Source organism: Oncorhynchus mykiss, chromosome 20 (genome assembly GCF_013265735.2).
Source record: "Oncorhynchus mykiss isolate Arlee chromosome 20, USDA_OmykA_1.1, whole genome shotgun sequence".
NCBI classification, from domain to species: domain Eukaryota; kingdom Metazoa; phylum Chordata; class Actinopteri; order Salmoniformes; family Salmonidae; genus Oncorhynchus; species Oncorhynchus mykiss.
Window position 1 is genome coordinate 6,954,152 of NC_048584.1, and position 52,649 is coordinate 7,006,800.

General features: G+C 41.9%; 1 protein-coding gene across 1 annotated transcript; it reads right to left on the reverse strand.

Annotated features, from left to right (window-relative positions):
• Positions 1–4,510: 4,510 nt before the first annotated feature.
• LOC110498873 (ras-interacting protein 1) lies at positions 4,511–44,798 on the reverse strand. Its single transcript, XM_021575545.2, has 16 exons — positions 43,916–44,798; positions 31,582–31,787; positions 31,221–31,395; positions 29,600–29,832; positions 28,620–29,224; positions 21,613–21,927; positions 20,210–20,346; positions 19,300–19,549; positions 19,102–19,139; positions 17,449–17,675; positions 17,197–17,309; positions 7,623–7,887; positions 7,374–7,546; positions 7,102–7,246; positions 6,709–6,896; positions 4,511–6,563 (listed from the first exon to the last, which is right to left on the reverse strand). Exons 1-16 carry the CDS (start codon positions 44,053–44,055, stop codon positions 6,042–6,044), a joined length of 3,732 nt encoding a protein of 1,243 aa, XP_021431220.1. The 5' UTR covers positions 44,056–44,798; the 3' UTR covers positions 4,511–6,041.
• Between the last annotated feature and the right edge of the window lie 7,851 nt (positions 44,799–52,649).

Genomic DNA, 52,649 nt, shown 5'->3' on the forward strand with positions numbered 1-52,649 from the left:
CGAGAGTTCCAAGTTCCTTGGTGTCCACATCACCAACAAACTATCATGGTCGAAACACACCAACACAGTTGTGAAGAGGGCACGACAAAACCTTTCCCCCTCAGGAGACTGACAATATTTAGCATGGATCCCCAGATCCTCAAAAAGTTATACAGCTGCACCATCGAGAGCATCCTGAGAGGTTGCCTGGTACGGCAACTGCTGGGCATCTGGCCATAATGCGTACGGCCCAGTACATCACTGGGGCAAAGCTTCCTGACATCAAGGACCTATATATTAAGCGTTGTCACAGGAAGGGCCAAAAAATAGTCAAAGAGCCCCCCACCCCCCCAGTGTTTTTACACTGCTGCTACTCACTGTTAATTATAACTGCAAAGTCACTTTACAAATGACCTCAACTAACCTGTACCCCCGCACATTGACTCGGTACCGGTACCCCATTTATATAGCCTCGTTATTGTTATGTAATTGTCTTGTGTTACTTATGGATTTATACATTTTTTTGACTTTAGTTTACTTAGGAAACAATTTCTTAACTCTATTTCTTGACCTGCATTGTTGGGTTTGGGCTTGTAAGTAAGACCTTCACGGTAAGGTCCACAGCTGTTGTATTTGCCGCATGTGACAAATAAAATTTGATTTGATTTGGCTTGGTTTTTGCCCTGGCATGCACTGTCAACTGTGGGACCTTATATAGACAGGTGTGTGCCTTTCCAAATCATGTCAAATCAATTGCATTTACCATAGCTGTACTCCAATGAAGTTGTAGAAACAGCTCTAGGATGATCAATGGAAACAGGATGCACCTGAGCTCAATTTGAGACTCATTGCAAAGGGGAAGAATCATTATGTAAATAAGGTATTTCTGTTTTTTAATTTGTAAATAATTTGCTAAAATGTATAAACCCAATATTCACTTTGTGATCATAGGGTAATGTGTGTAGATTGAGGGAAAATATTAAGGTAATCGATTTTAGAATAAGGTTGTTAGGTTATAGCATGTGAAAAGAAGTGGTTATAGCATGTCTAGTAGAGTAGTGGTTATGGTGTTTGCTCCCCAAACCAGAGTTTGAGAGTTCAAATCTGAGGAGAGATTTTTTTTAGAGAAACATTTCTGATGTTGCCTTTTGTTGGCATGAAAGAGCTAACTTGAGGTTTGTTGGGGGGTAGGGGTAGTTCCCATCAAATAGAAGGACTGAAGTGACACCTTGTATAGAATGTCCTTTTAATAGAGTTGTGATAACATACTATGTCGTGGAGTAACAATATATTATCCTTGTCTGCAAAAGCCAACTTTGACCTGGGGGCATGCTTTGTAGACCATTCAAAAGCGTTCCGATACCTTGTCCCCAAGAAAAAACCCACGTGTTATGATAGCTTATAGGCAGTAGTAGGCAAATGAAGGGCCAAAGTTCCAATATTAAGATTTTGGAATAACATTTCTAGGGTCTATTTGTTGGTAATTGGAAATACGCCTCTTTCGAATTTCGTCCCCTGTTCCTAAACACATCCATCCTATAGTGTAGGTTTTGAAGATTCATAATCTCTGTTTGTAGTCATCAAAAGAAGATTGAGGAACGGTTGGTGGACCCAAGAAGTACAAGCCCCCACACCATTCTCTAACCTCTGAAATGTTGTATTTGATGTGTGCATTCTGAAGTACCCCTTAACATCTAGTGTCTGTCTCTGTGGTAGAGTAGTGGTTATGGCGTTTGCTCCCCAAACCAGAGTTTGAGAGTTCAAATCTGAAGAGAGCCATTTTTGACGTTGACCTTTGTTGGCATGAAAGAGCTAACTTGAGGTATGTACCCCCCTAGTTCAAATCCCAGAGAAACAGTTAATGTATCAACTTCTTTCTTGTTGCCTTTGTGGGTCTGAAAGAGCAAACCAGAGGTATGTAGGGGAAAGGGGGCTAGTTCCCATCAAAAAGCAAGAATGAAGTGACACCTTGTTTCAAATGTCATTTCAGTAGAGTTGTGATAGCATACTATGCTGTGGAGTAACAATACAAACATACTCTGCAAAAGCCAACTTTTACCTGGGGCCATTCTTTGTAGACCATTCAAAAGTGTTCCTAGTCTTGGTCCGCCTGAAGAAAGCCACATGTTAAGATAGTTTAAAAATAGTTGTAGATATGGTGGTGAATTCCCAAAGGAGAGGTTGTGAGTTAAATTCATTTCAAGAGCATGCCAACTTGCTTTTGTTGCCTTGACAGAACAATGTTGAGGTGGGGTTCCGGAAGGACATAGACATTAAGGGAAATTGGATACTAAAATGTTAGGGTACAGCAACTGGTGTTGAGAAGGAGTGCTGATCTACAAACAAACCCACCGCTGTCCATATAAAGTTATTCCAGAGACAACTGATTCAGAATGATCTAGGCAAAGCTGATCGTAGAAAAGTGCTCCTCTGTACGCATTTATGAAATGTCTCAGGCTAAGAATGCTGAACTGGAATCAGTACCCCCCACACCCCGTCAAAGTAATGTTATTCATTCTACTCACAAATGCTAAACAGATCCTAGTTCAGCACTCCTACTTCAAGCCACCAAGTGAATGTTGGGTATTGGGTGCTAAACTTCTTGAACAGTGGTTGAAAAAGTACCCAATTGTCATTCTTGAGTAAAAGTAAAGATATGTTAATAGAAAATGTCTCAAGTAAAAGTGAAAGTGAACCAGTAAAATACTAAGTAAACCTCATTGATAAAAGATACTTAAGTGTCAGTGGTAAAAGTATAAATTATTTCACCTTCCATATATTAAGCAAACCAGACAGCACAATTCTCTTGTATTTTTAATTATGAAATAGCCATGGGAACACTCAGACATAATTTACAAACGAAGCATGTGTTTAGTGAGTCCGCTAGATCAGAGGCAGTAGGGATGTTCTCTTGATAAGTGTGTGAATTGGACCATTTTCCTGTCCGGCTTAGCATTCAAATGCATAAAGTACTTTTGGGTGCCAGGGAAACTGTATGGAGTAAAAAATATATTAATTTCTTAAAAAATGTGGCGAAGTAAAATTGAATGTTGTAAAGAAACAGAAAGAGTAAAAGTACAGATACAAAAAAAACAGATATAAACAAAATGTAGTGGAGTAGTTTAAATACATTTTTGTTAAGTAATTTACACCACTGGACTTGAAAGGAACACCGGTACCCCATGTATATAACCTCGCTATTGTTATTTTACTGCTGATCTTTAATTATTTGTTACTTTTATTTCTTATTTTTTACTTAACACATTTTTCTTACAACTAAATTGTTGGTTAAGGGCTTAATTTCAGCATTTCACTGTAAGGTCTACACATGTAGTATTCGGCGCATGTGACAAATACAATTTGATTTGTTACACATGAAAAACATGTTGTGAACCTGGTGTGACATTATTGAAGCTGTGATGACACCTAGTGGACATCAAGAAGACATACACTACACACATATATATATATATACACACACACACACACTTTAACCTTAACACAGATGGGATGCTTTACATAAGTTGCTATTTTTTATTAGACACTAATATATATGTCCAATAAACAGACGTTCAAAAGTCGGAATGTAAAGCGACTGGAAAGTTATTCAAAAGCAGGTGTAGTGAATCAAGCATCTTGGGGTTACCTGAAATAGGTCAAAGTATATATTTTACATGTTCTAATTGATTTAATCTTTATTTAACTAGGCAAGATGAACTCAACAACATCGACATAGACACAAGTTACCTGCTATATTTGGGGGAAATGATTAACACAGAGAGAACTTGGCAAAATACAATGCATGCTTCTGTAGTACGAGTAGGTATATACAGTATCATCGATAACAATTGTGTACAAGCCACCTAGCTAATAAAATACTGGGGCTTGCGGTCATAAGTTACATTTCAACCACAGCGATTCCCCAATTGAGGCGCAACAGAGTTCACCCGCAAATGCAGGAACACCGGAAATAATAACTAAACCAACGAATGAGAAATGGTGGAGGCTACTAGAACGAAGAGACATTTTTTCCGAATAAACGTGGTGAGTGAAAAACGTAATTACATAGCTCACTCCCTACCCGGTATCTCATTCTACTGTTATACGACTCTGTATGCGTTGCTTGTTGGCAACCTTGTTATTTACGAAGTTTTTGGAACGGATTCCTGTTGGAACGTTCCACAAATTATACCCACCCATCAGTACTTGCTCCTTTTCTCACTCACCTCCATTGTCACCTGCTCTCCCTGCCCTGTTGGCATCCTCATGCTCTCTCTCTCCCTATTCAGAACGCACCAGAGTGAACATGAAATAAATATTATCAGTAAACAAGTACACCACTTGTTTACTGATAATATTTATTGAATGTTCACTCTTGCCATGATGTTCAGGAATAGATTACTAACCAATAAGCCCGCGTGAGTTACCATTGTTGATCGCTGGGTGAATGTTTGGCTAATGAACTTTCCAAGTGAGTTAGTATGATAGCTAACGTTAGTGATGGTTGATTGATTAGCACTCGCAAATCGGCCCGTTTTTACCAAAAACGTTTATTTCCACTCCATGCAATTACTGACACTTTTTTGCAAATATTTATTTCCACAATTACAGTCCCGCTCAAAATGACGTGTGACGTCAAAACTATCAGAATCGACAGTGAAATAGCCTACGTAACACTCATATTACATTATAGTTTTCCACTTGTTAATACATTTGAAAGTAATGAAATAGAAAGACAGTACAGTGTTTAACATTGATTATATCTACCCACAGCAGTCGAGCAACGGCTTCTGCTGGAGTACGGCAAAACCACTTGGACAAGCCACACGCAGAATTGCAGTACACCGTAATACTAGAACCGGTAGTAATAATAATGGCAATTTGTTAAGTTATAATTATGATGACATTTGCTAATGATTATTTCAGACGGCGATGCGTGGTTGCCTGTCGTAGCATAGCAAAAAAAAAAAGTTTATATTTTTTATATCAAGATGGGGGGGCATTTTGAGCATATTTTAATGAGTAAATAACCTCATGTCACAGTGAGCAAGGTTTACGTACAATTCTAATATATATTGGGGGCCACCCCATATATTATAATTATGGCCCAGGTGCACGTAAACATTACTCGCTGTGACATGAGGTTATTTACTCATGTTCATGAGTTTCATGAACACAGAAATTGCACTCCCAGACCACCAGGAGGCAATGTCTGACACAAAATACACTTCTAGAGACGGAGTGACCAAATAATGCATACCAAAAGCAGTTCATTTGCATCCTCTCATGTCTACTAATTACCTAAAAAAACTGCAAACCCAGTCCTGAAAAGCAAGAAAACAAACAGTTCTCATACCACCATGCTGGACTATTGGACCCAGGTGTGGAGGAGACAGTATAAAACATCATACCATTTTTATGACAAAACCTGTTTTTTAGGGCAGATAGAGATTTTAAAAATGGCTACTCTTGTCATCTGAGCTTCATTGATTTGACCTTGGACCGTGTTGTTTTTTCTCTGAGTGAGTTCTCAGCTAGCCATCGGGGCTACCAGGGAGGTCTAAATTGAATGTTTTCAGAATTAGTTATTACCTAAAGATGAACCTTACCAAGGTTAAGGCCATTCACTCAGACATCACAAACACCACTGGTCCTGGAAAGCTGCAGGATGTTTCAGATGGGTCAGAATAGAGAAGAGTACACTTTTGGAATGATCTACAATTACGCTTTGGTTTGTTCAACCTATTCAGTTTGTCTGAAATCAAATAAAGAATTTGTCAGATCAATGTGATTTTTGGAATTGAATGAAAGCTTCTTAATTGCTTTCAACACCTCATGTGCATTGAAAAGCGATGGGGGCAATGTAGCGGCAGCAGCCAATCAGAAGAGTTGGGGGCGTGGTTTATTGGGGGCGTGGTTTTCAGTTTGTTCTTTTTTTGTTTGTTGTCATTCCAGTTAATCTGGTCTATTGTATTTGTTTTTCCAATTTAAACCTGAATACTGCCATCTTCTGTAAAGATACTGCCATAAGAGCACAACTAATTTACTTGTAATCAGTTGAACTATTTTTTGGGGGGGTTGATCCAAATAGTACTTTTTTTTAAGTGCATATCCTTGTCTCTGTCACTCACCCTTGCATCCACTAGAGCCAATCCCAGTCCTCTATCTCCTCTCTGTAGCTCTAGAGTAAACACCTCTTCATCCTCCTGATGCTCAGTCTCTGGTTCAACCAGCTCCAGGCTGTGGGGGGTGTTAGGAGGGGTGAGGAGACAGGAGGGGTCCAGGGCAGACCTCCTCTGGGTGAGGGGGCTTAGGTCTGTCTCTCTGAACTGGAGCTCCAGGCTCTTCAGCTTTTGGGTCAGTAGGGCCCCACAAGAGTTCAAATCACTTGGGGGAGAAGGGCTTTGCTGGGGGGGAAAGGGGGGAGGGTGAAGGGGAGAGGGCGTAGATAATTGAGAGGGGGGTGATGGAGGAGAGTCCAGAGGTAGGACCTTCTCTACGGGGGGGGATTCGAGAGACTCCAGGGAGGCCTTTGGGAGAGTTGCCATTTTTGTCTTCTTGGCTTCCGTGGGAACAGCATATTCCTGCGGGATTTCCAGAACTAAGCATATGAGTTCTAAAAGAGTTCTAGAACAAAATAGTTCCACGAAAAAGTAGTAAACCAGTATCATATAGATATAAACCCATGTCTAATTAATTCAAGCAACAGTTGTGAACCAAATGTGTTACCTGTTGCGTGTGCATATGACTGAAATTCTCTGGTGACTCTTTGACAGACAGGTTGCTGATAAACTCCTGCAGCCTCCTGAGCTGTCCAGCCAGGCCTGAGTCTGTCACCTCTCCCCCAAGCCTCAGGCTGAAACCAGAGCTGGGCAGCACCAGGGGAGGGTGGCTGTCAAAACTCTCCAGGATATCAGCTAGTGAGAGGAGGGCAAGAGGGGTTAAGAGAAAGTAAATCAAACGATAGTGTAGCACAAATATCATGTCCTCATCATAGGTTTAATACTGTGTCTATGTTGCTGGTTTGCTTGTCTCAGTTTGAAATGGCAACAGTGAAAAAACAAAGCCACAAAACAAGTCAGATGTTTACTATAGTGGATTAACAGCAGACAATCAACCAACCAGTGTTCTGTGTAGCTAGGTGATCCTCATCAGAAGGGGCCCAGTGTGGGGGCCAGGGTGTGGCTGGGCTGTAGCCTCTCAGCAGGTGGTGGAGCTGGGCTGGACTCAGACTGGGGAACGCACATCGCAGGGACTCCCAGGAGGACTACAGGGAAAATGTGTGTGTGGAGGGCTGAGCTTGTGTGTGTCACCTCTCCCCTCTCCCGTGAGTGTGTGTGTGTGTGTGTGTGTGTGTGTGTGTGCACATGCAGGTGTGTATGAGCGTCTCTGACCTGCATTAGTTGTTCCCTTGGAGTGGCCAGTAGGTTGACAGCAGAGGAGAGTGTGTGGAGATGTTCCACAACCAAGTCACCCAGTCCAGACCCTTGGGCCCAGTCCAGTAGCAGGTCTAGGTTAGCGCTGATATGGACCCCTCTGGACCACTGGTAGAATTCATCCTCTGAACCTTCACTCACAAAACAATCTGTGTTAATGACATAGAAAGAGAATGTGTGTGTGTGTGTGTGTGTGTGTGTCCTCACCTCTCTCCATGAGTGTGTTGAACAGTGAAGCATTGATGAAGTAGAAGAGATAGGCCAGGAGCTGAGAGGAGATCTCATGGTGGAGCTGACAGTCCTGTAGCAGTCTGCTGGTCTCTGTCAGGACCTCCAGGACCTGGTCTGTCTCTCCAGGGACCTGCACACCACCGCTATCCAGGAACAGCTCATTTTGCTCGGGGAGAAGCAGCCCACTGCTCCCCCTGAATGGGTCACTGTCCAGCAAACTAGGCAGAATTGGATACAGAGTCTAGAGGGGATACAAAGATAAGATACTGTATATACAATATAACAAATTATACCGCTCCCCCTGCAGCAGAATGATTTCGTTGTGAATGTGGGTGTTTGACCAGAGATGAGGTCTGACAGTGAGAGTAGTGGGAGACTAAACTACAGTTAATGTCTGCAGCCACTCTCTCTCTTATTTCTTCTCAGCCAAAAGCCCTCTTTCTTCTGCTCTACAGGGCAGGCTAGCTATGACAATGATGGCTTTGTTCTGGCTAATTGTAGTCAGACAGAACAAGCCCCCCCCCCTCACACTCCCTGTCCCTCAGGACTCTCCTCTACCCCACCCCACCCCTCTTTCCAATCTCACTTGGCACTGTGGCACCAGCCAGTGAGCTCCGTGGATTGACATTCCTACAGAGCTGAATATGTATTGTGAAAAAAGCCTGTGAATCTGGCTTGTGTGGGCATGGCATGATAAACTGCTGAGTGGTACAGTACAGAATCTCTGAGTGACTTCCTCTCCTTCACATCCCTTTACAGTATACTACAGCAGTATAGTGACTATATATCTCCATGCTTATTGCTCTGGTTTATTAGCCTATATACTGTACATTCATGAGTCCTAAGCCATTGCACATATCAGCGTAACATTTCCCATGACATCTAAACAGGAGACACAGGAAATGAGGAGAAATAGACCCAAACTATGTGTCCATGTTTTCAGTTGGAAAATGTAGCTCATCACCAGATGCCCAACAAAACAATGACCCCACCCTCAACATGTTCCAATGTTTCACTGTAATGCCACATGTAGCCATGGCACTTATCGTGCCCTGAAGGCTGAAAGTGTGTGTGTGTGTGTGTGTGTTCGTTCATGCCAGGTCCTCCTCTGGGACCGGCCGATCACCAGAAGAGTCTTTTGTTTTCCAGCCTACACCAGCATCTGTTTCCCCTACACCAGATGGAATGACACGACAAGATCCCAACATAAGCACACACACTTTCATTTCTGTTATTATAGCTTTAGATAGACCATTCAGCTCTGTTTGGTTTACATTTGAATTTGCTCAGAAAACGGTAGCACATGCACAGTACAAGCCCACATGCAACACACCCACACACCTACCCACCCACCCAGACCAGTAGTCTGAGAGCGGCGTGACAAAGGAGAGTATTGAGAGGGAGAATATACATTCTGAGCTCCTGTCTCTTGAACCCCCCCCCCCCCCCACACACACACACACTTTGACACACAGTCACACATATAGGCAGTCCTCGATAAACACCCTTTTCCTATCAAAAATAACCCTGGCTGCCATACAAGGATGAATAGAGATCTGTGAAGAAGTGGGGCTTTGAGAAGCTTTCCCCATGAATGTTAGCCTGGCACACACAAACACACACACACGCACACACAGCTCGCCCCAGCTGCTAACACATTCCTAGCATTGTTTGGTCCAGTCTAGCTGTCAGAACTAACTGGAGCTATAGTCCTGACATATGTGATCGATGAGGAGATCTACATCCAGAGAAACCCACCAACCACACAATCACCAGGACTACAGAGCTCTGCACAGCTCTAGGAGCAACACAATCACCAGGACTACAGAGCTCTGCACAGCTCTAGGATCAACACAAGCTTAGAACCACACAATCACCAGGACTACAGAGCTCTGCACAGCTCTAGGAGCAACACAAGCTTAGAACCACACAATCACTAGGACTATACAGCTTGAGTAGGATCATGAGCTCAAAACAGAGATTTCAAGGATAGATTTGGAAAAAGGAATCATCAGACACACCAATAAACCACTAGATTTATATGAATTTAGATATAGCAATAAGTATTACATTGTCATCCATGAATGAACATACATGACCTAAACATCTGCAGCACAGCAGAAATGGATACTGAGGCCAGGTAGTTCAGACTGGACAGACATTTCCTTCTGCATTGTACAGAAATATGTAAACCACAAACTTATCTAGAGTGTTGGGATTGTGTTGCAGAGCATCATGGAAGTTGTGTGTGTTGAGACGACCACGTTTCGGATAAATGGTTGAACCGTGTTTTCCTGTCTCCCGTCTCATCATTAATTAATTGTTATAAAGATGTGGTTATGAAACCCAGGTGACACAACAAAAGATTGACGACGAGTAAGTCTGAACCTACAGCAACTATTCTGTCCAGAAGATGTTGGTTTTTACAAGTTTAAAACTTATTTTCCATGATACTCGCTCTATGTTACCACAGTGTATTGCCAGCAGAGGCAAGTGAATAGTCGAGCTAGCTAAGAGAGAGAGTTCGTGTCGTCATAAACGGCAGAAAAGGATTCAAGACGGACGTCGTAGAAGGTAAACAAAAAGATTAAAATGGGAGGGCTATACAGTAAAGGAAAGAACATTTCTTCAACTGTGAAGACAAACTCTGGAATTAAAAACTGCTAAATGAGCTAACTTGAGGGTGAAAAGTCAGTGAGTGAAGTGAATGAAGATCACGTGACTGAGGAAAATGTGGTTGAGGACAATATTTAAGTGAGTGATAATCAGGGGCCTATTGAGAAATGAAAAATGTCCGGAATTGTTTGAAACGTTGGACAGCTTGATGAAAGTGTTGAGCAGTGGAGCTCATAACAAATGGTCTGAATATTTTGTTATCGCAAATTACATTGATGAGGACAGAATTTTGTGTTACGGGGCCAAAGACATTAGTTTACTATGCAGCCTGCTACAGGGGAAAGGGGAAGCACGTGCTTTCATTTCTCTGAATGCCTTCAACTGAAATGTGTCTTCCACATTTAACCCAACCCCTCTGAATCAGAGAGGTGCGGGGGGCTGCCTTAATCGACATCCACGTCTTCGGCGCCCGGGGAACAGTGGGTTAACTGCCTTGCTCACAGTCAGAACAACATATTCTTACCTTGTCAGCTCTAACCACTAGGTTACCTGCCGCCCCTACAGCCAGTCAGGCCAGGTAATAAGACGTATGGGGATATTGTGGAAATACTGAAAGGACACTTTTCACCAAAACAACTAGTTGCTTAAAGGTTTCTTCCACAGAAGAAATCCGGAAGAGGGAGAATCAGTGACAATGCTTTGCTGCTGCATTAAATAAACTATCAGAGTTGAATGATGACAACATTAGAGACAGACTAGTATGTGGGCTACAGAGTGAAGCTACACAAAAAAGAGACTATTGACAAAGTAATCTGACCTTGTCAAGAGCCATTGAAGGTCAGTGTGTTCATGGAACTAGCTGCTAAAGAGGCTCCGCAGTTGAGTTCGTCAGGAAAAGTGCACAGAGTTGGAACTGAAAATCACAGATAGAGAAATGAAGGCACATGCTTCCACTGTGGCACAGGGGGACATCAGGCGCCTGTATGCTGGTGTAAGGACATGGATTGCCGAGCCTGTGTTAAAAAGGGCCACACTGAGCGAGCGTGCAGAAACAAAAAGAGAAAATGTCAAAGACTGAAAAGAAGAAAGAATCATTCCAACAAAAGGAAAAAGAGACATGTTTTTGAGCAAGAGACCACTGAGATTAATGACTCATCCAACGAGGAAGTTGAACTGAATATACTGACTGTGGCACGACTACTATGTCTCTCAGTTGCTAGAGAGGCAACCAGTGCGTATGGAGATTGACACAAGGGTAGATGTATCACGTGTCAGACACAGTCTACCAAAAGACACGGAAACACTTTCCACTTCAGCCAGTACACATCGCGTAAAAGACTTACACAGGTGAATCTGGCGCCGCGAGAGGCATCACTGAGGTCACTGTTTAGTTAAATGGACAAACTGAAAAGTTCCCACTCTACGTCGTGAAAGGGGACTTTTCATCACTGCTGGGCAGTTTATGAATCACACTGGATTGCAATGACACATGGAGACCCAAGCCTACCGTCCATCTTAAATAAACATGTAAAAATCTTTAATGGAGAGCTGGGTAGCATGAAAGACATTACAGCAGGGGTGTCAAACATACTGCCAGTGGTGAGGTTTGAGTAAAATAAAAAAGAGAAAATATATATTTAAGAATACTGAATACTTTCTTTATATATATACAGTGGGGTAAAAAGGTATTTAGTCAGCCACCAATTGTGCAGGTTCTCCCACTTAAAAAGATGAGAGAGGCCTGTAATTTTCATCATAGGTACACTTCAACTATGACAGACAAAACGAGATCCAGAAAATCACATTGTAGGATTTTTAATGAATTTATTTGCAAATTATGGTGGAAAATAAGTATTTGGTCACCTACAAACAAGCAAGATTTCTGGCTCTCACAGACCTGTAACTTCTTCTTAAGAGGCTCCTCTGTCCTCCACTCGTTACCTGTATTAATGGCACCTGTTTGAACTTGTTATCAGTATAAAATACACCTGTTCACAACCTCAAACAGTCACACTCCAAACTCCACTATGGCCAAGACCAAAGAGCTGTCAAAGGACACCAGAAACAAAATTGTAGACCTGCACCAGGCTGGGAAGACTGAATCTGCAATAGGTAAGCAGCTTGGTTTGAAGAAATCAACTGTGGGAGCAATTATTAGGAAATGGAAGACATACAAGACCACTGATAATCTCCCTCGATCTGGGGCTCCACGCAAGATCTCACCTCGTGGGGTCAAAATTATCACAAGAACGGTGAGCAAAAATCCCAGAACCACACGGGGGGACCTAGTGAATGACCTGCAGAGAGCTGGGACCAAAGTAACAAAGCCTACCATCAGTAACACACTACGCCGCCAGGGACTCAAATCCTGCAGTGCCAGACGTGTCCCCCTGCTTAAGCCAGTACATGTCCAGGCCCGTCTGAAGTTTGCTAGATAGCATTTGGGTGATCCAGAAGAAGATTGGGAGAATATCATATGGTCAGATGAAACCAAAATATAACTTTTTGGTAAAAACTCAACTCGTCGTGTTTGGAGGACAAAGAATGTTGAGTTGCATCCAAAGAACACCATACCTTCTGTGAAGCATGGGGGTGGAAACATCATGCTTTGGGGCTGTTTTTCTGCAAAGGGACCAGGACAACTGATCTGTGTAAAGGAAAGAATGAATGGGGCCATGTGGGGCCATCGTGTGATTTTGAGTGAAAACCTCCTATCAGCAAGGGCATTGAAGATGAAACGTGTCTGGGTCTTTCAGCATGACAATGATCCCAAACACACCGCCCGGGCAACGAAAGAGTGGCGAAGCATTTTAAGGTCCTGGAGTGGCCTAGCCAGTCTCCAGATCTCAACCCCAAAGAAAATCTTTGGAGGGAGTTAAAAGTCTGTGTTGCCCAGCAACAGCCCCAAAACATCACTGCTCTAGAGGAGATCTGCATGGAGGAATGGCCCAAAATACCAGCAACAGTGTGTGAAAACCTTGTGAAGACTTACAGAAAATGTTTGACCTCTGTCATTGCCAACAAAGGGTATATAACAAAGTATTGAGATAAACTTTTGTTATTGACCAAATACTTATTTTCCACCATAATATGCAAATAAATTAATAAAAAATCCTACAATGTGATTTTCTGGATTTTTTTTCTCATTTTGTCTGTCATAGTTGAAGTGTGCCTATGATGAAAATTACAGGCCTATCTCATCTTTTTAAGTGGGAGAACTTGCACAATTGGTGGCTGACTAAATCATTTTTTGCCCCACTGTATATATATATATATATATATATATTTTTTTTTTACTCAAACCTAACCACGGGCAGTGTGTTTGACACCCCTAAATATATATTTAATTAATTTTAGAATAAGGCTGTAATGTAACAACATTTTGAAAAAGAATACTGAATATTTTATGTATCTTTTTTCAAATGTTGTTACATTACAGCCTTATTCTAAAAATGTATTAAATATATATTTTTCTCATCAATCTACAAATGTATAAAAAAAAATAAAAAAAATACAAATCACATTTACATATGTATTCAAACCCTTTACTTAGTACTTTGTTGAAGCACCTTTGGCAGCGATTACAGCCTTGATTCTTCTTGAGTATGACGCTACAAGCTTGGCAGACTTGTATTTGGGGAGTTTCTCCCATTCTTCTCTGCAGATCCTCTCAAGCTCTGTCAGGTTGGATGGGGAGTGTTGATGCACTGCTATTTTCAGGTCTCCCCAGAGATGTTCAATCGGGTTCAAGTTCGGCCTCTGGCTGGGCCACTCAAGGACATTCAGAGACTTGTCCCGAAGCCACTCCTGCATTGTCTTGGCTGTTCGCTTAGGGTCATTGTCCTGTTGGAAGCTGAATATATTTGCCCCAGTCTGAGGTCTTGAGTGCTAGGGATCAGTTTTACAGCAAGGATCTCTGTACTTTACGCCGTTCATCTTTCCTTCGATCCTGACTAGTCTTCCAGTCCCTGCCGCTGAAAAACAACTCCACAGCATGATGCTGCCACCACAATGCTTCACCATAGGGATGGTGCCAGGTTTCCTCCAGATGTGACGCTTGGCATTCAGGCCAAAGAGTTCAATCTTGGTTTCATCAGACCAGAGAATCTTGTTTCTCATGCTCTGAGAGTCTTTAGGTACCTTTTGGCAAACTCCAAGTGGGCTGTCATGTGCCTTTTGGCCACTCTACCCTAAAGGCCTGATTGGTGGAGTGCTGCAGAGATGGTTGTCCTTCTGGAAGGCTTTCCCATCTCCACAGAGGAATTCTGGAGCTCTGTCAGAGTGCCCATCTGCTTCTTGGTCACCTCTCTGACCAAGGCCCTTCTAGCCCAATTGCTCAGTTTGGCCAGGCGGACAGCTCTAGGAAGAGTCTTGGTGGTTCCAAACTTCTTCCATTTAAGAATGAGTAGGCCACTGTGTTCTTGGGGACCTTCGAAGCTGCAGAAATGTTTTGGTACCCTTCCCCAGATCTGTGCCTCAACACAATCCTGTCTCAGAGCTCTCTGGAAAATTCCTTCGACCTCATGGATTGGTTTTTGCTCTGACATGCACTGTCAACTGTGGGACCTTATATAGACTGGTGTGTGCCTTTTCAAATCATGTCCTATCAATTGAATTTACCACAGGTGGTCTCCAATCAAGCTGTAGAAACATCTCAAGGATGATCAGTGGAAACTGTATGCACCTGAGCTCAATTTCGAGTCTCATAGCAAAAGGTCTGAATACTTATGTAAATAAGGTATTTCAGTTATCAGTTGTTGTTTTTTTGCAAACATTTCTAAAAGCCTGTTTTCGCTTGGTCATTATGGGATATTGTGTGTAGATTGATGAGGGGGAAAACATTAGGTAATACATTTTAGAATAAGGCTGTAACGTAATAAAATGTGCAAAAATTCAAGGGGCTGAATACTTTATGAATGCACTGAGGTAATTATTAGTCGAGTATAGTTTTCAAACTCGATCTTACCAAAATAAAAAAATAACTGTTGGCTGTTTCTTTGAGTAGGTGAACTAAACGCCTGATGTTTATTAACAGTGAGAATCGCAGAATGGTGAACTTAACTAAACGACGGAGAGTTTTGACTGTGTGATATTAGATGGCTTCTTGTGTAAATATTTTCTGTCTGGATTTTAATGATTTGTGCCTACTGGAGAACTTATTTGTATTGCTTTTAATCTTTTTTAATGAATTTATCTTATTAACACTTGGTTCTAGCTAGCTATTTGTGTAGGTGGCTATCAAGTAAACCCAATGAAGTTGTAATCTTGTTGACCAACGTCTCAACCAAATGTTACCCAATTAAGTTAAAATGACGAAGTGTGCCCAGTGGGCAGTTACGGTTGAGTAAAGCAACACCGACAGAACCACCAGTCATGATGGGTCCAGAACTGTTACTGGGTGACACCCTGACCCAGCCGTCATCACCTAGGGGCTCACAGTCATGTTCTCACGACACTGACTCAGCCGCAACAACACAAGTGTGTGAGGAGACTGTGAGGCTACTCAACTACCTACACCTGTGTCAACGCCTCAGTCTAGAGACATTGTTGTTGAGAGTCAGGTTGACCACCATTACCCTACAAGTGTTAGGCTGGAAACTAGATGCTTGGACTTGTAGAACAATTATTGTTGTTCACAATGGGGACAATTTAACTAGGTGGGGAGATGTTGTGTATTGGGGTTGTTTTGCAGAGCACCATGGGAGTTATGTGTGTTAAGATGACCATGTCCCAGATAAATGGTTGAAGTGTTTCCAGTCTCCTGTCTCATCATAATGGAATTGTTAAAAATACGTGGTTATGAAACACAGGGGACATAACAGAGAAGATTCTGTCTGTTGGATGAATTACTTGTCATTATCTGTAGACTGAGTCAGTTGAAATGCCAATGCACCAATACTGTCATGCGGTTGGGAGCTTCAGTTGAAGACCTGTACAGTTCAATAAGTCACCGCTGCTAACCTGCTAGCCTGCCTATCCCCGAACCCTCTCCAGGAATCTATTCTGTTTCCTCTTTGGATAAATCATAGTGATGATGCTCTTTCCCTCCCACTTCCTTCCTGGACAGGAAACAGATACGGAACGGTTCCATGGCCTCGCCTGCCTCAGTAAGCATACAACTGACTTCCAGTTAGCGTAGCATTTAGCATAGGCTGCACCTAACGCTCAGCTTGAGTTAATTTACCTTGGCTAATGCTAACATGGCTAACGCTTGACGTGGCAACCTGTACATGACTAAGTCATGTTCTCTTGGTTTGGGTGGTACTGTAGTGTGCAGTCACAGGTCACAGGCAGGGTTAGGCAGAGGGTGGTCGAGGTGGGTGAGGACTGTATCTATGACGTCTGTTTATGATAACAACTATCCCTGACCCTCTCCAAGGAGTGATCAAAAGATGACAAAGCAAACTTCCATTGTGGAATTCTTTGTCAGACCACACACTGACTGATGGTGTGCTGACTGATATAGGGCAACCAGCTGTACCCCAGCTGCCAATAGGTCCTCTCAAACAGTATACACACACACACCTGGCAACACTTCTAAACTCCTTAATGACAAGAGGCCTGACGTGCGCACACACACACACACACACACACACACACACACACACACACACACACACACACAATACCCCTGCTGTATGTCTGTGGCCAGCAATAAAGCCCCCAGTGTAGTAGTCCAATAAGGAGGACTAACTAACTGGACTCTTTCTCAGACTAAGAGACACAACAAACCCATCAGGCCCTGAAGGGAAAAGCTAAAGCAAGGTGAGCTAACTAGTACATCGGGGAATATGTAGAGTGTTGCTGAGGAGCTTAGTCCTTTAAAGTTCTACAGTTGTAGGCCAGAGTTGTGTACCCCTGGTCTAGTCTCTGGTGCTGAACTCACTAAAATGCAACTGATGGAGTTTAAAGTTCAGGTGTGTGGGATACTGACCTTGGTGAGGTAGTAGACACACTGCTGAAAGGTCAACATGATAACTTCCTCCAGAACCGTCATGGCTTCTTCACTGGCCAACCTCACACACGACAGCCTCATCTCCAACAGGGCTGGCAACAAACAGAAACTATAGGTAAATGTCTTAATAGATGTTATGGATCCTACGTAAAGTTCTTAGTAGGCTTTCTTTAGACTATTTTAGTCCCCTGGCTAGAAGGTGAAGCTAGGATAGAAAAGCCCAAAACTGACCCATGCTCTCCTCCTCCCTCTCTTCATCCTCCTTGTCATTGTGTTCCTCTCCCTCTGCCTCCACCCCTTGTTCTCTGTGTGACCTCCAGGCCAGTGTTTGGGGCATCTGTTGTTGGATGTAATACAGCAGCTCCAGGGCATTGGACATCCAGACCACCAGGGTACGCAGGCCTGAGACCAGTTCTGCCAGGTTGAGAGGCTGCTGCTCCTCTGGGTCACTACAGAGACTGGGATACCAAGGAAGAGATCTGGAATCAGATCCTATGCCTATAACCATACAGTGGCAAGTACAGTACCAGTCAAAAGTCTGGACACACCTACTCATTCAAGGGGTTTTCTTTATTTGTACTATTTTCTTCATTGTAGAATAATAGTGAAGACATTAAAACTATGAAATAACACATATGGAATCATGAAAACTGTTAAGCAAATCAAAATATATTTTATATTTGAGATTCTTCAAAGTAGCCACCCGTTACCTTGATGAGCGCTTTACACACTTGGCATTCTCTCAACCAGCTTCATGTGGAATGTTTTTCCAACAGTCTTGAAGGAGTTCCCACATGACCACTTGTTGGCTGCTTTTCCTTCACTCTGCGGTCCAACTCACCCCAAACCATCTCAATTGGGTTGAGGTCAGGTGATTGTGGAGGCCAGTTCACAAGTGTTTTGGGTCATTGTCCTGTTGAAAAACTAATTTATAGTCCCACCTGCAAACCAGATGGGATGGCGTATCGCTGCAGAATGCTGTGGTAGCCATGCTGGTTAAGTGTGCCTTGAATTCTAAATTAATCACAGGCAGTGTCACAAGCAAAGCACCCCCACACCATCACACCTCCTCCTCCATGCTTCATGGTGGAAACCACGCATGCTGAGATTATCCGTTCACCTACTCTGCGTCTCACAAAGACACAGCGGTTGGAACCCTAAATCTCAAATTTGGACTCATCAGATCAAAGGACAGATTTCCACCGGTCTAATGTCCATTGCTCGTGTTTCTTGGCCCAAGAAAGTCTCTTATTCTTATTGGTGTCCTTTAGTAGTGGTTTCTTTGTGGCAATTCAACCATGAAGTACTGATTCACACAGTTTCCTATGAACAGCTGATTGTGAGATGTGTCTGTTACTTGAACTCTGTGAAGCATTTATTTGGGCTGCAATCTGAGGTGCAGTTAACTCTAATGAACTTATCCTCTGCCGCAGAGGTAACTCTGGGTCTTCCTTTCCTGTGGCGGTCCTCATGAGAGCCAGTTTCATCATAGCGCTTTATGTTTTTTGCGACTGCACTTGAAGAAACGTTCAAAGTTCTTGACATTTTCCGCATTGACTGAAATTCATGTCATGAAATTCATGGACTGTCATTTCTCTTTACTTATTTTTGCTGTACTTCACATAATTTTGACTTGGTCTTTTACCAAATAAGAATCTCAAATATAAAATATATTTTGATTTGTTTAACACTTTTTTGGTTACTACATGATTCCATATGTGTTATTTCATAGATTTGATGTCTTCACTATTATTCTACAGCGTAGAAAACAGTAAAAATAAAGACAAATCCTGGAATGAGTAGGTGTGTCCAAACGTTTGACTGGTACTGTATAACTCTGTGTAATACAGAGATGGAAATATTTGGCTTTGTGCAGGCACTCACACTTCTGGTTGATTAGCAGCAAGCTCCTTGGTGTGTTCCTGTTACAAAGCATGGGGACAAAATGAAATATTAGGCCTACAAACTTTTCTGATCCAAATGTAGTTATATAATTTATGACATACACTTTAAGAGAAAATAAGAGATGATCATTCATACAGCCATATTGACTATAAAGTAACGTACAGTAACGTCACTTACCCACATGGCATTCTGGACCTGGCTGGCTATGAGCAGCAGTAGTCTGCGGAGGTCTGAGGTTTGGAGGTGTGTGGCGGAATGTTCGACACACACACTCAGCAGGAATGCTACAGTCAACGGCGGCTTGTCTCTATGGACCCTCCCCATGGCAACGATTTCCTCGACGACGGCATCCTCGTGCTCCACAACGTAGAGTAGGTTCAGGCCACGACCCTCAGGGTTGTTTAGGCAAGCTGTGGCCCTTCTAGACCTGACGAAGATCATGTCAGTGGAAACGTGTCTAGTTAAAAAATGTTTTAATGGTGTTAAGAATGAACAAAAATTCAGGAGAGGACCAGACTTGAATGCAACACTTTAATTTGTTGCATTGAGCGCAGCTCCCTAGCAACTCAACAAGCATTAGCTGCAACTCATTTCTAATCAGCCTTCCGACCTGTCCTCATTCTCCTTAATCACCACTACCACCCTACTTAAAACTGACCAAACTAACGTTCTTCCTGTTTGTTCTGCAGCGTATCACGTGGCATGATGCTGTGTGTTTACGAGCTTTATCAAGTTTAGCATCCCGCCTTCTATCTAGTATCTCTTATGTTCTTCTAAGGATCTCATGGGGAGATTTCCATCACCACAGCAGCCTACTACCACTGCCTGATGATGATGTCTACCTGAGACTCCAAGCCAAACTCTACCCCTCTGGATCCTTCATCCGTAGCTCTCGGCTTCATCCAGTCCATTCTAATTCCCCTCCTGAATCCTCATTCTCATTTCCTCAATAAATATTCTAAACCCATTTCAATATCTGGTCCTTAAACTTGTGAATAGTTAAAAAAAAATGTAATCTTCATAATTTACAATAACGACCTGTATCACTAAAAGCTTGGAGGAAAAGCAACCAGTGAGCAGATGTTACCTTATTTCTCTGGTCCCACTAGCTGAGATACAGGTGTTGCAGAGTGCTGGTTCACTAGTAGCGAGTGTAGTGGCCTGGGGCAGAACCCCGGGAGCAGCAGTAACTGTAGGATCGGGAGAAGAAGTGGGGTCCTTCACCTAAAAACAAAATGCGTCAGAAGTCAAATTTTAACCTTAAAACCTGCCCAGTAAATATCTGTTTTGTAACAAACACAGAGCTAGAACAAAACTGTTAGTTCTAAATGTTTTCATAAGCTAGGTTTCCATACAATTAGAGACTGATTTTCATGCAAATATTCTGGAATCGGCATAAAGAAAATGTAATTTTCCAACCAATGGTGTGTTTCCACCAAATGGACTTGTTGCAGATTGGTCACGTTCTGACCTTAGTTCTGTTATTATATCTTTGTTTTAGTATGGTCAGGGCGTGAGTTGGGTGGGTTGTCTATGTTCGTTTTTCTAATATTTGGGATTTCTGTGTTCGGCCTAGTATGGTTCTCAATCAGAGGCAGCTGTCAATCGTTGTCCCTGATTGAGAATCATACTTAGGTAGCCTGGTTTCACTTTTGAGTTGTGGGTGTTTGTCTTCCGTGTTAGTGTTCGTACCGCACGGGACTGTTTCGTTCATTTCACGTTTATTGTTTTGTATGTCGTAGTGTTCAGTTTATGTATTAAAATAAACATTATGGACACTTACCACGCTGCAGATTGGTCCTCTGATCCTTCTCAGAAGATCAAATTTACACAAAATGTACTTTTTCGCTCAAGTTTTCATAGTGAATAAAAATCTAAAGTTCAATATGTTTCCATTGCATTTTCAACTCTACCATTTTTTTAAATCACAAAAACTGTGTTAAATAGCAAAACTGTGGTATTAGCATGTGTACTCTAGCCAACAGTTCGCAAATAGGCTCGTCTACATGATGAAATTATTATGGATAAGAGCTCAAATATTTGTATTTGTCAAACGGAAGTCAAGCATCGATCATCAGGTCACCACATTAAGACCCTCGATATTTATTGGAAAGGAGCATCAAGATCACAGTGCACTTTCATCACCCTGTGAAGTTCCTAACTTATTTCATCTGTAGTCTAATAAACTGCATGGTTTCCCGAGTCGTAGAGGAAGGACCACACAACATATCATCGCGTGACTCCAAGTTTACTTCGATTTTATGGTTATTATATCAATATTTGCGCATAAATACTTTCCACTGCCATTTCTCGCATAATTAATTTTCGATCACACGATGTCAAACAAACAAATGAATTGTTGCCATTTATAAAATTGTACCAAAACTCTCTGTTTCCGTCACAGCAGTAGTGATTTTTCTTATACGGTATGACTTTACTCGCATGAAAACTGTGGATGGAAACATGGTTATAGTAACTAAACATATTCACCTTCTGCATAACAACCCAGGCAGTGGGGTCCTTGAACAAGAATAGGTAGTGACGTCCCATCCCGATGACATCACCTGGACTAAGCTCTGCCTCTTTGGACAACGTCTCCCCGTTCCGTGTTACCATAGCACTGTGGAAGGGATGGAGGCGGACGGTGGAACCTTTATCGTTGTGGTCATGGCGACATAGGCAGCAGTGAAGAGGCAGGATGTCGGGGGCAGAGAGCGGGAAATCAACCTTTGACCTCTCCTTGTCTTCGCCACCACATCGACCAATCAACGTGCTTGAACCGTTCAGCAGGTAGATGACGAAGTCCTGAGGAGAAAAAAAGAGAGATAATTTGAATTGTAAAATCCCATTTACTTTATTGGGTCAAGACCCTACAGTACATCAACAGTCAACCATCAGACATCATGCAACACGGCCCTCATGTGTTCCAGCCTGTAAGAAAAATAGAAGTTTAAAAAGGGTTTAGAAGAACAACTCCAGATCCCCCTGATCATCAACAGAGCCCAACACCCCTTGAAGAACCCATGTATGGATGAAGAGCCTAATGTTCCCCACCAATCTGTAGAATGGCAATTCCACAGTAACGGAATTACACTTTGACTCAGAATTTTCACTTTAAAATGTATGCCGAACAAAAAAAACATTGATTTCAACATTTTGCTAACCATACAACTCTATGCACAAGGTCTACTTTGAACAATTTACACAGCAAATTTCACAAAACAACACTTACTGAAAGAACTGTGCAGATGCAAAGTTTGGTGATAGAATTTGGGTCAAATTCAAATCTCTGAAACATCTAATCCAAATTAAGATTGAAAGATGTCTGCAGAAAGAATGGGGTGTCGGCTTTGACGTGACACCTTGAGTTTAAAAAACATGTTTTGGTTATTGAACTACGGTGGGTGAAATGGATTTACATCTGGTAACAGAATTATGATAATGGATTACATCATATCTGTACAATACAGAAATTCGTAATTATGAATATTATTCTCTTCATGGTGATGTATTCTGAATAGGTACACAAAGGTAGAAATATGCAATATCCTTATTTAGCATATTTGGGTATTATTCTACACACTGGCTATTATTCTAGTGAGCTCCATCCCCAAACAAGACCACATTTGGTCCGGAACAGACCATGTCTGAACCAATCATACACGTCTTTGTTTCACAAGTTTGGACATCACAGCTCAGCACAGCAGAGTAGAGTTCAGTACCATACAGTAGAGCGCAGGAAAGTAGATATGTTCAGCACAGTACAATAAAGTACAGTATAATTCAGCACATACGGTACTCTAATCTAATGTGCTCTACTGTACAGTACTGAAATCGACACTACTGTACAGTACTTTTCTTTACTTCCTGTTGAATGCCTAATGAGCCAACGGTTTGTTGGTTTGGAAAGTTTTGAAAGTGTGTGAAAAAGTGTTCTATTGGAAAAGTCTGGTTACCTACACTACCGTTCAAAAGTTTGGGGTCACTGAGACATTTCCTTGTTTTTGAAAGAAAAGCATTTTTTTGTCCAGTAAAACAACATCAAATTGGTCAGAAATACAGTGTGGACATTGTTAATGTTGTAAATGACTATTGTAGCTGGAAACGGCAGAGCTGTGTGTAAGCTGACGATGCAAACTATTTGGAATTTTCAGCACATTAATGTTTCTTAGAAAAAATAAGTGATGCAGTCAGTCTCTCCTCAACTCTCCTCAGCCAAGAGAGACTGGCATGCGTAGTATTTATATTAGCCCTTTGACTACAATAAAGAGCAAGATGCGCCGCTCTGTTCTGGGCCAGCTGCAGCTTAACTAGGTCTTAGTAGCACTTGACCACATGGCTGGACAGTAATCAAGATAAAACAAAACCAGAGCCCTGTGCAGGACTTGCTGTGTTGAGTGTGGTGTCAAAAAAGCAGAACATCTCTTTATTATGGACAGAATCTTTCCCCATCTTTACAACCATTGAATCTATATGTTTTGACATGACCGTTTACAGTCTAAGGTAACACCAAGTCATTTAGTCTCCCCAACTTATTCAACAGCCACACCATTCATTACCAGATTCAGCTCAAGTCTAGAGCTTTAGGGAATGATTTGTACCAAATACAATGTGCTTAGTGTGCATACAATGTGCATTTCAAGAGTCCAATTGTGGCAAGCTTTACACCACTCCAGCTGACGCTTGGCATTGCGCATGGTGATCTTAGGTTTGTGTGTGGCTGCTCGGCCATGGAAACTCATTTTGCTCCAACAAACAGTTCTTGTCATCTTGCCGTTTTCCTGTTTAAACTTATTGAGCTGGCAGAGTTGCAAAGAAAAATCCATATCTCAGACTGGCCAATAAAAAAAAAAGATTAAGATGGGCAAAAGAACACAGACACTGGACAGAGGAACTCTCCCTAGAAGGCCAGGATACTGGAGTCGCCTCTTCACTGTTGACGTTGAGACTGGTGTTTTGTGGGTACTATTTAATGAAGCTGCCAGTTGAGGACTTGTGAGGTGTCTGTTTCTCAAACTAGACACTAATGTAATTGTCCTCTTGCTCAGTTGTGCACCGGGGCCTCCCACTCCTCTCTATTCTGGTTAGAGCCAGACTACATGAGCCACTACATTCCATATTTGTTATTTCATAGTTTTGATGTCTTCACTATTATTCTACAATGTAGAAAATAGTAAAAAAGAAACTCTTGAATTAGTATGTGTGTTCATCTTTTGACTGGTACAATACCCGACAATGACAGTGTTAAAACATGTTTGACATTTTTGCTAAATTATTGAAAATGAAATAAGTATTCACACCCGTTTGCTGTGACACTCCAAATTGAGCTCAGGTCCCACATTTGACTCTGCATGTCAGAGCAGAAACTATATCATGAAGTCCAAGGAACTTTCTGTAGATCTCAGAGATATAATTGTGATGAGGGATATATCTGGGGCATGGTATATTTCTAGAGTGTTTAACGTTTTCAATAGTACATTGGTCTCCATCATTGGGAAATTGAAAAAATATGGAACTACCCTGACTCTGCCTATAGCTGGCCATCTGACCAAACTGAGCAACCGGGCATGAAGACCTTGGTCAAGGATGTGACCAAGAACCTCAATGACCACTCTGACAGAAGTACAGAGTTCCTTGGCTGAGATGGGAGAACCTGCCAGAAGGACAACAGTTTCTACAGCACTCTACCAATCTGGGCTTTATGGGAGAATGGCCCGATGGAAGCCACTTCTGAGAAAAAGGCACATGACAGCACACCTGGAGTTATCAAAAAGGCACATGACAGCACACCTGGAGTTATCAAAAAGGCACATGACAGCACACCTGGAGTTGTCAAAAAGGCACATGACAGCACACCTGGAGTTGTCAAAAATGCACATGAAAGACTCAGAGCATAAGGCAAAATAAGCTAGCTTTAAACATCCCAAGCTTTAAACATCCCAAGGAGCACTGTGCAAGCGATTATATTGAAATGGAAGGAGTATCAGACCACTGCAAATCTACTAAGACCTGGCCGTCCCTCTAAACTTTCAGCTCATACAAGGAGAAGACTGATCAGAGATGCAGCCAAGAGGCCCATGATCACTCTGGATGAAATGCAGAGATCTACAGCTGAGGTGGGAGACTCTGTCCATAGGACAACAATCAGTCGTATATTGCACAAATCTGGCCTTTATGGAAGAGTGGCAAGAAGAAAGCCATTTCTTAAAGATATCCATAAAAAGTGTTGTTTAAAGTTTGCCACAAGCCACCTGGGAGACACACCAAACATGTGGAAGAAGGTGCTCTGGTCAGATGAAACCAAAATTGAACTTTCTGGCAAAAATGCTAAACATTATGTTTGGCGTAAAAGCAACACAGCTCATCACCCTGAACACACCATGCCCACTGTCAAACATGGTGGTGGCAGCATCATGGTTTGGGCCTGCTTTTCTTCAGCAGGGACAGGGAAGATGGTTAAAATTGATGGGAAGATGGATGGAGCCAAATACAGGACCATTCTGGAAGAAAACCTGATGGAGTCTGCAAAAGACCTGAGACTGGGACGGAGATTTGTCTTCCAACAAGACAATGATCCAAAACATAAAGCAAAATATACAATGGAATGGTTAAAAAAAAAACATGTCCAGGTGTTAGAATGCCCAAGTCAAAGTCCAGACCTGAATCCAATCGAGAATCTGTGGAAAGAACCGAAAACTGCTGTTCACAAATGCTCTCCATCCAACCTCACTGAGCTTGAGCTGTTTTGCAAGGAGGAATGGGAAAAATTTTCAGTCTCTCGATGTGCAAAACTGATAGAGACATACCCCAAGCGACTTACAGCTGTAATCGCAGCAAAAGGTGGCGCTACAAAGTATTAACTTAAGGGGGCTGAATAATTTTGCACGCCCAATTTTTCAGTTTTTTATTTGTTAAAAAAGTTTGAAAAATCCAATAAATGTCGTTCCACTTCATGATTGTTTCCCACTTGTTGTTGATTCTTCACAAAAAAATACAGTTTTATATCTTTATGTTTGAAGCCTGAAATGTGGCAAAAGGTCGCAAAGTTCAAGGGGGCCGAATACTTTCGCAAGGCACTGTAACTCTTTGGCCTGAATGCATGGAGAAACCAGGCACAGCTCATCACCTGTCTAACACCATCCTTACCGTGAAGCATGATGGTGGCAGCATCATGCTCTGGGGATGCTCTTCAGCGGTAAGGACTGGGAGAATTTTAAGGATAAGAAGGAACAATGAATGGAGCCAACTACAGGCAAATCGTTGATGAGAACCTGCTTCAGAGTGCAAACAACCCTTGTCCAGACTGCAAACGTCATTGTCCTGTTGGAAGATTTACAGTCCAACAAGACAATGACCCCAAGCATATAGCCAAGTCAAAGCAACGCTGGAATGGCTTTAGAACAAGAATGTGAAAGTCCTTGAGTGGCCCAGCCAAAGCCCAGACTTGAATCCAATTGGAAATCTGTGGAAATACTTGAAGATTTCTGTTCACCGCCACTCCCCATCTAACTTAACAGAGCTTTAGAAAATCTACAAGGAAGAATGGTAGAAAATCCCCAAATCCAGATGTGCAAAGCTGATCCAGACATACCCAAGACGACTCAAAGCTGTAATCACCACCAAAGGTGCTTCTACAAAGCATTGACTCAGGGGTGTGAATACTTATGTACATTTAATATATCTGTATTTAATTTACAATACATTTGCAATAAGTTCTAAAAACAGGGTTTCCCCTTGATCATTTTAGGTTATTGTGTGTAAATTGGCGAGAGAAAAAAATAAATATATATTCATCCATTTCAAATTCAGGCTGTAACAACAAAATGTGGAATAAGTCAAGGGGTATGAATATTTTTTGAAGGCACTGTATGAGCTGAACATAACAGTATGCCAGTGGAAGGGAGAACAGTAGCAAGTGACCCAACAGTTGTGTGTGACTACTATGGTTTCCCATTGTAGCCAATTTAATTGCAGAGAAATATCTTAAAGATATGTGGGTTTTTGGTCATGTAATTACAAGGCATAAGGCAATGTTTCTTAACTCACAGAAGGCACATTATTTCTCCAAAACGAAATATAAATGTTTGTATTAGTTGGCAGGGTTCTTTACTTCAACAAGATTGTGTTTTGATGTATTTCTAATACTTAGAAAAAATCTAGAATATATAAAAACAATTTAAGACCCCTTTTCCATCTGTTTGACCAGAAATCAAAGCCTTTGCTTATTGCTTATTTTTAGGAGGGAAATGGTTGAAAATGTATATATGCCTTAATTTCTCAGAAATATTGACTCTTAGCTTTTATGTGACACCCAATTTGACATGCTCCTATGAAGTTCACATGTTGGTGCTCATGGGTCCTATTACATAGAAATGACCAGAGAGAGAGAGAGAGAGAGAGAGAGAGAGAGAGAGAGGAAGAGAGAGAAATTAGTTTTAGAATACCTGGCAGAACATACAGTATGAGATGAGTTCAACACCAAAACACATAGCATTCAACTCTTCATTCAGCCTCTATCAATATTAAATGTGTGTTACACATGAGTGAGTTTGAAACTATTATATTTGAACGAGATAAGAAATGGTGAGATAACAAATGGATTACTATGAGAACAATAAACAATAAATAAATGCATTGAAAATCCTAGGTGCTGACGTCAGAGTACTTCTGTTGCGTATGTGTGCACATCTTGCATGCGCGCGTGTGCGTGTGCATGTGTGTGTATGTATCACCGCCCTGAATCCGTTATAGCCCACTGTAATCAGTCAGGAAGCAGTGCCACTGTTGCACCACTCTGTATCCGGATCTGTGTTTTTACACACGTTTCTGCTCACGCTGGCATTTCCAAGAAGGATTCTCTCCGCTGTTTGTCCCTAACTGTCTCTGGGAATTTTTCCAGTGGGAAAATGGGATTGCTTGCCTGGAATCTCAGATGTTCCAACTGTAATGTTTACTGTGAGCTAGAGATAGAATGTCAGGGGCGGACTGGGACCAGAACTTGGCCTTGGAATTTCTAACACACCGTCCATTTTTTTCCTTGATGCCCCCATTATCAGCCAAATAATGATAAAAAGGCCAACTGGGCTAAAAAATGGACCAGCCCATCTGGCATTTGCCTGAAATTCCAGATGTCCTGTCCACCCCTGCAGCATGTGATGGAGCATCACCAATGTGTGTGTGTGTGTGTGTGTGTGTGTGTGTGTGCCCAATGCGGTGAGTAAGAGCAGGCAGAGAGTTTGAGGACAAAGTGGAGCCACGAGGGAGAGAATACTGTGATAGATTCTCTGTCCATTGTCCACAGACACCTTGAGAGAATGAGAACATAGTTATCTGTTTCCATAAGTAGCAGCAACCTCAGAAAGAGAGGGAGGGAGATAAGGGTGAGGGAGAGAAAGGGGAGAGAGACAGGGGAGAGAGGTGTTCAAGAGGGGGATTGATGAGACTCAATGTGTGTGGGGTACTCGTGGGGTGAGTGAATGGAGTACTGTGTGTCCTACCTGTCTGTTGCTGTAGCCCTGTAGCAGCAGTAGGTAGGGGCAGTCTTGGGGAGGGTGAATGGAGTAAAGTGTTACGTTATCGTCACTGCTCTCTGTCTCCTCCCTCTCTCTCTCCATCTCAGGGGAAGGACAGAGGGGCTCTGTGTAAGTCTCTGATCCGGGGTCCTCCAGAGGGGGAACATTGGCGTCAACATAGCTCTCTTCATCTCTCTGTTTGAGGTTCTTATCGAGGTTCAATTTGTGATTGTGTTCCACATTCTGTTCATGGTCCTGACTGTGACACTGATTGTGGTTCTCGTCTTGACTGGGAGTGTGGAACTCACTGGGCTTCTGACTAAGGGGCTCAGTGGGGTTCTGTTGGTGTCTCTGTTGAGTTTCTGTGGACTGGGGTGAGAGGTCTGCTTCACTCTGGCTCCTACACAGACCCGGCCCCCGTTCAGACTTATTCTGGACCCCACATACCCTCCCAACCCTGTCCTTTTGGTTCCAAGCCCCACACACACCCCTCTCTAGGGTAGAGGTCACATACACACTCCTCCTCTCGATCAGGGCAGAGGTGACTCGAGAGCGGCTCTTCTGGAGTTTACGAGCCTGGGCGTTGATGCCTGAGAGACAGGAGAGAGTTTGGATATGTGTGTGTGTGTGTGTGTGTGTGTCTGCCAAAGTCAACATGCAGAAGCTAACGTGCAGGAAACAGACTGCAGTGGTGGATATGATGGTTGGGAGAGAGAAACGTTCAACATTAAAATGGTAAAACAGTAAAACACAGGCAGGGGGCTATCATAAGAGTTGGTTTAACCATTCATAAGACAAACACATAACAGGATGCACCTCTACGTCATTTTGCTGTCCCTTAGTCCCTTCCCCCTAGCAAAGACACTACCCTGGTATCATATCCCACATGAATCAATCAATTAACTACCAGGGAATAAAGAAAACCACTAGTACTGCAGACCTTGCAGTCTCCCTATCAGTCCTACCAGCAGTGACCGTGTCCTTGTCTCTTGATCTCTTTTCCTCCACACTGGCTCTCCTCTGGATCTCAAACCGCCTCGCCAAACCTTCCCTGGGTTTCCATAGTGACTGCAGGAGGAGGGGCTTCTCATTGTCACTGACGACCCGGAAGCATTCCGTCTTCCACTGGTGGTCACCCACGTAGCCAATGGAGTCGCAGAGAACATACGACTCCGCCTCTTCCTTGTTCAGACCGTACCTGGGCAATTAAGGGAAGTGAAGCTGTTTATAACAAGGATAGTATTTACAACTAACAACTCTTGGAGGACAATGGGAACGGACTTCAGTAGGCTTAGTCTATGTCTGGTAAACCGTCTCTGCATGTGCATTAACACGCCAAGCTCAGAAACCCACCCTGAGTATCTCCATTCTGCTTCTGGTTATAATACAGTATATTAAGTAAGGTGAGAGAGGCTCTCAACAGCATGGTTAAATTGGTCAGCCTTCACGGTTTGTGGTTCCCTCTAGGATGTTCCAAAACGCCCATGTAAACGCTAGATCTGGCACACACACACACTCAATGCATTATACTGAAAATATAGCCAAAAGAAAACATGACACACCACACACACCGGACATGTACAATCAATGCACTATACTGCAGTTATACTAAACAACTACCCTTGAGAACAATATATACATTTGTCTGAATTCTATTCCTTGCATAGCATAGGCTCAACACCAGCGTGAAGGATGTGCATTAGTCATCTACTTCACAATGGGCGCTCTGGCATAGTACTTACAGCTCACAGGCCCCTAACACTGGATAACAAGCTGCACATGGCACGTCGCTAAAACAATTGCCAAACAAGTTTCATATATGATCAAAGACTCCGTATGTCATTACAGTATATTTATGATTCTCCAAGTACAGTACCAGTCAAAAGTTTGGGCACACCTACTCGTTCAAGGGTTTTTCTTTATTTTTTACTATTTTCTACATTGTAGAATAATAGTGAAGACATCCAAACGGTGAAATAACACATATGGAATCATTCAGAAAACAAACAAGTCTTAAATAAATCAAATATATTGTACATTTGAGATTCTTCAAAGTAGCCACCCTTTGCCTTGATGACAGCATTGCACACACTTGGCATTCTCTCAACCAACTTCATGAGGTAGTCACTTGGAATGCATTTAAATTAACAGGTGTGCCTTGTTAAAAGTTAATTTGTGGAATTTCTTTCCTTCTTTTGAGCCAATCTGTATTGTAGTGTCAAGGTAGGGGTGGTATACAGAAGATAGCCCTATTTGGTAAAAGAGCAAGTCCATATTACGGCAAGAACAACTCAAATAAGCAAAGAGAAACGACAGTCCATCATTACTTGAAGACATGAAGATCAGTCAATGATCAGATCAAGTGCAGTTGCAAAAACCATCAAGCGCTATGAGGAAACTGGCTCTCATGAGGATTGCAACAGGAAAGGAAGACCCAGAGTTACCTCTACTGCAGAGGATAAGTTCATTCGAGTTAACAGCCTCAGAAATTGCAGCCCAAATAAATCTTTAAATCTACCCAAAATCTAAGAAATCTAAGACAACATGCATACATACATGCGCACACACACACGCACACTCCTGTACCTCTCCAGTGCCTCTTTGACCAGCTCCTTAGCACTGGAGTGTGTTGTTGCCAGGACGCTCTTGTAGTTTGCCCCCTGGCAGATCTCACTGCCAAAGATCTTCAGAATGCCTGGTGCCGTTATCTGATTGGACAGTTCAGCAGGGTCGTCTGTCATTGATGCATCCCCGGGAGAAACTAGATGGAAACGTCAAGAAGAAAAGTAGTGACTACATCATCAGAACTGGTAAGCAAGTGCACTTAATTTATTTTAGGCTGGGGTCGGGGTTAAGGTTTAGACTGCTTGCCAGTCAGATGCTTTCTGCTTCAGCAGGTTAGGGTTAATGTTTATAAAAATACCATTTTGATTAGAAAAAGGCATACTTCTGTCATTCGACTCCTTCCAAGCGTGGCTAGGTAAGCCAGGTAACCCGGGTAAGGCCGTGGCGGTGGCGTTATGGGCGGAGCCTCGCTGGAACACAGCAGACAAGCGGTTGGTATGACGGCGGATGCGACTCCTGGATGGCTGTCGGATGACGTCCACGCCCACACTGTCAGCTGACCTGGTACTGGAACCAGAGGAACCTGACCTGAGGGGGAGGGTGGGGGACACAGATCGAGATGAGAAAGAGAGATAAAGGGAGAGAGAAATATAGAGAGAAATCGCTCTGTCAGTAAGCAATGTTGTCCCACCAATAAGAGTGCTACAAAATGCAAGAATGACACACTGTAGAACTCTAATTAAATAACCCTCCAGAAAATCTAAAGAATAGTAATCTAAATCCACTGTGTCACTTCCTCATATCTCTACCCTCTTTTGAGAAAGGTATCAACATTGAGTCTCAACTAGACATTACCATCCATCCATCAACAGTCCCCAATCTTACTTTACTGTGCCATGCTCAGTCTGTTAATGAGATAATATGGTGTTGTTAGACCTATTTCTGCAACAATCCGTGTAAGCTTCTTATTTTAATTGCTCAATGCTTCATTGTTAAGGGAATTGGAGTTGTTTCTTTCAGATTAACGTTTATAGAGCCCCACAGTGTATGGGTCATAATACCCATAAAACCTAGTGATTAAAACCAGAAATGGTTCCAACCATTTTCTAACCATTCATTTCTACCATAGGGGAATTTAGAACCACTTCAAACAAGGCCTCTGTTTCATGTAGGTTTTCCCTGGCGTGACATTTTAATAACCGTGTAAATCTCTCTCGGACAAGGTGACTTTGATCAATATATTCGTCTCTATTCACTCTCAGATTCGAAAAAGCTCATTAGCATCAAAATAGACATCATGCAAAACTACAAATCCCTGCAAGCTCTGGCACCTTTGCTGCCAGCTACTACCTACCTACCTACCTCAAAAACGAAATATATATTTTACATTTTCATTTACTCTTCCACATTTGATTTAACTCATATTTGTTGGCTTATTTATGCATTTGGTCTTGTGTCTAGTACAGAATACTATCCTAGTAGATGTCAGATATTTATAATGTGCCATGAATACTAGGCTAGTTTCTTGCCAAAAAGCTAGCTAGCAAGCAATGAGATGACAATAGCAACATACCCTTATTTTACCAGATCCTCTTCTCCTTTAGCCAGTGAAGATCCATATTTAATCCCTTATGTCTGCCAACAATATGAACGAGGTCAATTCACTGTGTCAGAATCGTTCAATATGAACGATTTCAATTCACTGTGTCAGAATGCACTGGTGTATTAAAGCAAAATAGACGAAAGTTGTCTGTTCTTTCGACCAATTGATTGGTAAACATTTTAAAACATATATTTTCCATATATAGACTGTGTTTTAATAAAATCAACTATATATATATGCATTGAGCTGGTCTGATGCTTTAAGCGCACTGTTTGATGAAATAAGACACAGAGATCAACCATCCTCCTCCCACACCTACCTGGCTTTCGCAGATTCTGCCATTACTCTCCTGAAGTTGGCGGTAATAGGCTACACGAGAAGTCGGCACCTGTTCTCATGTGAAATGCCAATTTAAACCAAAAGTTGTTTCTCACAAGTCTAGCATAGGTTGTGAGCTCTGCAAACAACTGGTGGTGTGTATTCATGGATGCCAAGGGAAGCCAGGCTTCCCCCAAAAAATCAGCAAGAAAAACAAAAACATCTATAAAATAATTGATGTTATGACTCTCTGTATTTCATACATTTCCTTTAATTCGCAAGAGGCTGAATGTATCTCACTGGAGAAAGCATCCGAGCGAGCCAAAATGCACCCCTCTGTCTCTCTACTTGCAGGCCATCTATCTGATTCTGTCTGGACCTGGACCTGATTCTGTCTGGACATTATTGCCGCCCGTAGCATTGAATGCATTTGGCCTCCCTTGATTCAAAAAATGTCAAATAATAGCCAATCAGCATCAAGCTCAACTGTGAATGGTCCTGGCACACTAAAAAAAAGTGTCAAGGGAAGCCTGTTTGGATTTGGCGTCACTCCTATCAAATCACATTGAGAGTATACATCATTGACATTAACATGATTCTGGTTCTGATCCAAGCATTCATTCATACATTGTTGTGCCCCTGTTCTGAGAGGATGGAAGTTCAATATGTAGCTAGATGTAAAAAGATCATGTTAACTACCTAACGTTACCCATGAGTGGAAGTTAGTCTAGCGAGCAAGCATTTTATCCAGGTAGCCTAGGACAGCAAAAAATAAAAGCGTGTACAGTATGACAGTGATAGACTGTTTCATCAACATGACACACACACACACACACACACACACACAGAAATCAGAACCATGGACAGCCACATCATATTTAGCTTACGTTGATTGGACTAAATTGTTTTTGGTGTCTTTTAGTTGTCACTGTATTAGACCAAGCACATGTGATTTTATGATGTTGAAATGTTGAAGTTGAAATGGTGCTGGAATAGTTTTTATTTATTTATTTTACATATTTTAACTATGCAAGTCAGTTAAGAACAAATTCTTATCTACAATGACGGCCTATCCCGGCCAAACCCTAACCCAGACGACACTGGGACAATTGTTCGCTGCCCTATGGGACTCCCAATCATGGCCTGAAATCGAACCTGGGTTTGCAGTGATGCCTCTAGCACTGAGATGCAGTGCCTTGGACCGCTGCGCTCGGGAGCCCAGTTGAGGTAGTTCCTGTAACTCTCTATGGTTTAGTGGTCCGAAAATGGCGGAAACATTACCTTGCTTGACCATGCTGTAGGTCATGTCTGTTACCTGTAATATGCTTTGTGGACTTCACCGGACAGAGGTTGCTCTCCGGTTTCCGGAGTCGGACGGTGATGCGGTACGGAGCTAGATTTGGCCTCAGCTTGCATCCGGAGGCTCTGCAATTGCATCACACCCGCCATACGAAGCCTCCGACCACATTAATGGACCAAGCATAAATTGGCTTTTAGTCTCGGCCTCCGCAATGGGTTCATTCACTGAGATGGGCACGAATAAGACAGGTGTCTTGTCTGCTATGAAAAATATATAGATTTGCTATGACTCGACAAAAAATTACTTGGTCGACCAACAGCCTACCGCCCAAACAATCAACCAGTCGACTAATTGGGGACATCCCTTCTGCTTTTCCATTTTAGGAATTAGACCAGCATAAATAACACAAAATGTAAAACAGCATATTGACCAAGGAGCAGAGTTCATCTTGTCAACCAATCAAACAATGTTTTAATGACAACATCCAAGCTGACAACAACTGGGACCACTGGTCTCTACCCACGGTACCCATATTTTATCGAGGTGCAATTGGCATTTATCACGGCCAGTGTGTAAGTGCCATTAAATGTGTTACTGAGTCTAAATGTTATCAAATTAGGAGAAGAACAAGTGAAGGAAGGAGCATAGGTTAAATGGAGAGAAAATAAAATAGAGATTTCCAAATATAGTTCCAGTTTGCTAGGGTAGCTTCAAATCAAGTAGTACTTGAAGTAGGATACCTACCCCTCACCCACAGACACAAACAAACATTATCAAGAATGCCTAGCTTCACCATCTACGCTAGCTAGCTAGTTAACTAGCAAGCGAGACTGTTGGTTTATCCTCCTCCCACACCTACCTGGCTTTCGCAGATTCTGCCATTACTCTCCTGAAGTTGGCGGTAATAGGCTACACGAGAAGTCGGCACCTGTTCTCATGTGAAATGCCAATTTAAACCAAAAGTTGTTTCTCACAAGTCTAGCATAGGTTGTGAGCTCTGCAAACAACTGGTGGTGTGTATTCATGGATGCCAAGGGAAGCCAGGCTTCCCCCCAAAAATCAGCAAGAAAAACAAAAACATCTATAAAATAATTGATGTTATGACTCTCTGTATTTCATACATTTCCTTTAATTCGCAAGAGGCTGAATGTATCTCACTGGAGAAAGCATCCGAGCGAGCCAAAATGCACCCCTCTGTCTCTCTACTTGCAGGCCATCTATCTGATTATGTCTGGACCTGGACCTGATTCTGTCTGGACATTATTGCCGCCCGTAGCATTGAATGCATTTGGCCTCCCTTGATTCAAAAAATGTCAAATAATAGCCAATCAGCATCAAGCTCAACTGTGAATGGTCCTGGCACACTAAAAAAAAGTGTCAAGGGAAGCCTGTTTGGATTTGGCGTCACTCCTATCAAATCACATTGAGAGTATACATCATTGACATTAACATGATTCTGGTTCTGATCCAAGCATTCATTCATACATTGTTGTGCCCCTGTTCTGAGAGGATGGAAGTTCAATATGTAGCTAGATGTAAAAAGATCATGTTAACTACCTAACGTTACCCATGAGTGGAAGTTAGTCTAGCGAGCAAGCATTTTATCCAGGTAGCCTAGGACAGCAAAAAATAAAAGCGTGTACAGTATGACAGTGATAGACTGTTTCATCAACATGACACACACACACACACACACACACACAGAAATCAGAACCATGGACAGCCACATCATATTTAGCTTACGTTGATTGGACTAAATTGTTTTTGGTGTCTTTTAGTTGTCACTGTATTAGACCAAGCACATGTGATTTTATGATGTTGAAATGTTGAAGTTGAAATGGTGCTGGAATAGTTTTTATTTATTTATTTTACATATTTTAACTATGCAAGTCAGTTAAGAACAAATTCTTATCTACAATGACGGCCTATCCCGGCCAAACCCTAACCCAGACGACACTGGGACAATTGTTCGCTGCCCTATGGGACTCCCAATCATGGCCTGAAATCGAACCTGGGTTTGCAGTGATGCCTCTAGCACTGAGATGCAGTGCCTTGGACCGCTGCGCTCGGGAGCCCAGTTGAGGCAGTTCCTGTAACTCTCTATGGTTTAGTGGTCCGAAAATGGCGGAAACATTACCTTGCTTGACCATGCTGTAGGTCATGTCTGTTACCTGTAATATGCTTTGTGGACTTCACCGGACAGAGGTTGCTCTCCGGTTTCCGGAGTCGGACGGTGATGCGGTACGGAGCTAGATTTGGCCTCAGCTTGCATCCGGAGGCTCTGCAATTGCATCACACCCGCCATACGAAGCCTCCGACCACATTAATGGACCAAGCATAAATTGGCTTTTAGTCTCGGCCTCCGCAATGGGTTCATTCACTGAGATGGGCACGAATAAGACAGGTGTCTTGTCTGCTATGAAAAATATATAGATTTGCTATGACTCGACAAAAAATTACTTGGTCGACCAACAGCCTACCGCCCAAACAATCAACCAGTCGACTAATTGGGGACATCCCTTCTGCTTTTCCATTTTAGGAATTAGACCAGCATAAATAACACAAAATGTAAAACAGCATATTGACCAAGGAGCAGAGTTCATCTTGTCAACCAATCAAACAATGTTTTAATGACAACATCCAAGCTGACAACAACTGGGACCACTGGTCTCTACCCACGGTACCCATATTTTATCGAGGTGCAATTGGCATTTATCACGGCCAGTGTGTAAGTGCCATTAAATGTGTTACTGAGTCTAAATGTTATCAAATTAGGAGAAGAACAAGTGAAGGAAGGAGCATAGGTTAAATGGAGAGAAAATAAAATAGAGATTTCCAAATATAGTTCCAGTTTGCTAGGGTAGCTTCAAATCAAGTAGTACTTGAAGTAGGATACCTACCCCTCACCCACAGACACAAACAAACATTATCAAGAATGCCTAGCTTCACCATCTACGCTAGCTAGCTAGTTAACTAGCAAGCGAGACTGTTGGTTTATAAAGGCCAAAGAAAACTATACATTTCTCATGCATGTAAATGGATAGACAAATTGATGGCTAATTTAGCCATCTAGTCAGGCTAGTCTCACTAACTAGCTAACCATGCTAGATAACATGTATTGTGTCAATTTAAAACTTGCTCAAGATAGCTTACATATTTGTCAATTTATAAAATGTAGCCAATGTATTCATTATTAAATTTAGCAAACATTAGATAGTTAATCCAGAGATTCTTAACATTGCCTTGATTCGGCAATCTCATCCAGATCATCATGGCCCTGGTGAGTGATGTGAAGCTTGAGACTGTCACAGCCTGATCTGTTTCACCTGTCTTTGTGATTGTCTCCACCCCTCCTCCAGGTTTTGCCCATCTTCCCCATTATCCCCTGTGTATTTATACCTGTGTTCTCTGTTTGTCTGTTGCCTGTTTTTTGGGGGTTTTTTTGTTCGGAAAACCTACCAGCGTTTGTTTCCCTGCTCCTGCCTGTTTTCCTGCTCCTGTTTTCTAGTCCTTCCCGGTTTTGACCGTTCTGCATGCCCTGACCCTGAGAGTGCCTTCCGTTTGTACCTTACCCCCACCGTTTTGGATTATTGACCCCTACCTGCCCTGACCCTGAGACTGCCTGCCGTTCTGGACCGTTTACACCCTTTCTGGATTACTGACCCCTGAGTGCCTTGACCTGTCATTTGCCTGCCCCTGTGGTTGTAATAAACTCTTGTTACTTCTACACTGTCTGCATCTGGGTCTTACCTAAACTTGATAGAGACAGGCATTTGTAGTTCTGTATGATTTTATGCGAATATGTTGATAAAAGTCACCTTGTCCGAGAGAGATTTACATGATTATGGTCAAAATGTCTTAATGAAACACAGTCCTTATTTTAAGTGTTTTTAAAAAATCCCCTATGGGAAAAATGAAAGGTGGAAAACCATTGGAATCATATTGGAATAATTTCCATGTTTGACCGCTAGGTATTATGTGTATTACAGAGCTGCCAACTCTCACACATTGGGCGTGAGACACACACATTTGACCTTCTTCTCATGCTCACCTCTTACATCTCACTCAGTACTGCTTTTCTTTTTCTAATTAGTCAATTGTATAGTCAATGCGTTAACTTTTAAATTGTGCTCCAAATCATTTTGAATCCGGAGCCTCTGCACCTGCAATTTAACATCACGAGCGGAACCTCTGTCATTGTACTGTCTTGCCACAGCACAGTGAACCGCAGCACATTATAACATTTGATTGGTGTAGTTACGAAAGGGATCAAGGGGATTGGATGCATGTTTTTATTTATAAACGCCCTTAAAGATTAGAGCACTCTCCACTGAGATTGTAAAACTGTAAAATGAGCAGCACAGTAGCACTACATTGTATGTACAATGTTGCCAACAAAATTAGGTTTCTGTTACTCCCGTCCCTATTGCAGAATGCAGCCATTTGAGAGCATGTACTAGAGTCAAATGAATCCACACCTGCATTAGTCTATGGCAGGCTCGTTTGGTGATTGGAATGTAAGCTGCCACAACGAAAAGTCAGCGGAGACCTAAAGTATGTTTTAGCAGGGAAGTTTGGTAGGGTGACATCAGAGGCGACCCCTCATTCAGGGCAGGTGGGGCTTTCCTGTTTTGCATGTTATTTTGGTATTAATACGTGTCACATCAGTTTGTAAACAATGTCAAAATTATATATATATATATATATATATATATAGTATACAGTATACAAACATGATCTATTTTTTGTGGAGTAAGGCAGTTCCAAAATGCAGATGTTTCAGCCTAGCTTAGTGCTTTCTGTGGTGGTGGTGGGGCAAGCCATCAGAAAATACGGAGCATTGCACCGTGATTGGCTCAGTGTTCGGTCACTGGTTAGAGCTAGAAAATTCAAGCCCCTTGGGTGCTGCCATAGAGTAATATTAAAGAGTGTCCATACAAGAAGGCTCAAGGTCATTGGCCACAGATAACATGACGTCAAATCACATTATATCTACAGTGGCTTTGATTGGACTGATCATGTCAAAAATCATAACTTCAAAATCTTAGCTAGCAGTCATCATGAATCAAGTCGACAATCTACTGGCAAATCCTTTTTAATCCTTGTCATATGAAGAGAAATTATAGATAAAACTTATCGGTGTTCATCGGCCATTGGACAAACATTACACAACAAGTTGGAAATAACAAATTCAACAATGAATGGTTTGGAAGGAATCAGTGGCTAACTGCAAGCATTACAAAGCCATCATTAGCCTGCTATTCAGTGTAGTGGCAGTGTGGTCCCAAGTCTAAGATTTTTTTTTACATTTGTTTTATTATTATATTTTACCTTTATTTCACTAAACAATTTAGTTAAGAACAAATTCTTATTTACAATGACGGCCGACCAAAAGGCCTCCTGCGGGGACGGGGACCTGCGATTAAAATAAATAAATACAATATAAATATAGGACAAAACACACATCACAACAAGAGAGACAACACAACACTACATAAAGGAGAGACCTTAATGAGAGACCAACACAGCAAGGCAGCAACACATGACAACACAGCATGGTAGTAACACAACATAACAACAACATGGTAGCAGCACAAAAAATGGTACAAACATTATTGGGCACAAAGGTCAAGAAGGTAGAGACAACAATACATCATGCAAAGCAACTGACAGGAAGTGTCCATGATTGAGTCTTTGAATGAAGAGATGGAGATAAAACTGTCCAGTTTGAGTGTTTGCTGCAGCTCGTTCCAGTTGCTAGTTGCAGTGAACTGAAAAGAGGAGCGACCCAGGGATGTGTGTGCTTTGGGGACCTTTAACAGAATGTGACTGGCAGAACGGGTGTTGTATGTGGAGGGTGAGGGCTGCAGTAGATATCTCAGATAGGGGGGAGTGAGGCCAAAGAGGGTTTTATAAATAAGCATCAACCAGTGGGTCTTGCGACGGGTACACAGAGATGACCAGTTTACAGAGGAGTATAGAGTGCAGTGATGTGTCCTATAAGGAGCATTGGTGGCAAATCTGATGGCCAAATGGTAAAGAACATCTAGCTGCTCGAGAGCACCCTTACCTGCTGATCTATAAACTAAGTTTCCATAATCTAGCATGGGTAGGATGGTCATCTGAATCAGGGTTAGTTTGGCAGCTGGGGTGAAAGAGGAGCGATTACAATAGAGGAAACCAAGTCTAGATTTAACTTTAGCCTGCAGCTTTGATATGTGCTGAGAGAAGGACAGTGCACCGTCTAGCCATACTCCCAAGTACTTGCATGAGGTGAGTACCTCAAGCTCTAAACCCTCAGAGGTAGTAATAACACCTGTGGGAAGAGGGGCATTCTTCTTACCAAATCACATGACCTTTGTTTTGGAGGTGTTCAGAACAAGGTTAAGGGTAGAGAAAGCTTGTTGGACACTAAGAAAGCTTTGTTGTAGAGCGTTTAACACAAAATCCGCGGAGGGGCCAGCTGAGTATAAGACTGTATCACCTGCATATAAATGGATGAGAGAGCTTCCTACTGCCTGAGCTGTAGGAAGAAGCAGATGTTCTGACTGTATACACTGCACTCTTTGAGAGAGGTAGTTAGCAAACCAGGCCAAAGACCCCTCAGAGACACCAATACTCCTTAGCCAGCCCACGAGAATGGAACGGTCTACCGTATCAAAAGCTTTGGCCAAGTCAATAAAAATTAAGGGTCTCTTTTCTTAGTTTAAAATGATAAACATTCAACACCGGCCATGCTGTCAATGAAGCATGATTGATGCCTCGCTCAAAACAACTGTTAACTTGGAACTGCAAAATCTGACTTTAGTGAGTTCAAGCAACTGGGAACTCGGGAAAAACGAGCTACGACTGGGAAAATGTGTTTTGAACTTTCATCCAACTCGGAATTGTACATTCGGAACTTGGGCCACTTTCTAGAGCTACGACCTGAAGATCACTGACGTCATCATGATTCTACTTTAATTTGGTATATTTTCACCTATTTATTGCATTTACTGTTCTGACTTGGTGGTGCACATCTAGCCTATAACCTGTTTTTGAGAAATGTAATCATTGAATATTGTAAGAGCTTTCCTTGTCTGCTTATATGCCCCTTTAATTTATCATACGGTTCTGACTTGGTGTACAGGGAGAACACTGTAAGAATGGCCCATGTTCTGAATTCTGTCGCTGTACATTTCAAAAGTGCTGAACAAATAGTTATATTGACTACGTCCATCCTAGCTCGCTCATTAATGTCTTAATCGAAATTAAGGATTGCCTCTTATCCGCTTGTCGTTCCCTTATGCAATAGTTTGTACATCTCAATTGTCAGTAGAAACCACAGTTGTTTAAGCAAGTCAGCCATATCAGATATGTTTTTTTAAAAGGCAGTAAATGAGGCTGAATGAACTGTTTCGCTGCCAGACAAGGCTCCGCTGATAGCCAGGTGTAGCAGTGGTAAGGTGTTGGGACTTCTGTTAGGACTCTGCTGTTGTAACAGCTTTATGTAGGTCCTAACAGTTTGTGGCCACCGTTTGCCACCATTATAGTGCAATTAATGTATTGTTTAGTGTTGTGTTGTGTAGTGGCTTTGCTGGCATCCATTCCCCATTTTTTTTTTTTGCCCCACCAAGACTTACATGCTACAATCGCCACTGGGTGACATGATTTTGCATAGATTGTGAACCCAAAAGTTCAAGTTTGAATGTAGAGCGGGAACAATACATACGAAAAATGATTTGGTTCGGGACATGTACGGTCAGATTTATGTAACCTTGTCTTCAGAAGATGTTATTATATATTTACCTAATTTAGTTTGATCAGTGGAATAATTCTCATTTTTAACAATGGCCTAAAATATAGGGTAATTAGTGTGCTTGTCAGCAAGAACACTACTATTAATCCCCACACTTATTTTATTATTCCACTTCTTCACAATTTTGCCAGTCTATTCACATATTTGAAATTTGATATGCCTACTTGTGTATTTGAAAATTAATTACATGAGGCTATGTATTTTTGCAGCCATTCGTGGGCAGTTTTGAATAAGTCCTACAAATACGCATTGGATATTAAATGCTCCAGGAATCAAATATAATTTTGGACATTTTAGTATTGTGCACATGCTAGGCAGAGATGTTAAGGGGACTCACAACTTCTGTGTGTAGAGTAAGATAATGGCAAGGATCTTAGACTAGTATGTGTAAATCACCTGAATATTGATATTCATTCGATTTTTCTTTAAGGTTGGTTGATTTTGAGAAATTAATTGTTATAACAACACCCAGCACTTGGGAACATAGATCAGGGGTGGCCAGCCCTTCTGGACAGAAAGCAGGATTTTATTCCAGTCCTATTTTACTAGGAGTGTCACCACTACACCAAGGCTTTACTGAGGAAATACTCATATTAATGGTTGATGGCAGTGGGGAACCAAATCATAGATTGCAGTCTCCTTGTCGATAGACAGCTTTCAAGGTAAGAACACAAACATTTTGTATTTTGTCATTTGGGTGGAAAGTTGTATGTGACACGTCTCGTGTCACAAAATTAAGGCCGTTCTACAATTTCTAAAACTTTACAATTCATTCACAACAGATTTCACAACACATTAAGTGTGTGTCATCAGGCCCCTACTCTACTACCACATATCTACAACACAAAATCCATCCATGTTTGTATAGTGCGTATGTTATCGTGTGTTTGGATGTATGTGTCTGGTATGCATGTGTCTGTGACTATATTTGTGTTGCTTCACACTGTTCCCCACTGTTCCTTAAGGTGTATTTTTATCTGTTTTTTAAATCAAATTTTACTGCTTGCACGAGTTACTTGATGTGGAATAGAGTTCCGTGTAGTCATGGCTCTATGTAGTACTGTGTGCCTCCCATAGTCTGTTCTGTACTTGGGGACTGTGACGAGACCTCTGGTGGCATGTCTTGTGGGGTATGCATGGGTGTCTGAGCTGTGTGCCAGTAGTTTAGACAGACAGCTCAGTGCTTTCAACATGTCAATACCTCTCACAAATACAAGTAGTGATGAAGTCAATCTCTCCTCCACTTTGAGCCAGGAGAGATTAACAAGCATATTATTAATGTTAGCTCTTTGTGAACATCTAATGGCCAGTCGTGCTGCCCTATTCTGAGTCAACTGCAAATTCCCTAAGTCCCTCTTTGTGGCACTTGACTACACGACTGAACAGTCCAGGTGCGACAAAACTAGGGCCTGTAGGACCTGCCTTGTTGATAGTGCTGTTAAGAAGGCAGAGTAGCGCTTTATTATGGGCAGACTTCTCCCCATCCTAGCTACTGTTGTATCAATATGTTTTGACCATGACAGTTTACAATCCAGAGTTACTCTAAGCAGTTTAGTCACCTCAACGTGCTCAATTTCCACATGATTCATTTCAAGCTTTAGTTGAGGTTTAGGGTTTAGTTAATGATTTGTCCCAAATACAATGCTTTAATTTTTTGAAAAGCATTGTAGTACAGTAGGCCTACATGCATTACTTACTGTGAAGAGCCATCACTTGGTTTTCTCCCCAGCTTTATGAAGCGCCGTTTGGGTGAGCAGGCAGGTAAACCCACGGAATGGAGAGAGTTTGTCTTAGGAGGCAGAGGGCTCCGGTCCAAAGTCATCTTTGTGGAGTCCATTCCAAGCTCCCGATCAAGGCTCCAAGAGCGTTAAGCGCGTTGGTCTAAAAATAATATTCGTATTCTTTAAAAAAAAAGATATATATATATAATAAATAAGTAACAAACACTTTTGAAATCAAACAAATGTTCAGAGTTGAGGAATTGCTCTTGGTAGTTTAGTTTTCTTTCATTCAACAGCGCATGCAGCTTCGAACGCGCCACTCCAAGTTCTGATGCAGCTGTTCCAGTCCCAGTTGTGCGGAGAAGTTGCCGAGAAATGATCGAGCAATTGCCAACACCCGTTTCAGGAGAACACCGAATGACTTGTAACACTAATCAGAAAGTGGAAAATCAGAATCATCACATTCCAAAAAAACGGAACATCTGTATTTTACAGTTAAGTCATTTACGCATTTTACCGCAAGAGCTGCTCCAAATGTACGAGATCGCTACATCTCTGTAGCCATTCAATTTGAGGTCTCAGTACCAAGAAAGCGACAAGCGGGAAGGCGACGTTGGATGGTGCGCGCTGACAGAATGAATTTCAGAGTGCAACTGCGTGGGAGCGCACGTGCTAAGTGGTCGTCAGCCCACCACTGCCAACTAAAGTTAAGTATCGTAGTAGTTCAGTTCTTCTCTTTTGTTCTCTTTACACGCTCCCCTACAGCCCTATAGGCTAACCATCTTCAGAAAATGGGTTGAACTTGACAGTGAAATTTAATAGGTATTCCCCCGTTCGTCATGGCGCTTTGGGTGCAGTGGAATTTAAGATACTCTTCCAATTTGTTTTCATTTTTTTTGCGCTGAGAACTCCACCTGGTGGCGAACACGCTTCACATCATAGATAACTTCAGATCCAAATGCCTGCCTCTTTCTCATCAATTATCACATAGTATTTCATCTGTATAGTGTCGTTTTGTTAGGTGAGATCATAATGCATAGTAATTTAGATACACTTCAGTTGTGAAGTAGTGTAAGGTATTCTAGATTACAATGTTTGAGCACTGTGGACAATGGACATCACCATTCGCTCTTAACCAGGGTTGGGAAGTAACAGATTGAATGTAATCTGTTACATGTAAATAATTACAAAAAACTGTAACTGTAATCCGTTAAATTACCAGAAAAAGTATTGTAATCAGATTAGATACTTTTGAAATACTAGATGATTACTTCGAGGATTACTTTTCAATTCAGAAAGGATTTTTGAGAAACAAATATTTGACACTTCTCTGGTTTAGCAATGACATTTAAATCAGCACTGAAAAAAGGCGAAAGTTCAAGTTTGTTCCACCTAAGCAAATCTGACCACAAAATTGAGCAGGAATGGGCTTTTGTAGGCTACAGTCCAAGCTATGTATTCCAATGGTGCGACAGCTGTATCCAAAAATTATCCAATTTGAATTAACGCTTGGAGGTAAGGATGACTGCAGAGGGTGTAGTCCACAGCGATACGGATATCACGTATTATTGATATCTACATAGCGCAATGATGTGAATCACACTGCTGCTCTCTCATTTAGCTATTTGTGCCTTAGGGATTGTGGTTGTTGTGGATGGCTGTTCATAAATCTAAATGTGTATTTGAAACCAATAATGGTTGAATTCAAGAAGTTTAAGCTGCCTATAAATAATTGTTTTTGAAACCAGTGGACAGCCAGTGAAATATGCGCTCTTGCAACAGCTGCATTGTGCGGATCCCAGCAAAAATAATAAAACTCGGGCTTTTATTGTTCAATGTAATTCATGCTGAATTTAAAAAAAAATCCATAGACCTAATCGGCACATGCTAAAACTCGCAAACTTTTGATAGACTTAAAGAGGCAATCTGTAGTTGCTACATCCATTTTTGGACTTATAAATTATATATACAGTTCCAGTCAGTACCAGTTTGGACACACCTACTAATTCAAGAGTTTCTTTATTTTTACAATTTTTTACATTGTAGAATAATAGTGAAGACATCAAAACTATGAAAAGCAGCCAACAAGTGCTCAGCATATGTGGGAACTCCTTGAAGACAGTTGGAAAAGCATTCCTTGTGAAGCTCTGGTTGAGAGAATGCCAAGAGTGTGCAAAGCTTTCATCAAGGCAAAGGGTGGCTACTTTGAAGAATCTCAAATAAAAAATATATTTTGATTTGTTTAACACTTCTTTTGTTACTACATGATTCCATAAGTGTTATTTCATAGTTTCGATGTCTTCACTATTATTCTACAATCAAAATAGTAAAAATTAAGAAGAAACCCTCCAATGAGTACTGTGGGTATGTCCAAACTTTTTACTGGTACTGTATATATATATATATATATATACTACCGTTCAAAAGTTTCGGGTCACTTAAAAATGTCTGTTTTTTGTTGTCCATTAAAATAACATCAAATTTATCAAAAATACAGTGTTGACATTGTTAATGTTGTAAATGACTATTGTAGCTGGAAATGGCAGATTCTTTATGGAATATCTACATAGGCGAATGGAGGCCCATTATCAGCAACCATCACTCTGTCACGCCCTGACCTTAGTTATCTTTGTTTTCTTTATTATTCTGGTTAGGTCAGGGTGTGACGAGGGTGGGTATGCTAGTTTTTGTATTGTCAATGGGTTTTGTATGTCTAGGTGTTGTGTAGGTCTAGGTAGTATGTATGTCTATAGTGGCCTGATATGGTTCCCAATCAGAGGCAGCTGTTTATCGTTGTCTCTGATTGGGGATCATATTTAGGTAGCCATTTTCCCTTTTGTGTTCGTGGGTTCTTATTCTATGTTTAGTTGCCTGTCTGCACTATTCGTATTAGCTTCACGGTTCGTTTGTTTTGTTGTTTTGTTAGTTTGCTCTGTGTTCTTTCTTTATCAAAAGAAGAATGTACTCATACCACGCTGCACCTTGGTCTCCTTCGTATGACGAACGTGACACACTCCTGTGTTCCAATGGCACGTTGGGTTAGCTAATCCGAGTTAATCATTTTAAAAGGCTAATTGATCATTAGAAATGTCACGCCCTAACCATAGAGCCATTGTTTCTCTATGGTGTAGTAGGTCAGGGCGTGACTAGGGGGTATTCTAGTTTATTATTTCTATGTTGTGTTCTAGTTTATTTTTCTATGTTGGTGTTTTGTATGATTCCCAATTAGAGGCAGCTGGTAATCGTTGTCTCTAATTTGGGATCATATTTAAGTAGCTAATTTTCCCACTTGTGTTTGTGGGATATTATTTTTGTGTTTGTGCATGTACCGCTTAGTAACGTTTTCGTTGTTAGTATATTGTTTTGTTTTGCTTTGCTTAAGATTCACTTTATAATAAAGATGTGGAACTCTACGTACGCTGCCCCTTGGTCCAGTTGTTACTACAACCGTGACAAGAAAACCCTTTTGCAATTATGTTATCACAGCTGAAAACGGTTGTCCTGACTAAAGAAGCAATAAAACTGGCCTTCTTTAGACTAGTTGAGTATCTGGAGCATCAGCATTTGTGGGTTCGATTACAGGCTCAAAATGGCCAGAAACAAATCAATTTCTTCTGAAACTCGTCAGTCTATTCTTGTTCTGAGAAATGAAAGCTATTCCATGCAAGAAATTGCCAAGAAACTGAAGATCTCGTACAACGCTGTGTACTACTCCCTTCACAGAACAGCTCAAACAGGCTCCAACCAGAATAGAAAGAGGAGTGAGAGGCCCCGGTGCACAACTGAGCAAGAGGACAAGTACATTAGTGTGTCTAGTTTGAGAAACAGACGCCTCACAAGTCCTCAACTGGCAGCTTCATTAAATAGTACCCACAAAACACCAGTCTCAACGTCAACAGTGAAGAGGCGACTCCGGGATGCTGGCCTTCTAGGCAGAGTTGCAAAGAAAAAAACATTTCTCAGACTGGCAAATAAAAAGAAAAGATTAAGATGGGTATAAGAACACCGATACTGGAAAGAGGAACTGCCTAGAAGGCCAGCATCCCGGACAAGGATGACATTTGGCTTCTGATGTGATTGGTCTAAAGCCAAATCCAAACTGCCTTCCCTTGACACCTTTTTTTGGTGCGCCAGGACTATTCGCAGCTAGACTCATTCAGTTTACCGAAACGCTGATTGGCAGTTATAAAAAATTAATACTGACATTAACACCTTCATTTACCTGTAAAAATACAGTGACTTGTAGATTTACTGTATTTTTCCGCAACTAGACAAAAAACCTCTAAGGGACCATGACACAAGGTTCTAAGATGTCATAACATTTTTATTGGGGACGTCTCTGGAATAAACCGAGAACAAGACAGTTTCATGGTATCACATGTAAAAAATTTGCATCCCCATGTTGTCACATTTATTTCACGAGATCATGTTGTCATGTGTAGTTTCATGTTAACATGTTGCACATGTTATTACATTAACTTCACATAGAATCAAGTGATCACATGAGATCACATGTGAAACACATGTTCACCTGAAACACATGATCACGTGAAATTCATGTGGTTTTTCCATTAGGGACATTTCAGATTTACATATGATAATTTTCACAAAGTAGTTTGGATGTAGTGAACTCCTTTTTCAAAGTAACTTTAGTTAGGAAAACTATATTTTTCTTAAAGGTAACTTTAGTGTAGCTTAACGTCTTTCAGTGTGAAGTAATTGGTAGCTTGGTAAAATACATTTTCAGAGTAGCATCTTCAACACTGTCCTATACAGTGTGACGGCATTGTCATGCTGGAGGGTCATGTCAGGTTGAGCCTGCAGGAAGGGTACCACATGAGGGAGAAGGATGTCTTCCCTTTAACGCACAGCATTGAGATTATCAGCAATGACAACAAGCTCAGTCAGATGATGCTGTGACACACCGCCCCAGACCATGACGGACCCTCCACCTCCAAATCGATCCCTCTCCAGAGTACAGGCCTCAGTGTAAAGCTCATTCCTTCGACGATAAATGCGAATCCAACCATCACCCCTGGTGAGACAAAACTGCGACTCTTCAGTGAAGAGCACTTTTTGCCAGTCCGATCTGGTCCAGCGACGGTGGGTTTGTGCCCACAGGCGACGCTGTTGCTGGGATGTCTGGTGAGGACCTGCCTTACAACAGGCCTACAAGCCCTCAGTCCAGCCTATTGCGGACAGTCTGAGCACTGATGGAGGGATTGTGCTTTCCTGGTGTAACTCGGGCAGTTGTTGTTGCCATCCTGTACCTGTCCCGCAGGTGTGATGTTCGGATGTACCGATCCTGTGCAGGTGTTGTTACACGTGGTCTGCCACTGCGAGGACGATCAGCTGTCCGTCCTATCTCCCTGTAGCGCTGTCCTAGGCGTCTCACAGTACGGACAATGGAATTTATTGCCCTGGCCACATCTGCAGTCCTCATGCCTCCATGCAGCATGCCAACGGCACATTCACGCAGATGAGCAGGAACCCTGGGCATCTTTCTTTTGGTGTTTTTCAGAGTCAGTAGAAAGGCCTCTTTAGTGTCCTAAGTTTTCATAACTGTGACCTTAATTGCCTTAGGCAAGTACCGTATAAAATGATGACAGCTGTGATAGAACAGGAAGTTTTGGTACAATTTGATAAATGCTGACCGATCATTTGTTTGTTGGACATGGTGCGACCTTCTTGCCGGTAAAATGTATTGTGCGAGAACTGGCGGTGGAAACGCCTTTATGGGTAAATATTTATATAATAACCATATCGAAGTAAACTTTGAGTCACGTGATGATACAGTGCTGTGTGGTCCTCCCACTATGCCACTGGAAACCATGCAGTTTATTAGATTAAATAAATTGTGGTGGAAGTGCAGTGATGGGGTTGAAACAGGTAAATTCAACTGGAGATGGTGAAGTAGAAATGCAAAGTGCCTTAGAATACTTTGACCAATTACCTCTCCTTATCAAATCAAATAAAATGTATTTATATAGCCCTTCATACATCAGCTGATATCTCAAAGTGCTGTACAGAAACCCAGCCTAAAACCCCAAACAGCCAGCAATGCAGGTGTAGAAGCACGGTGGCTAGGAAAAACCCCCTAGAAAGGCCAATACCTAGGAAGAAACCTAGAGAGGAACCAGGCTATGTGGGGTGGCCAGTCCTCTTCTGGCTGTGCCGGTGGAGATTATAACAGAACATGGCCAAGATGTTCAAATGTTCATAAATGACCAGCATGGTCAAATAATAATAATCACAGGCAGAACAGTTGAAACTGGAGCAGCAGCACGGCCAGGTGGACTGGGGACAGCAAGGAGTCATCATGTCAGGTAGTCCTGAGGCATGGTCCTAGGGCTCTGGTCCTCCGAGAGAGAGAAAGAAAGAGAGAAAGGGAGAATTAGAGAGAGCTTACTTAAATTCACACAGGACACCGTATAGGACAGGAGAAGTACTCCAGATTAACAAACTGACCCTAGCCCCCAGACACAAACTACTGCAACATAAATACTGGAGGCTGAGACAGGAGGGGTCAGGAGACACTGTGGCCCCATCCGATGACACCCCCGGACAGGGCCAAACAGGAAGGATATAACCCCACCCACTTTGCCAAAGCACAGCCCCCACACCACTAGAGGGATATCTTCAACCACCAACTTACCATCCTGAGACAAGGCCGAGTATAGCCCACAAAGATCTCCGCCATGGCACAGCTCAGAAAGGTTCAAATAATAGTGAGTTGTGTAGGACAGAGGACTGGGTATGAAGTTGAATGTTTCATTAAATGTTCTCTCATATGCTTTCAGGTTTGAACAGTTATGACGGGATGTGTGGGTTGCCATGTCAAACATATTTTACAGTGTCCTACACAGTTTGGAAGATGAGGGCTCCCTTGACCTGTCAAACAGCCTTCGCCTATTCTGTGTGCACTTTATTCCTCCCGTGCCTCCAAGCAGACCTAGACACCTAGACAAAATCAGACTCCCAACCAGCTATGGAACAAGCACATAATCCTGTCACCTTCCCTGGTAATGTAATTCAGTATTATCAACAACAAAAAAAGTTAGTACATTTACATGATTTAAACAACTTGGGACAGGGTCGATGCCTCCCCTGCAGGGCATGGCCAGGGAATTGTGGTCCCACCAGTGGAATGCCCACTGCTCAGAGCAGCCATCGACCCAACCTCACCATATTTATGTTTTGAATTATGTGCTGCTACTTATGGCTGAATTATCCTTATACCTCTGCTTGATACTGTTGCAAGGAATAACTCTCTAGTCATTCTAAATTGCTGCAGTGTTATGAAATGTGGTCACAGCAAAATGAGACCAATTGTCTGAATCAAATTTTCCACAACATTAATAACCAAAGATTCAGGCAGACAATTTAATTGTATAATAGAAAAATCTTTAATCAAGGAGCTGCAGGGGATATCTCTGATTTCACCGGGAAGAACTCAAAGACTAAATGGTTACATGTCCCTTATATAATGAGATAATACAATCCTATTGCTACACAAGTTATTTATACAAGCAACAGTTCCAGAACACAATTGCATTGTGTTAGGGTGCAGACATACCAGGAGTCTGAGAGGCCAATCACAGTCCAACACAGAATAGGCTACAGACCAGCTCAGCACATTCTACCACCACACTATGGACAACATTTATTTAAATGACTGAAATGGAAGTGTTTGAATACAAATAGCTGCAGTCATTAAGTTAAATGTTTAACTATGGGAAAAGGTCATCCTTTTGACAGAAAATAAACATTCAAATAGATACAAATCAACAGAATGTCATGTGATACAATATGTAACAAAAACAAGTGATGCAATTAAGCAGGTGGAGTAATGAGTAGGATTCTGTGTTCACATGTAAGTGATTGCTTTATCTGCCGTCCCAATGAAAACTAGTTTGACAATTCTAACATTTTCTGGACAATGCACCATGCTGCACCATGACTGACACTTCATGGACCATAGACTGGTGACCTGCAGCTCAGCATAATTTGGGATGTGCCACTTTGCTGTACGGAGGTCAAAAGGGTAAAATATTGGGTTTTATTTGTCTTATTTACAGTGAGTGTCTAAGGCCTACATTTAAAACTTATTTGTATAAATACTTGTCCCTGACCCATAACATAACTTTAGGGACAGTGAAAACTGTTCGACTGGATAGCTCCACTTGTCCATCTTCTTCCTCTCCTCCAAGTTCACTGTGCACTGCCTTTTCCTCCATTCCTCCTGAAACACAGTTACCGGTGTGTGCGATGGTGACAAAGTCAATGTGAAAAACAATGCTGTGTTCATAGTATAGAATGTTCTATGGCTTTTGAAGGCAAAGTCATTGGACTATGTTACTAGGTGAGTAATCCAAGAGATGTTATCATTATAAACTGGTAATCAGCAACTGAATGTGTTCAGTTATCTTCCCAATCCTGTTGGTTTATGACCATTACTGTTGACAATTAACAAAACATTTATAAATATAATAATTCAAAGGCTGAGGCTCACCTTTCCACATCTTGAACAAAGTCCTTAGAAGTTTCTGACTATGGCAGTCCTGAAGGTTCCTCTCCTGCTCATTTCAGGAGCGATGAGGCCGACTACATAGTCAGCATCCGGCTGAAAAAGGATCAATTAAATGTATAAATGAATCTGACTGTCTCATACAACATAACTAGTAATAAAACAAATTCACCAACTGAAATC

What these genes read in the sequence shown, in the direction of transcription:
- LOC110498873 (XM_021575545.2), bottom strand. Translation starts at nt 44,055, where the DNA reads ATGGACTCCACAAAGATGACTTTGGACCGGAGCCCTCTGCCTCCTAAG. An exon ending in AGGGCTACAGCAACAGACAG is followed by an intron (nt 21,928 to 28,619) that starts GTAGGACACACA and finishes TTTTCTCCTCAG; the next exon opens with GACTTCGTCATCTACCTGCT. An exon ending in CAAGGGAACAACTAATGCAG is followed by an intron (nt 7,247 to 7,373) that starts GTCAGAGACGCT and finishes TTTTCCCTGTAG; the next exon opens with TCCTCCTGGGAGTCCCTGCG.